Below are 69413 nucleotides of genomic sequence, written 5' to 3'. Positions count from 1 at the left end.
TAAATCTATTAGTGTAACAATTAATTCTTTTTTTTACACTAAGTTAATTCAAAATTAAGGGAAGAAATGATGAATAATTTGAATACTAATCAACGGTACGGTGGTGAAAGGAAGTAATTTGGGATATGTAAGATTTCAATAATTGTGATTAAGGAAGTAATTTGGGATACATAAGATTTCAATAATTACGATTCGAAAAAGATTTTACTATAGTTCTATATGTAATAATTTGATAGAAAACAAAATCATTAAGATAAGATTAGTTGTTTGTTAAAGCAATATCATTAAGATAAGATTAGTTATTTTTTAAAGTTACTTTAAAATTAGAGATAATTTGTAAACCTGTAATATAATCTAAATAGGATTCAATATGGGTAAAACCTAAGTAATCCATTACCTGTTAATTCTCTTCAATTAGACTTGTCACGTAGGAATGAGAAACAGCTCTAATTAAAATAGGTACTTTCATATATATATATATATATAGATGACAGCTTGTTACATCTTTTTTTATTAAGAATTTTTTTTGGCAAAACTTGAGGCTAAACCCTATCTACCATTTCAATATCCAACTAAATGATAAGAGTTTATTCCGTCATTTGTGGATAAGTTGTAATTTTGATGAGTTCTTAGCTATTAGATGTAAGTACTATCATTCCGGCCCATGCACATCTTTGTATTTTAAATAGAAATAGTAATATTATTTAGTAAAAAGAATCTAAACGTCAAAATCATGTCATTTTTTTGTCAATTTCTATCAATATGTGTTATTTTAAATAAAAGTAAAGGAAAATAATTCCAGATCATGGAAAGTAGGCAGTGGCTTAATTTATCAACTTGAAGAAACTATAAACTTGTCTAGAAAATTGTGTTTAGTTGTTGTATATTTTTGCAATTGCATATTATATGCCTCAACATAGAAAAAATTTTCTCTTTCATCATGCTATACCCTAATAATTCACTATACTATTAAACTATCTATGAACAAATAAAGAATTAAATTCTAGTTGTTTTGTCAAAAAAAAATTTTCAACAGCTATTTTGTCAGTAAAAAACCTCATTATTGTTGGTTAATTGTAAATATCCATAAAAAATATCTCAAACCTAATAAATATCAAGCTCAATAAAATTTATATACATATACTTATATGCACATAAGTATGCGTATATGTGTGAAAGCACTTGTTCCAATCAGCCATTTTCTCTTTCCTAAGTGGCATGGCTAATTATAGACAATTAATGGGTCAATGGATATTTGGGTTTTACCTCTTTAATCTCTAAACTCTCCTCTAATCAAATTTTCTTATAATTTCTCTCTTTTAACAACTTCTATCTATTTTAATAAATTTAAATTTTTTATCCACATATGGTAAATTTTTCTTATTGTAAATTTAATTGTTTCATTGGTAAATTTGTTATCTTTGTTATAAACTAAGAAATCGTTCATGAGAAAATAAATTGCTCCACTTTTTTATCTTTATCTAAAAATAAATAAGAGTAGGTATATTACTATTGTAAATTTTAATTAATCTCAAAGAATACACATTGTTCATTTTTTATGCATTATAACATTCAATAAGTATTATTGCTTTATATTAAAATTACATATAACAGCTTTTAAAGATCAATATGATAGTTAGGCACCGTTCGGATTGAAGAAAAGGGAAGGAAATGAAATGAAAGTAGAGGAAAACGAATTCCATTCATTTTATTTAGACTGAATACAAAAGGAAAAGAAAAGAAAAGAAACTATCATGTGTTAGTTATTTTATCCATAATCTAATGCTCTAATTTATAGGGATTAATCTTATATACACTGTTAGTGTGTATACTATCACCATTGGATATATGACACATGTGTAAATTTTGAATTTAAAATTTAAAATTTATTTATATATCATCCATCCAACCGTAACAATATATACATTGACAGTGTATATAAAATTTACTCAATATATAGACACATAAGTTTTTTTTACGAAATTTTAAAATTTTCATTAATCTTGATTTCCTATCTCTCCATTTTCGCTAACTTTTGGATGGAAAGTAGGTTGACAAAAAATAACTAAATCTTGTTCCTCTATTCCCATCCCTATCTTTCCCTTTCCCTCCTTAGCAACTAATCCAAACATCAAAAATCCTATCCTTCTATTTCCTTTTCTTTCCTTTCCTTCTTATACCCTCAAAACAAACAATGAAGTAAATGTTTAGAATAAAATATTTTTTTAATATATATATATAGATAACATATAAAAATATCGTTGATGGATTATTTATGCATTGCATCAATTCATACTAATCACAATAAAGACTATTCCATGCTAACACATAAGCTAAATACTAGTTGATATTGGCTTTTTAAGGTTTGAATTTGACTTAAACAGCAATGTATTATCCCATTACTCACCCAAACGCTTCAATTTTGTGCTATCTACTGTTGCAATTGTGTGGTGTCATGTATGGGAGATTAAAAAAATAATTGAAAAAGGTTCACTAATAATGGGAAAAATTCCTAAATATTCATATCCAAACGGACTATTTTTCCTGAAGATTGGGCTGTGTGTCCTTTTCTCCTTAAATCTTGATGTCTAAACGAATGGGCTGCTTGTCCTTAAAAGGAGATGAATGCAAAGAAAAGGAAATGGGCCCTAGTGAGGTTCCACCTAGTTGGGTTACCCAATGTTTACTTCGTTCAGGATCCTAAATTGATCCGAAGCAAAAAAAAAGAATATTTTTTATAGAAAAGTTCATTTCATTCAATAAATGTGAATATGGTAGAAAATAGTGCAAACAAGCATGACATGGATATATATAGATTTGAAATTAATAGATACGACAAATCTAAGAAATTAATACAAAAAAAAAAACATTGATGCTTCTACAAATCCTCCATCCGAATGAATTATTGTAATCCAATACACCTATGCATGTCTATGACAATTAAATCTGATTAAAACTAGTTCAACCTCAAAGAGAAATTTAGATTTGACAATAAGTGAGAGATTGTAGATGCGAAAAACTAAATTCTAGATTTACAGAACCTCAAATTTCACAAAAAAAAAGGACAAAAACAAAAAAAAATTCTCACAAGGAAAAGTCCAAAACAGAATAAAACTCTTACTAAAATAGTTTAGAAGAGAAGAAACTCTCTTTAGAAAATATTACAAGAGAAGAATATCTCACTAGAAAATTCTGGGAGAGAATTTATTCAAACAAGAGAAACTAAAGAACTAGAGAGAAAGCTCCCTCCCATGGGGAAAAAAAAACCAAATTTGATCTCTTTTCCATGGGAGACATAAATGAGATTTTGACTGAAAATTCTACAGAAAAAAGTAGGATAGATTGTGAAGCGAAAAAAGAATTATTAAGCCAAAAAATCCCAAAAATCATATTTCATATGAAAATTTTGATGTCTAGTAATAAGGCGAAATTGGGAGACCAAACTATTGCATTTTTGGAAGGCAATTTTTGTACTAATGTTTTAATTAAGATTAGTTTTAGTTTGTAACTTAGTGTTACTTTTTTTTCTGGATCTACATGGTGCTGTTAAGTCGTCCATATCAAACAATGTGGTAGACACTCCATGACAGAAGGGACGTCAACAGGTTAGATCCCAATCGAAATTGGTAATTGCAAACCCGAATTTGCTATGTAATGAAATAGTTTGGTTGAATCCATGAAACTACTGCTTATCTTGAATTCGGGGAAAAATGGATCGAGATTTGAGTCAAGTCTAAGTCTAGACCTGATTTGTTGACAACTCTAATATGGTGTGCATTTAAATTGTTGAGTCCAAGGCATCATTTGGAATGAAGGAAAAGGAAGGAAAAAAGAGGAGAGGACTATAGTGAAAAAGAAAAAAGGGGAGAGTAGAGAAAATTTGATTCATCCATCTTATTTGGATTATGAAAGAAAAGGAAAGGGAACTATCATCCATTAGATACGTTTTATTCATAATTTAAAAGTCTAATTTATAAACACATGATAGGTATTTTAGGAAATTTTGAAATTTTTATTAATTTTGATATCTTTTCTATTCATTTTCACCGACTTTTGGACGGAAAGCAGGTTGATAAAAAATAACTTAATATTATCCCTCCCTTCCCCTTCCAATCCTTTTCTCCTCCTTCTCAAAAACAGATCCAAATATCAAAAATAGCTTATTTCTCTATTTCCTTCCCTTTCCTTTCTCTTCCATTCCCTCAAAGCAAACAGTACCCGAAAGTTTTTAGTATAATTGACACACAGTTTATAATTAATTTTAACCATTCAACTGCAATAATAGATCAACTAAATAGAATTGAGCTATCAAACTATTAAGTCCAATTTAAAGTTACACACTTGAACTCAAATTCAAACTTGACTTTCTATTTAAGTTTAAACTTCAATTGCTTGATTTGATCCAAATTTTTTAATTGGTTCGAGCCTTTTTTTCATTTTTTTTATCCCAAAATGTTAATTCTCGTACCTATCTAGTCAAGTCTTGGATCTTTTGTTTAAGAAATCTTCATTCAAGTAGCAACTCCCCCAAGCAGCAGCCTTTATTGTTGGGTTGGTTTCGATTTGACCCATTGCTTGCGCAATCAATTTTAAAATTCCCAACCAGCAAAGGATGGAGTTTTTGGACTATTGGCAAATTGCAACCACCCCAAGCAACAGAATTGACCAACCATTCCAGATAAGAGGAAAGAAAACAAATCTGACACGTGTCAACCCCATATTTTCCTTACAGGAAAAACCGATTTTGCCACTTTGATTTTGAGTCACAGAAAATTTTTGAGCGCCAGAGAAGAGCAAGAAAAATACTAAAAAGGACTTCGACTTTAAAATCCAACCCAGAAAAAGGGAAAAGCAAGAAACCAAGTTTGAAAAAAAGAAAAATGGCAACAGCAGTATCTTCTTTGGGTTCATCAACTCTAGCTCAATCCCAAATTACTGGTCTTGCTGTTGGTCTTAGGCTTCAGAAGCCTTCTCTCTCCAATCCCAATTTACCCACTTTCACTAGGTAAATTTCTTTGCTTCTGTCATTATTGGTATGATTCTGCATCAGTTGATCTGTATACTTGTTTTTTTTTCTGTGCTTATTTGTCTCCAATTTTATTGGGTTTTGATTCTGTTGAAGTTTAAAGGTCAAGGGTCAAGGAAAATGTTGAATGGTTCAAGAATTCTGTTAACTAGTTAAGTGGGCTTTCGAATAGGTTTTTGCTTTTTTTTTTATGTTTGCTATGGTTATATTTGGTTTATATGCATAATAGCTGGTAAATTCTGTGCATTTATGGTGGCTTTTGGCTATGGTAGTGTGAGGTTTATGGATTGCTAAGTTCAAATTCTCTGCATACAAAGTCTAGGTTTGGCTATTGTCAAGTGTACTCTGGAATTAGTTGGTATAGGAGTTTAATCCTACATAATGAAGTAATTTTTTGATTCAAAGAAGGTGAGAGTAAAACTTAGTGTGTTACAGAGAGATGGATTTTGCTCGATTCATGTTTGTAAATATGCTTTGTTGGAAACATTCAGCTTAATGACTGGTCAGTCGGTTTGACAAGAGTTTTCTGGATGATGATTGTCAGTGCTTGGGAATCTTAGAGTGCATCAGGGTTCACATGTTATTAGTAAGATTGGTGAATAGATTTTCCTTAAGAGCTATATAACTAAGTGATTGATGCTGAGAGGTATGACTTTTGGTGGATTGCCTAATTATCCCACCCATACTGATATATCTATCTGGTATCAAGTATTCAAGCTATGACTTAGCTTGCTGATTTACGTTTTATACTTATAATAATCAAGCTGCTTCAATGCTGTGTCCCTATTCTTTTGTCTATTCTCTGGCCTTTTCAATTTTGAAAAGGTAATTCATTTTCGGCTTATGAACCAAGAAAGAGAAAGTTCAGTAGAAATTTTGGTTTCAGACTCCATACTGGGTCTTTATCTGTTGCACCTAAATGGAAATATTCCGGAATTGCAAATTACTTTTCCATATTACAGTTTCTCAATTTGGAGAATTTGTTTCTTGCATCCAGTTAACTGTGTGTTTTGCTTTCCTATACTACTTTAGTACACCAGTAACATTCCCTCTTATGCAAAATACATCTTTGCCTGTCTTTGTCTTTGGAAAATCTGCCTCTTGAGGCATTATTCCTATTCACTCCCTCTCAATCAGATGGTTTCTCCTAAATACACTCTATCTATCATAATAAGAGCCTTTCTAAACCTGTGAGCCTACAAAATCTTACTGATAGGTGGTGCTTGTATTAGACATTCTATGTAAGCGCTCCCCCTTGAATAAATACAAAGGATGCCTTTTGGTTGGAAGCTCTAACTTCTCTTCTCCTTCATCCAAACTTGCTTATATTTAACTATCGCTGTAGTGGTCAATTGTTCAAGGTCAAAGTATGTTATGAGTCTGTTCCTTTGCGCTATGTGTTATATCCTGTTTATAAAATCTTTAACGGAACCGTTTGCTTCTGCTGATTTTGGAATTGAACTATAAATGCAATCTTATGTGTTTTTTCCTTGGTGGCTGATAACATAATAGAACTATATCTTTCTGTTTTCTCACTATTTTTTCCTGTTAATTTTCTGATGAATTATGGGATTGCATAGCATATATATGGAACTGCAATATCTTCGAGAACTTCTTTTACATGTAATTCTTCATCAAATGAACATAAAGTTAGTTGAGGACCTATAGTTACCTTAACTATGATGCTTGTTGTTTCCTGCATGCATCCAGGAGAAGATCTCGAACTGTTGTGAAAGCAACTTCCAGGGTGGACAAGTTCTCAAAAACTGATATTATTGTTTCACCATCTATCCTTTCTGCCAATTTTTCAAAGCTAGGAGAACAGGTACAGTTTTCGTGTTATGATATTTTTCCAATAGTCTAGATCGTTGGATGAGATGAATAGCCAGCTGCATGAAATCCATTGCTGTAGAAATATCATGTCATTATTGTCCCCTTAAGTTTGTTTAGATTTTAACTCTTCCAGTTTTAATGCATTTAGGTAAAAGCAGTTGAGTTGGCAGGTTGTGATTGGATTCATGTCGATGTCATGGATGGTCGTTTTGTTCCAAATATAACTATTGGACCTCTAGTGGTTGATGCATTGCGCCCTATCACAGACCTTCCATTGGATGTGCATCTGGTATTTTTGTCATTCAAATGTCCATAGATGACCTTTAGAACTTACAAGCCATGATTTGCTAACCTGCAATTAAAGTGTGCAGATGATTGTTGAACCTGAGCAGCGGGTGCCTGATTTTATAAAGGCTGGAGCTGATATAGTTAGCGTCCACTGTGAGCAGTCTTCCACCATCCATTTGCATCGTACACTGACTCAAGTAAGTTCATTTCTCTTGAAACTGTAATTTCATACTTGATTGAATTTTAGCTTACTATTCTCAACGAATGTGTCATCCAGATTTCTCAGCATTCCACCTTGGAAACAGAAAGCAATTAAGGCAAAAGTTCATCAAACCGATGATCCTAAAACACTTAAGGTTGCAAGAGTAGTGATCTTGGTTGAGATAGACTGATATATGCTAGAGTCATGTCATTGTTTATGTAAATGAGTCCACTCCTCTTCAAATTGGGCATATCTGCCACCTCAGTTATATGTATGCAACAACTGGTTATTGTACTAGATATGGGAACTCGTATGGAACCTAACCTAAGAATTACGATACGGTTGTTAAAGCTGGTCCTACTTGGGCATTGCCTGCAATATTACCTTCATAATGATCTGACTCCATCAATTTATGTCATAATACGTACTATTCTCTGAGAAAAAAAATCAAGTCTTGAATTCATAGGTTCTTCATAATCATATAAAATCCATTACTTGTAAGCTGACTATTAAGTAGCAATGCAGTTTTCCTTCCTAATGAATTTATCATCTCTCTTTTTACACAACCTCATCTATTTGACTGCAATGATTTTTGAATTTTAGTAAAGGCGTGGTAAAAGACTTATTTGAAATTCAAATTCCTGAAATCATGATGACATATACAAATTAACTCTACTGTTGTTAAAAGCTTTTTTTATATGTTCACCTATTTATTTGCTTTAAAATATCATAAAAATCACACTTCAATTTATTACTTGAGTTTGATATTATGGCTTCTGTTGGATTATTTGTTTAGAGCAAGTCATTTCTTTGAACCTAAATAACTTTTTTATTCAGATCAAAGGTCTGGGAGCTAAAGCTGGAGTTGTCCTGAACCCTGCAACCCCATTGACCACAATAGAATATGTACTTGATGGTAAGATTGGTTCATATCGGTGCTTATCATAGATGGAAAAGAAGATGTGGTTGCTTAATTCTGGATAATCCCTTAAATGCTAGAAGAGGAATGATGTGATCCAACTTTATTCTTAAAGGAGTGTATAACTGATGGAGCGCACCTAGTAGCATCAAGATACTAATTTGAAAGTGTAGGAATTCTGGATTAAAAGAGGAGAAAAAAACCCATGGATACCGCTCTTTCAAAGTTTCTAATTGGATTGATTAGAGAACCTTGCAAGGTCACTTAGCCTTCTAATATCAAAGAGTTTAACTGGAATTCTGGAGTCTACGATGAAGCCCTTTTGTCATTTAAATTCAGCTCAAAATTCAACATTACAATTGAAGCAAAAGGCTGACATTCTTACAGGATGCTAGCTTTAGATTCGTCAGCCACAATGTATCATCAGAAGTAAAATTTGGGAATTAACATGTGAATTTGGCAGAGGAATCAATAGACATCCACAATGTGTTTTAGTAGTGGAATATGAAATTAAGGGTACATACTCTTTTCTTCTTTCAGTGGTTGATCTAGTATTGATCATGTCGGTGAATCCTGGGTTTGGTGGTCAGAGCTTTATTGAGAGCCAAGTGAAGAAAATTTCAGACTTGCGAAGAATGTGCGTTGAGAAGGTATTGCTTCCTCATCTATAAACTTGGCACAATCAATTGAAAGAAATGCATTTTAATGTTTGATTTGCAGGGTGTGAATCCATGGATTGAGGTAGATGGTGGAGTTGGTCCTAAAAATGCTTATAAGGTGAGGGATATAAATCTTACAACTCTCGCTGTCACTCTGTCTCCCTCTTTCTCCTTTTCTGTGTTTATGTGCGTGCGCGCATGCCTACTGTTTTTTTATTTTTATTTTTATTTTTGTTGTGTGCATGCCTAGTGTTGATAGCGTAGCCATTGTTAATGGCACCTAAGCTTTATTTTATCAGTCAACGGAATAGAGTGAGATAAGCACAACTTGATTATCTATTAGCATTATTGTTCAGAGGCTCTTAATTCTTAAATGGGGTGGACAACCAACTATGGGTCAAATACGTTTTTTTTTTCTTACACACAGACTACTTAATCACAATTGACGTGTTCATTATTTTCAATTTTGATATCATATATCAACTTTGTATCAAGTGCTTTACTGTGCAGTAAACTGATTTGCTAAATATTAAGGAGCTACTTACTATGCACAGATTAGCATTCTATGTGCTGTTTTGCTTAGATACCTAACTCTTTCAATTGTGATGTGGGTTTCCAGGTGATTGAGGCTGGTGCAAATGCTTTAGTTGCTGGTTCCGCTGTCTTTGGTGCTCCAGATTATGCTGAAGGTAGGAATATAAAGAAGGGTTACTAGGATCTAGTCATAACAATTGAATATCTTAATCAATTTATGCATCTCTTCTCATGAAATGTTTGTGTTACAGCTATTAAAGGAATTAAAACCAGCAAAAGGCCAGTTGCTGTTGCTGTTTGAAAATCCACCTTTGGGATGTGACTTTTAGTATAACTTGTGGATCTCAAGATTTTCATTCCCATGTAAGTCCCTGGTTTGCAGCTCGTGATGAGCTCGATACTGTTCTTTGTTCTTTGACTACTTTTCTTTTAAAGAAAAAAAACCTGGCCATCCAGTATTGCTATGCTTCGCATTAGTTTAGCTTTGAGGTCGCTAGACCATAAGGTTGTGAAGTGAAACATCACTTGGATCAATTATGAAGTTCAACTAGTAAATATGATTGTACAAGCCAAACACTGTCAGGAAGCAGAATTGAATTGCTCAGAAGGCATTGCAGAAACAATGTGAAATCAGTTGTCTCTCAAATATACTGATTTATCACAAGTCTATGGTCAGAAGTCTAGAATAGAGGTTAGAATGAATAATGAAAAAATTTAGAGAGTTGGAGCTTAAAGTTGCATTCCTTATCAGGTAGCCGTTAAACTTGTGTGTAAAGATACAAGATTTCTGCATTGAGGAGTTGATGAGCAGCAGGAGCTTTAGGGTAGTCTTCAATTTTCATCATCTACTTTTTGAAATGCTTTCGGCTTGAAATTTTTGTTCTTTCTTCTTTATTTTATTTTGTATACGCAAGCCTGATCTAAACTACGTATACTTTCATTTGCAGATGATACACAGGAATGTCACATAAAGCAGCAAAATGCAGTTTTTATGTTGCAGATATACTGTTCATAATTTGATTTCTCTGGCTCTAAAAGTGAACATCAATGACAGTTAAGGGACAAACAGTTAATAACAAAGGGAGCTGTAACAAGATGACAGAATGTGTGTAACTCATAATATTGCAGCATGCTATGTCTGACAGTATAGAGGAATTTTTTTTTTTTTTTGGTACTTGTAATTAATTGTGCATCCAATTAGTGTCCATCTCAATAAGCATTTGAACGTGTAAGTTTTTATTTATTTTTGGGTCCTTTTCTACTTTCTTTTAAATCTATCTGCTTCTAAACAAAGGTTCTGTTCCCTTGCTCTGTGTATCACAGTCTACTGGTTTTCCTCTCACCATTGATTCTCCAAGTGTACATACTACTGTTTACCTGCAACAAGAACTTGAAGTTTGATTCTATTTAAAGCAGATAATGCGTTGATCCAACTGAGCTCTAAATTATGTCAAAAACCTATACCAACTGTCGCGTCTTTCTTCTATAACTAGAAGAGTTAGATTCACTTCCCATTGGAAACCGTTAGCCACTCAACTTGGCGTCTAGATTATACGGATTAGACTGCAATTTGACATCTTTTTTCATAATTCTTGCGATACTTGGACCTGATATTGAATAACTTTTCAAGAATCCAAGTTCCCACATTCCTTGGATTGTTGAAAAACTTGAGATATCTCAATCTCTTTGTGCAGGATTTGGTAGTGAAATTCCTCGCCATTTAGGAAATTTCTCATATTTATGGCATTTAGATCTCAAGTGGAATTGGTTGACAACTAAGGATCTCGGATGGGTTGTTGGGCTCTTCTCTAAAAGGTCTACTCATGTCTTGAATGGACTTCAGAAACCCTCAAAATGGGTTACAGGTAATTAACATGTTTCCTTCACTAACAACGTTTTAACTCGTTTAATTGCGAACTTTTCATCACTCTTTTCATGAGTCAATTTCACAGTGCTTTCTTCGATTAACCTCAATTTCAATAATTTCAGCAACTATTTGGTCCCTTCTTGACTATATAATCTTATTGGCCTTTATGATTTTCGTCTTATCTATAATAATCTTTGTGATTTAATTCAAAACCTATACAAACAAATATCCTCTCTAGTTCATCTCAATCTACAGAAAAATCACTTTGATGTTATAACACTGAAATCACTTTGTAACGTGAATAGTGTTACTTATTTGGATCTAAGTGACAATAATTTTCAAGGGTCAATACCAAATAAAATAAACCAGTTTTCTAGATCACGAAAAAAGTATATACTCAAATAAGCTCAATGTTTCTTAGAGTGATTTACTTGAACGATAGACAGAATGACCTGCATCCTGTCTCTCTTAACCTCAAGCCAAAAACAACATTGGCACTATCTTAAAATCACAGAAATTCATCACATTCCTAGAGGGGTACACAATACGAAGACTACATTGGAAGGACAGCACCGTTAGAATCAAAACTCACCCTTCCATGAACTAACTTGTTATCAATAATTCCAACCTAAGGAAACTGTAATCAATATATAGAAGAAAAATGGTTGAATAAAGATGAGAATCTTATACACACAAATTTTACTGGGCAGAATATTACAACTGTTCATGCAAATGTTTAGAGTCTTATCCGAGTACTCTTTGTGATACTAAGTTTTCTTGTACAAGTTTGTGGGGAAAAATCCATTTTTCGTCCCCAAACTTTAAGTCAGAGACACATTTCGTCCCTCAACTTTCAGGTGGTACACATTTGATCTCTGAATTAATTTTTTTTGGACACATTTGGTCAGAAAACGTTAATTTGTCGAAATTGGACGGAGAGGGTCACATGCGTTGCGCGTGGCCGTTAAGTGATACACAATACTCAGTCAAACAGTCAAAATCAAACAAAATTTACAGCCTCTCCCCAATTTCATCTTCCCGTTCCTCGCTCCTCCATTCTACCCCCTTTCAACTACACATTCGAATCCAGAAATTAGTACATTGGAGTTTAACGAATCGCGATTAAAGCCAGCATAGGAGGAGTGATGTCGATTCGGAAGAAAGAATTGAACAATTAGCCGCCGCCAACCTACGGTAAATTTCTAGGGTTTTCACATTAATTGGTCACCAGAATAAATTATGTAAATTTAGCAACTTTTGTGGCTATAATATGTCAATGTGGTCCCTGATGTTTGTGTTATGGGTGTATGAGTGAGAATCTGAGTTTTTTTTTTGTGAAAAGATTAAATATTTTTATTTGGCTTTGTCGGAGCATATATGGTAGAATAATTGCATGTGGTCCCTATTTTCAATTATGATATTTAAGATGGGTCCAAGCTGTTCGCATTGTTGGTTACATTTTTGCTGCTATGAGTTGCTTTGCCTGATTAATTGATTTGTATGTGAATTTTTTTTTTATCAGAACAAAGTTCTACACTTATAACACTAAAGTGTCACCACGGCGGGCTGATCTCGTACACCCCTCATCCACATTATGAGGGTGGAGATGTTTGTGTCATTGACTATTTAGAAAGCATAGGTTTAAGTATTTTTGAAATAGATAGACTCACTGAAGCTAGTGGAGTGTACGGACATAAAGTGTACTATGTTTGGGATTGGGAAATCAGCAACTTTATAAGGATAGACAGTAGTAGACAATTAAATGGATATATTAAGACGAATGCTGGTTTAATTAGGGAAATTATCCTATATCTTAAGGTCTCATTCCATGAAATCTTAGTTCAACAACTAGACTATGATCCATATAAAATTAGTGATGATGAAAGAACTGATGGCTGTGGAGTGAATAATACAGCTAATGATGACCATAGAGGGGAAGGAAATAGCAATGGAGCTGATGGGGAAAAAAACAATGAATGTGATTCAAGGAGTGAATCTTTCTTCTCTGCAGTGGATTCGGATTATAGTATGACTGATATGACTGATGATGATGATAATGAGTTCCATGAAAATGTAGATGACACTGCAGAATGGTTAGGTGTAGATCACCATAAGACTGATGTGCAAAATAAGACAACCGAAATTGAAAAAGATGACAGTTTGGTGATGCCTGAAGATATAGATGTTGCCCCTGATTCTGAATCTGATTTTGAGACTGTCCATGAATCAGATGAAGAAATAAATAGGAGTGAACATGTTGTGTTCAACCCAAAAGACATGGATAATCCACAGTTGAAATTACAAATGTTATTCAGTAGTATAAAAGAATGCAAGTTGGCTGTGACTAATTATAGTATTAGACAAGGTAGGCCATGTAAATTTGTGAAACAGGATAGATTAAGAGTGAGGGCTAAGTGTAGAAGTGAAGGCTGCCATTGGGAGATTTATGCAAGAAAATTGGCAGATGAGGGTAGTGTGCAAATCAAGACAATTGAGGACACTCATACATGTGGTTTTACCTATGACAATCCACTAGTAAATTCTGGATGGGTTGGTAGAAAATATGCTAAGGAGTTTAGGACTAATCCAAAGGTGAATATGGAGCACTTTAGGAAGACAGTAATGAGGAAAAATAAGTGCTCTTTCTCCAAAAAAACAAACATATAGAGCTAGAAATAGGGCTTTCAAGATTATTCATGGCAGTGAAAGTGATCAATATGGCAAGTTGGGAGCATACATGAATGAAATTCAGAAATCCAACCCTGGTAGCTCCATTATTTTGAAGACTGTGGATGAATCTACAAGTATAGCAACACAACAACAGAGGTTCCAAAGGCTGTATGTGTGTTTCAATGGAGTGAAACAAGGATTTTTAGATGGTTGTAGGTCTTTGATTGGAGTTGATGGTACATTTTTGAAAGGGTCAGTTGGGGGAGTTCTATTGATAGCTGTTGGATTCGATGCTAACAACAGCATCTATCCAGTTGCATATGCCATAGCAGAGGGAGAAAACAAAGAATCTTGGGCATGGTTCTTTAAATTGCTGAAGGAAGATTTAAAGATAGAGAGGGATTATGAGCTGACAATCATGAGTGACAAGCAAAAAGGCCTAATTCAGGCCTGTGACCTTGTTTTCCCAAATGCAGCTCGTAGGTTTTGTGTAAAACACATGCATGCAAACTTTTCAAATGCTGGATTCAAAGGAGAAGCTCTCAGAAAAGCGTTATGGACTGCTGCAAAGGCAACTACACCAGCTGAATTTTCCAGCAAAATGGAGGAAATGGCAGCAATTGACATTGATGTAGCTAGGTGGTTTGATGATAAACCCCCAGCTCAATGGAGTAGAGCCTTTTTTAGCACTTATCCAAAATGTGATATTTTATTGAATAATCTGTGTAAGTGCTTTAACAGCAAAATAGTCGATGCTAGGGAGAAACCAATCATTGAAATGATGGAATAGTTGAGGCTATATCTGGTGCAAAGGATGCAGCAAAATAGAGACTTGGCTAGATCAAGATGGAAAGACAATGCGTACTGTCCTAGGATCGTTGATAGAATACAAAAAAGAATGCAGAAGGCCACCCAATGCTTTCCTTTCAAGTCAAGTGATGATCTGTATGAGGTTTCCTGCCCATATGGTGATCATTATGCTGTCAACATCAAGGAGCAATCTTGTTCATGCAGGAGATGGAAATTGACAGGAATTTCCTGCCCCCATGCTATACCTGCACTTTGGAGTGCAAAAAAGGATCCAATGCAATTTGTTTCCAGCTGGTATATAGTGGAGAAATACTTGAAGTGTTATGATGGCTGTGTGTCTCCAATGAGTGGGGAAAGAAATTGGGAGAACATTGGTGTAAGTGATCCAAAACCCCCCTGTACAAGAAACCAGTTGGAAGGCCAAAGAAACAAAGAAGAAGAAATGCAGATGAAGAGGAGCAAGCAAAGGAAAAGCAGTATACCAAGAAGAAAATGAGTAGAGTTGGGCAAATCATCAAGTGCAGATATTGCATGCAAAAAGGCCACAATATCAGGTCTTGCCAGCTTAGGAAGGATGAGCAGAATACTGCTTCTACTGAAGCAGGTCCAACAGCCTCCCAAATTCTAGAGAATACTTCTGCAAATGTTGAAGATGACTCCAAAGAATGTAATGAAGCTGAAGTACCACTCACATGTACTCCCCAAATTTGTGAAAACAACTTAGTTGACACGGTAGCTAAGGTAGATATTAGTTTTGCATTTTTCTGATATTGCTGTTACTACAATCATTCTTCAACTTATTACTGTTTGTTTCATTGATTTTGCAGAAAAGAAAGGAGGCTGCAACAGGAAAAAAAAAAGTAAACGATTTTGCTATTTTGATTATTTCCGCATTTGGTCACCTTCCCACATAATGTTTTTGTTGCTTTTGCAGAAAATGAAGGATCAGGGGAAGGAGGATGCAACTACACCAAATGAGGTTGTTGATGGTATTGGCACAGCAGCTGCTCCATCTTCACCAAATTTGTATGAGGTTTTTGGCCTAAGAAGGTCTCAAGTGAAGTATAGCCAACCTTTACACCCAAGAAAAAAAAAGGATGATGTCCCTCTCAAGATAAAGTCTGGACATTTGGATATTGCAGCTGGCAGTGTTGCCGGTTATTCTGGACTGAAGGGGAAAAAAATGAAATAGTCATACATTACATTGGCAGATGCCTTAGATTAGTCTTTTGTTGCTATTTTTTTGTGTCCATGACAATGACACAATGACATGTTAGTCTTTTGTTGCCGTAGATCAGCTTTTGGCAGATGCCTTAGATTAGTCTTTTGTTGGTGATAGACAATGACATGTTAGTCTTTTGTTGCCTTAGATCAGCTTTTGGTTTATGTCTATGATCCACAAACAAGTGGCAAACTTGATGTTAATTTTAGTTGTTGAAATGGAAATGATGATAATTTATCCACATTGAATGGTTTACAACTGGATCTCTCATTCATTATTGCTGACTTGGTATTCTTCTGGAAACGCAACACAAGTAAATTGCCAAAGTCAAAAGTAAGACATTTTCATTCATTACCAAATTCTGCACACTATTACAACAATTCGCCCAGTTAAACAAACAAAAGCAGGGCCAATATTGCATTACATATACTACTTCTACAATCTGCCATCTGCCCAACTATTATTTCACTCCAACCTGAGCATAAACTTTCCCTCCTTTGTATGTCGACTCTTTCCCCCAACAACTAATACAATAACAAGCATAGCTAATAAGAAGATAATGCAAATCAGAATTTTTTCCCTTCTACACTTTTTTTCAATTGTTTCCTCCATTCGATTCATCTTTCTCAGCAAACCAGGTATGATGCTCCTTCCTCTTACACAGATTGGTTCGTCCAACCATTCAAAATATTTACATCTATCCGGTTTCTGTAATACAATTACATTTGTACATCATCAGAAATCGAACGAATTTTCACAATTGTCCTCCACAAAATATCTAACAAAATAACAAAAGCTTACCGGCCATCGTGGACAACCATAAAATCTTCTTCCAGGGTTGTCATCCTGCCAACAAGTGGTCAATTTTGCTTTTAATCCACACCCACACACGACACGGCAGCTGCTGGGCGAATTCGAGGAGGCTTCCGAGCTTCTGGACCTTATTTTTTAGGGCAACTACACTTGATTCAACTAAGTTCTTACTTGTACAAGTCAATCTAATCAAACACTTTTCCCCACTTGGCTCGATTTCATCGTAGAATGCAATTTTTTAAGCTAGGGTTTTCAATTGCAACTTTTTGTCGCCCGGCAAAATATCAGAATGGAGGAGAGAACGGGAAGATGAAATTGGAAAAATTTTGTTTGATTTTGACTGTTTGACTGAGTTTTGTGTATCACTTAACGGCCACGCGCAACGCACGTGACCCTCTCCGTCCAATTTCGACAAATTAACGTTTTCTGACCAAATGTGTCCAAAAAAAAATTAATTCTGAGACCAAATGTGTACCACCTGAAAGTTGAGAGACGAAATGTGTCTCTGACTTAAAGTTTGGGGACGAAAAGTGGATTTTTCCCCAAGTTTGTGACACTCAAGTGTCTTTCACTTGATGACTGACTGATTAAACATTACTGTACTGGTGTTTATGAGATATAATGATGTCCTAAAAGTGACTTGTAGTGTACAGCAATAACATCGGTGGTGTTTGGATAGTGTGTTATTTGAAATATTATTTGGAATATTTAAAGTTGACTTTTGTGAATAATTAAACTTCCAAATAATCGTTTGGACAGCGAAATATGACATGAAATAATTGTTTGGACAACTACAACTTTTATTTAACCTTTTTTAAACAAAGGTAATACAAGAGTCCAACATTATGAGATAAATCCTAGACATTGAAGTTCCTCTGCCATGATTCTCAATACACTAACTCTGGTTACTGACCTTTATTCCATCTACGATGGCAGCAGTTGATAAAAAACTGTATGTGATCCTTTGACTACTACTGAAGCTCGTCATCTATCGCCTGCGGCGCCCTTGGGCTGCATACATTTGGTCCGCCATTGCATCGCGTGTTGCTTTCCACGCTTCTATCTCTGCCCGAGAAGCGTTTGAAGTCTGCATACGCACCCTTTCGCCAAGGTCGGGTTGCACCTCTAATTGAATATTTTCATCCTCGAACCTTTGGAAATGAGCATCTCCGGGTTGGAACATTCTCAAAAAATTATGTAGCCCACAGCATGCAATTACCACACTAATCTGTGTGGTCATATAAAAATTGGGTACTGGGCCCTTGAGGAATTTGAATCTCGTTTTCAATACTTCAAACGTACGCTCTATAACATTTCTAAGACTCGAATGTCGAGTGTTAAACAACCGCTTGGTTGGATCTCGTTGCCGAACATTCTTGTAGTGTGGTAAGAAATCCGGAGTGTTTCTGTACGCTGCATCTACCAAGTAGTACTTCCCTATAGTTCTCAAAACATGCAAGGGAGCATGGATGCAGAATTAGTAGCATGACTTTGTGTAGTTTACGTGTGTGAAATGCCAAGTAGTAAGTAATTTTGTACCTGCCGGTGGAATTGGAAAATCTGATGGCGGCATCAACGCAGATTCTAACACCCGTGCATCGTGGGCACTGTATTCCCATCCAGCGTAGACGTAGTTGAATCGCATGTCAAAATCGCAGACTGCTAGGACATTTTGCGAGTGTATCCCATGTCGATTGGTATATGCCATCTGCTCTCCACTTGGCGGGCAAGCCGGAATATATGTGCCATCTAGAGCTCCAACAGCACCCTGTCAAGAATGAATAATCGTCTGGAAATGGTTAAGTCCATACTTGGGAGAGAAAATTAGGAGTGATGCTGTATTCAGTAGACTAAATTATAGGATATTACCTGGAACCATGGATAGAAGTGTCTTGAGTTTGCAATTCTTGGGTGAACATTATCGTGGTCATACGGTCTTATTATTGTGGCGGCAAATCTGCATAGGCCAAGGAGAACTTTGTGTACGTTTCAATTAATTGTCTCCGTTGACCGGTTGAATCGTTCCCCTAGCACGCGCTGAGTGTGCTTATGACTTACCATGACTAGCGTCATTGCTAAGGCTTCCTCTATCTCAACTCTTTGTTGATAGGATCGAGATAAATAACCGTTATTCTGGAGTATTTCACATAAACGAAGAAAATTGTCAACTGTGATACGCATGTTTTCCATACTTCGTCGGTAATGCCCATTGATCACCTCTTCAACCCACTGCCGTCCGGTTAGAGAGCCGTCGTGGTGAGGTATTTTATCTCTAGCACTGTCACGATGCAGCATCATTAATTCTGCTGCCAAAACCAACATTGTCTCATCCCTTTCATCTTCCTCAGCCATTTGTTCTCTCCGTCCTCTGCCTGTCCTCCTATTGCTGGCCGCCATAGTACAATTGCCTCTACAGATAAAAAGAGTAACTATAAATTGCTAAATAAGAATCAAAGTTGCCAGACAATGAGCAAGGGAACCGGTTACCTTCAAATACTCGGAGGGTGAAAGGTATCTTTATCGTCAGAAAGAACGTTCGTCTGGGACGCCAGACGAGAGAAGCTAGAGTTTTGTGACAATTGCACGACTCTACCCATAAGGAGAATTGCATATAAGGTGCAATAAAAATACGAGCAAAGCTATGCACCGACAAAATTCACATGCAAAAATGAACTCGTTTTCAAAAAGGCTACCATTTTTTTCGAAAGCCTACTATCTGTTTCAAAAGCCTGATAATCTATTATCGGCTCCTATACAATGTCTAGACAAATAATTCGGTGGGCACAGCTATTGGGTCCGGAGATAACAAGAGAACCAAAGTAATAGCCCGTGAACCCTTTCTATTGCATAGAGTAGAGCAAGCTGTACGTCTGGAGACATACATCAATTAATTGAGGCTTTGCCTCTCACTTCGCACTGTGGTTCAGCAGGTCCCTCCCTCCACCGATGTAGACTGCTAGTACAACTTGTCTTGATGCTGTCCATTCTCACTTTTGATTCTAATGCTCATTCTGTTCAATTCACCTCAGCTCACCTGACTTGCATTATGGCCCGAAACCAACTTAGATTTCCACACCCCCTCTTCAGTTCTCTTTTTCAACAAATTTCTTCATTCCAGTGATGCCCGGCTGTACAACTTGAGACTTTTCCTGAAGGCTGCATGAGTGGTAGCAGATACAAAATACTAAAGCACATTGTTAAAAGAGAATACAAAAGCAGTGTACATCTGAACTCATAAAAAATATGATCTTGTTGAAAGAGAGAGAAAGCTGCAGTATGCATCTGAACTCATAAAAATACCATACGAATGCTAATTCAGCATCAAAATTCATTTGTATAATGTTAATATTTTATCTCCACAGGCCAAATTTTGAAGAAGGCAAATAAGAAAGGAGTACATGCATAAAAATATTTTTTGAAAACGAGTAGCCATAAAATATATCTAGCATACGTCTAACTTAGATGGTAGACACAGAGTGGCTGTGAAGAACCTGTAGCAACCAGAAAGAGAAGGCATACCCGTTGGAGGAGATTGCGAAGCCTGACTGGCATCCGACTGCGAATCTGCTGAGCTAGAGTCTCTACCAAAGCTAATCTACCAAGCTTGCTTTCAGGGGCTCCAGTCAATATAGATTTAAGAGTCTCACTCTGAGCGCGCCAGGCAGTTTCCAATGAGCCTGAACAGCACCAGCACTCCTGGACTGAGCAGAAGCAATAGACACAGATTGACTAATTAATGCAACCCAGGGGATATCAGCTGTAGTTCGTGGTCCTTCACCCAACAAAAGAGCCTGAACAACAACAAGGATTTTTGGAGTGAAACTGCTTGATCTATTTTACTAATGACACCAACAGTGCTTGTACCTATTCATGAAGCAAACGTTACTACTACTTCAGAAGCCTTGCTGTCCAGTGATTGTGCCAATCAAAATGTCTTGTGCAGATAACTAGCACGCGCTGTCCCTTCTCTTTTCCCTTTTTTTAACTCCTTTTTGGTGCTACAATGTTGAAAGTACCTCAACCTTGCTGTCCCTTCCTTTTTGGTGCACATTGTTGAAAGTACCTCAACAATTTTAACTCCCCATTTTTTTAACTCTTGCTATCCCTTCGTTTTTTGTTGCACATTGATGAAACTCCATAATTCTAATTATTTTTTGTTTCACTACCTTTTACCAGCAGTAGAAAATCACAAAGCTTGAATGACTTCCATCATTTGTGTATTTTACTCAAATCCTGTACTAGTACCCTTATAAATCTGGAGTAAATCACAGCAGACAAAAGTAAAAGGTCATATACGAATGATGAACTTCCTATCCGCAACAAATAAATAAAAGAGATATGAAAGTAACAACAGATTTAGCCAACAATGAGAGCTATGAAAGTAACAACAGATTTAGCCAACAATAAGAGAGCTAAAAAATGAGAGCTCTGAAAGTAACAACAAAAAAATATGAGAGCTAAAAAATTCTGCAAAACTGAGCAATGAAAGCTACAGCCAACAATGAAGCACTGATGAAGCAAATGCCTCCAATTATTCCTGTCCACAACTCCAACAATGCATATATGAGAGCTATGACAATTCAGGCCAACAATCAGGTTCATACGTTCACCAACCTCATACAGTAAATATCCATTATGCAATATAAGGGACAATTGAGGACTAGCAACAAAATCTCACACACCAAAAATGAAAAAAAAAATTCTATCAAACTCTACAATGTCATTTTACACATACAGTGCAACAACAGATTTGTAAACAGAAAAACAACTGAAGGTTATAGTTCTTAGCGGGTACAGGCAAGTCCCGAAGGCTGGGATAAAAAATACAACTCCACCAAACTGGAAAAATTGGAGCAACTCCACATGCATCACTCCAAACTTACACAAATCGCAGCCAACTAACACCTAGGATATTATTTATTCCCCTATAACAGCCGGAGTGAATATCAGAAACGGATTTGAGACGGCAACCCCTCTGTTGTGATGGAATAGGCTACTTCAAATTATGCTTCACCTTTCTTCCTCATATGCCTTGCGACATATGCATATCTTCCAGCAGCGTCATAGCGCATGAAGATAATCCGTTGGCCTAAATTTTCATCTTCGGCGAGATACGAGTCTATTTCTACCTTCCAATCAACGGGGATATCCATGCCTGACACAATGTCTTGACAATTTTCGACTTTGTACGTCTCATCTCTGTCTATACGGTTCTTTCGATCAGTGATCGCCACCTCTGTGAAGTTGCCGATCTTGCTTAAGGCGTCTTCAAGTCTATCATCTTTTGACCGGGTAGATTTTGTGCCTCTGGAACCCTCTCGCTCGCCGGAGTTACCCAAACTGCTTGCTGGTCGCTTCCCACTACTGGCTCCCGGAATAGGGGACACGTAGTACACGTCGTCCCCTTTCCGAGGGGAGGTGGCCGAAGGGGGTTGCGACGACACAGAGGCTTTGGCCTTGCCTTTCCGACTCCTTCTAGAGGTGGTTTGCTCGTTTCCGAGTTGCTCAAGGGCAACTGGTTGGCTAGCAGACTGTGCTCGTGTCCTTGTAGCCGTTTCCCCAATCATGATAGGAGTGAAACGCTCGTATAAGCCGCAACTAAAGGGCTTAGAAAAGTCCTCGTACTCGCTGTTGGACTGTTGGTTAAAAGACACAAGGATAAGTCATTTGTCACGTTTCTAGCTTCTATATATGCATAAGCAAAGTGGTCAGGTTCGACGCACAATAAATGAAAAAACTAACCGCAATGAGATCAGCCCAATGGTCCTTGTGAGCAGTGAAATATTGGGTGTCCTCTTCCCATCCGATGCCAGTTTCAGCCTTGTTGCTGAGCCCCCGAAGCTGGCAAAAAAGTTGACATTTCTTCTTGAACCGGTAGAATCTAGATTGGCACTGCGCAGCACTGACTTCATCTCCATGATTTTCACGCAAATGCTCGGCTATCTGACCATAATTCCATTCAAGTGATCTACGCTTGTCCCATTTTTTTGAGATCTTGAAGGCGATATACGCATCAATGAAGTGCTCATCCATTTCAGGAGTCCACTCGAACTTACCTCCCATCTCCTATTGTAAAATTGCAAGTGCAAGTTAGTAGGCATGCAAATATACATAGTAATTAAAAATATTTTGAGGTGAGGCAAATGTATACCATACGGCTTGCTTCAAAGTTACTGATGCACTCTTCAATATCGTTGGAGTTAGTGGATGATTGGACTCTGCAATTGGAGGTGCAGCTGATGGGAGGAGCTAAAGACAGAAAACATGCAGAAAACTGACGTGAGTCACATAATCACATAATGCAGTAGTGTATTCAGGAGGAAAAACATAAGTACGCCTTACACTGACTATTACACTGTTGCTGTGTCTTGACGGGCATCTCTATCAGTCTCCGTCATGGCCTTAGTTAAAACGTAGGGAAAAAATTTTGGAAGGCAGCTGTCGAATGAAACGTTTAAACTTGTTCTGGGTTAATGCACGCTGATTTGTTAACTCTACAAGTACAACAAATAACCGGAAATAAAGTGGTACAGAGTGTTTGAGTCCTACTACTACTACCATGTGGAGAATAAGAACTGCTTTTAGTGATAAATAATATGACTGTACAATAATGGCTGTCGTGGTACACGAATGGATGGTACTGTAAGGTTAGAATACAAAACCCTTTCTGCTTTCGCCTAAACTCTCACTAGCATCTGGTGACAAAGGTTGAGTGCCAGCATAACAACGCAGATTTTTTCCCCCAACTCATACAAGTCTAGCACAAGTACTAAAGTGGGAACATATTCGGCTACATAGGAATCTGTACATACAAAAAAATTTCAGGAGACAGGAATAGTTGAAGTATCTCCATAATTCGAAAATGTGTCGATAACCACAGATATTTAGCGCATATATAGCCCCAAATTTTTCAAATCATTCTAGCACAGTAGGCCAAAACAAGCTGCACAACAAGTCCACATTCAAACAAGAGAGCAAATCGCTAAAAATTGGTCCTACGGAAATTCATGGCAATTGGAGGGATGTTTCTGAAATTAATTTTGACAACGGTGGCCATTTTTGTATTTCCCCTCAATCCGAAGGCCGGCCACACAGAAACCTCTCTCCAATTTCGAATCAAAATTGGTGGTTTTAAGCACAAACAGGTATAAAAAAATGCAATAAGTACTCAACTTATATTTGCCACAACAAATTGCTGGTATTCTCTAGCACACATACAAATGCAGATTTATGAGAAACGGTAAGCTGGGTTTAATTTGTTCACAAAAATTTCAACCCTGTCGATTGGGTACCTGATACAAGCTCCTGGATCAGATCTTGTTCGCACTTCGAAGATGGGGGTGGAACTGCGCCGCTACTAATACGGACTCGCATTTAAATTGTGTTGCCGGAAGAGCCTTAGGAACTATGTGACGGGTTAAACGATAAAAAGAAATCAGGTGGTTAAGGAGCTGCTGCAGTTGTGCTTGAGGAAGTGGGAATAAAGAGATGAGATCGGCTTCAGATCGCACAGTGGTCTTTGAGTAAATGCTGAGCAGCGGAACAAGAGACCGAAAGTAAATTCCGTAGAAGGGTAAAGTAATGAGGACCCCAACGACTAAAAAATCTGAATTATGAAACATGGGTGCCACGCGTCGTAATGCATGGTGACCCTGCACAAGACAGGACCCAGCCCTTGCTGACAAGGCTAACTACAAAATAAAATGTAGGATTCTGAATTGTGGAAAATATTCCGTCAGTCCAAACACCAACTCCACAAAATATTCCAACACCACTCAGATAATTCAGTCCAAACACTCCCATCATATTAGCATACTAACATTTGTATATCCTGTATGTATATTGGACATGAGCCATTTATAACAAGTCAATCATGCATCCTAGCCAAATAGAATATGTGGCAAGCTCCTCTCAGTATCCCTAACACCAATATCCTACAATAATTGTAAATTTCATGATTAGCGATTAAGAAGATGATGATCAACTAATATCTCTTAAAAGTAGATGGAGACTAGTTTCCATTACATATAATTAGAGTTGACTAACAATCTTGAGTTAAAATTGAGAAAAAAAGATAATGTTAAGAGATAAAGTGCAAAACTCATTACTTCGAAGGTAGAGTTTTTGTAATTAACCCAAAAATATACAATATATGACAAGGTTAAATATAATCAATTGTCATAAAGTTTACTTTGATTTTCACTTTGCCTCTTAGTTAAAACTTAAAAGTACGGCTCTCTTATTATGATTTCTTTACTTTTACTTTTAACCTCCTATCTTCTACCTGGTTTGATCAGTAATAAATTGAATCAAAATATCATTTTGGAACTTCAAAAGTTTAAATGGAACTTCTGTAGTTCATTGCAACAATTGGAAACATGATTACAAAATATTGTGATTTTTTTGGCCTTTGATTTTTTAATAAAGAAATTACATATACCCTAGAGGTGGCAAAATGGACGGGATGGGCGGGATTTGTTTGGGTTTGAGATGGAACCGAGTCATATGGGTTTGGGCCCAACCTTACCCATATGTGTTTTGGGACTAACTTGGGCGGGATCATTTTGGGATGGGTTTAGATTGATCCCGCCCAATACCCAAATCCATTTTCTACATATTTTTTTTCCTTTAATTCATTTTTTATTTTTATATAATTTTAATATTTTTGATTTATTAAATTTCTTTTAGTTTTATTAAATAAACATGCAAGTGCTTTATACTCAAGATTCCCACCAAAAATTGGATTAACAAATAAAGGAAAAGATAGATATACAGCCATATTCCAACATATATCAAGATGGCCAAGGTCCTTAGGATGTTGAATATTTATCCTTATCATTGTCCAAGGATGACAGGTCTAAACTAACTGAAATGCTGGAAATTCTTGTGGATAATGACTAGGAAGACTACTAGATTATATTCGCTGGTATGACTATAAAAATTGTTAAAGATAATTTTTGAATCTAAGATTGCGTTTGGATTGACTTTTTTTTCAAAAAATAAGTTTTTCAAATACAATGTTACAGTAATATATAATAACTCAAGAAACATCCCATCCATATTAATATATCAAATATTTCAAAAAAATTTTATAGTAAAAATTTTTCATATACACTGCTATAATAAAATATTTCAAAAACACCTACCAAAAACAGCTAATCCAAACGGAGCCCTTGCCATTTGAGCCCAATGGGTACCCAAGTATTTCCCATCCTTTCCCATTCATTAATGGGTATAGTTGGGATGTGTCCCAACTTAAACCCAATACCAAATTATAATACCCATCCCGCCCAAAGTTCCTTTGGGCATGGGTAGCCCATTGGGACTTGGGACAAATTGCCAGCTCTAATATACCCGATCTTTTAAGATAAAATCGAAGAGGAAAGAGAAAAGAAAGAAGAAGAGAAAGAAAATAAAAAAGGGAAACTAAAAGGTAAAGTAAAAAGTATAATAGAAGAAATCGAAAATTAACAAAATCGGATTATTAGAGTAGTAATTTTGTCTCAAAAGGATTAATTGACATAAAGAAACCTTAAGGGGTAAATTGAGAAATAAAGTACACAATAGGCGAATTATTTGTAATTAACCCTCAACCTTTAGAACCTCTCCGCCAGTCCGTTCCGCCTGTTTCCTTAAACCTCTAGGAGATATCGGCGGCATCGGAAACTTGAGGCTCGTCTCTGTTCCTGATAACGGTATTTACTTCACCATTCTCATTTCTGCTTCAATTCTGCAGTTGGCATCTCTTTGAGCTAGTTTTAATTTGCTAATGGTGCTTACTGGCCGTTTTTGCAAGTAGACGATCGGCAAAGGCTGCTATCGGATGGGGAGATGCCCGTCATGTGTTTGAAAAAAGTACTTAGAAAGCTGGAGGGATGTAGTTGCTGTCCTGCCGCCATCACCGCCGGATTGTAGCTAAAGGTAATTATGTTTTTTTTTTAAATGAATTTTAACAAAAATAAATAGGATAACTAGAGATATATAATCAAAATTACTTAAACGGTTGTTATTTTAATTAAAAAAAGGTTTGATTTAGTTCCTTTAAGTAGACAATCATGCCCTTAAGTCCTGTTTTTTTCTGCTGAGATTCTTGACTTGCAATTTGGTCTTTATGTTCCAATTTGCGACCATCTTAATTTTAAACATAGCTGGATGCTCAATCGTATGATAAAACAACTACATTATTGCCACTTAATTATTTTATGAAGGTGCAAAATTAAAAGATTATCCACTCTTTGTCTGAATGTTTTTTTTTCCTTGCCACTATTTTACAAGTCTAATTGCTATCGTGCATGTATGATGTATTGCCCAAATTGCGAAAATGAACCGATCATATTGTGGGGTTGATGTTTTTCTAAATATACACGTATCTTTTGCCAGGAGAAGAATTTTTAGTTTTAAATTGTCAAATTATGAAATTATTTGCAATATTCATGTTAAAAGATCAAAATCTGAAAGTAGCCGGACCAAGCTTTTAACTATCAGATTTTGAACCTCCTTAATGCAAATTCTTTACTCAGTATCTACGGACTACCAGGTACTGCATCAGCATCCATCTCCCATCCAATGACTTCCTCTTCTTCCACACAACTCCTCCTCCCATGATTCCACTACTACTCTATTGCCTTACTATTTTTCATGTTACTTTCTTCTTTGTGAAGGTTTGGTAGTAAGGATATACTTTTATTTTTAATTTATTGGTAGTTATCTTACATTGGTAAGTCATATTTCCTTCTTGGTTCATGATTATTTATTCTTAGAATATCCCAGTGAAAGAATGAAATGTTATAACAAAGTTAATTGTAGAATTAGAGATAGGGAAAACAAAAAAAAAGAAAAGAAAAAGAAGACATTGACCAAGGAAAGATACAGTGATAGAAATAGTAAAACTGCTGATAAAGTAATTAGAGCTATTAATTATTTTGGAACACAATTTTTTTGTTTTGTTTATGAAGAAAAACATGTCCTTTTACCCTTCAATCCACCTGATTGAGTTATGATTTTGGGACCAAAGATATTAGAGCTACTGATTTTTATTTTTTTGTTGTAATCTCGCAAATTCATTTTGTTATGTTGTTTATGAAACAAAAGCTTCCTTTTTAATTTATTTTCTATGTTTGTGCAATGATTTTGGAATCATGTATACAGTTTGAGTAATGGAAACTGAAAGCTGGACAACATTTTCGGAAACAAGTGATTCTGAGGGTTGCGTGGATGACTTAAATGATGATGAGAATTCGTATGCATATGGTGACATACCGAAGTTGCAATTTAGGTGTCTATAGTCTGTTGATGATTTCTCGTTGTTTATATCTGTGTTGATTTTGTGAATGAAGTATGGCCGAAAAGTTTGAGTTATTAATGTTTGTTTGCGTTGCCCCTTGAAGGAAAGATGTGTCCAAAGCGCGGTGGATTTATGATCTAGAAATGGCTGAGGTGGTGGAGAGGAAGGGAAAAATGTGGACAACCACTGGAATAGTTCGTAATGGAAAAATTTACTGCTGTATTGAAGAAACTTTGTAAGTGATGTGACTTTTGTTACTGTCTTTCTGGTAACATATCCTGGCCGTGCTTCTTAGTTTACATCATTTCATCCTTATTAATGACAAAAGGAGACCAAAGGAATTAGAACATGATGATAATTGTATGTCTTGATGATTCTCAAGTGGTGCTCAGTATCTTTATGAATTACTACATTTTTTCAATTCATACAAATTTATGAGCTTTTCTAGTAATTGAAGTTGTAGATAACCCGGATGCATACAGGCATTGTATCTTGTTGGATAAGTAAGGTTTAATCCCTGAAGGCTGGATAGATGTTGTGCATGGTAGATATGAGATTTGATGAAATGAATTTTGTGTTTCATATGGCATGACCATAGATGTAGTTAAGTTATGGGGGCTTTCCAATGAGAGAGGCTTTGCTACCAGTTTTTATTGCCTGTCGCTGTATGTAATCTGGTGCTACATTCATTACAAGAAAAAAAAAATCCTCTTATGACCACTCTTTTGTCCAAAAAAAAAAGAAAAAAATGATAGATGCATGTAAGATGTGTTCTAGGTTTTGCAATCAGAGAAAAAATCTTGCTTTTTTAATAACTGAAATTTTTTTAAATAATAATAATGATAACTGAAAGTTGAACTTCGGTTTTCTTGTTTGATGTTACATATTGTTTACTGAAGCCATCTTGGTTGACCGAAGCTCTAGAATTTGGCGTCATTGATTTTATTCTATGATGTCTTTGAGTAATCTTTGGTGGGGGAGGGGGCGGGGGGCGGGGGCTTTTACTGTCAGTCTCTCATTTGGACCACTTTTATTGCGTTCCAACAGCATTCTGTTTGTTCAGATGGCAAAAAAAAAAGAAAAAAAAAATCCTATCCTTAATCCTGCATATAGCATCACAAACAAGGTGCATTCTCAATTTCATTAAGTCATCCAAAACCTTGAATTTTGTAGAAAATTGTACTACTTTGAAGGATTAAATTTTTGCAGACAGCTTTATTTTGTAACTTGAGAAGCATTCTTGATATTTACATGTTCGAACACTTAAAGCTAATCATAACTGAGTTTGATAAATTAAAGAGCAGTTGTAAATTTATTCTCAATTAATGTAGGTGACTTTTTTTTTTTTGGGGTATTCAGTAAAGGTTTGGGTGGTCGACTGTTTGATGCCTATGTGCTCCACTTGAGGATTGCATTTAGACATCATAGTTCTTTAATATGAGCCATATCTACAAAAGTAATGAAGACCAGCAGTAGCACATAACAGATTATTAGCATTACCTAACGGTTGTGTTTTTTGTTATTCCAAGAGAATCATGGCTCAATTGTTTCCTTTCTGTAGGTTTTTGGCAGAAATTGGTGCTTTGCATCTTCTGGATGAAAATGATACACCCCTTCCCCTGAAAGATATTTATGCTAAAATGCAAGAAAAGAAGCATGGATGCTCATGGGAGTCTTTTGAAGCTTATAAACACTTAAAAGCTCTTGGTTATGTTATTGGGCGGCATGGTATACCTTGGACTCTGAAGACAGCTAAAGTTGATTCTAGTGCCCAAGGTTCAACAAAAATGAACAACATAGTGGATGGAGAGTCAAGAGGGAGTTTTATCATCACTGAGATGTTTCGTTGCCTGGACATTAATGAAGTTCAACCAGTATTTGATGTTTACCCTCCTAATAGCAATTTTAAGAAGTCTTCTCCTGGCACCCCATGTTTCATCCTATGTTTTACAAGGTAATTCTTATTCAGAGCTCTTTTACTAATTTGTTAAAACCTTCAAGAAAGTTATGTTATGGTGTCCGTGGCTGATAATACATGCTTGCATGCCGAGAGTCGAAAAGGAACTAGAAGTTTCTCAAGGGATTTGGGCTTCGCTACCTTATTATGCTATTTTTATTTTACTAATAGTAAATTACATGAGGCTTCTCTGGACTGTCGGGGTAGTACAATTGTATTCCCATGAACATTGAATTGCCTCTTCAACGATCGGCTTAGGAGCTTCGCCTTCCTACTCGCTTTTTTAATGATCTTTTTTATGGTTATGCCGGCGACAATAGGAAGATTTACTTCATTTTTTTTCCTTTTTTTTAAATTTCTTTTCCATTTTAACCCTTCATTCTTTTCCTTTCCCAGAGAAAGGAAGAGAAGCCTATTCACCAAATATTGGGGTTAGTTGCCTATAAGCAAAGTTTGAAGGAGAAAGTAGTATAACCTAAAAGTTCAAGGGTTTCAGGGTAACTTGCCTTTACCAATTTTTGTCCAATCAAATAAAGACTTTCTCAATGAAGGATATCTGTGTGTGTACATTTTTGTTTATATATGGTGGTTTGGAATCTCTTGAACTCCAAAATAGGGATGCATATTAGTGTACAACTAGAGAAAGAACAGAGAAACATTTAAGACGGATCATATTAAAGATGAAAATTAGCAGCTGGAGGTAGCATAGAGACAAAATTGTAGGAATTAAAGTAAGAGGAAGTCTAGCTACTCAAAATTTTTCTAGAACTGTTAATGAAATTGCTGACAATTAGGGAGATTTTAGTTAACAAATTTTGCTAAAAGGTGATTTGTGCAACTACTGCCAATTCAGTAGCCATTCTTTTGTGGTCCACTATATTTGGTTACTTTGGATTTGTTTGGTCAGGAGTCGAGGTTATTTAGAGCTGTGTGTGGAAATGTCTGATTTCTTCCACTGTCTTTCCATATCCCACCATTTCCCCTATCATGCATGATAAGTTTGTTCTTGGATCCTCCAAACACCATCAATCTCCATTTACGAAACAGAACAAATACCAATCTCATTTTGCCCAACCCATTTAAGGAGGACCAATATTTTGGTCTCAACTCTCCATTTTCAGAAATTTTTGAGATGTCTGACAGAGATGCTGACAGTAACAGGATTCTCTCTCTTTTTGACAATTTGTAACTGCAGTACTTATGCATCTTCACTCTCCTTTACTGTGAGAAAGATTGTACTTGGGATATAATGATTAGTTCTTGGTCATGCACAGTCATTCACAGGACTTAACCTCTCTCCCTCTTTCTCCTTCTCTATTCCTCCCGCCAGTTTCTCTATCTCCCATCCCATTGTCTCTCAAGGTATGTACCCATTGCTATTTCTTCCTTTTCACATCTGAATTTATTTGCAAGGATTTATTATTTAAACTATGGAGTACAATACCATGCCTCTGATTGAGGTCCTCCCCGGGTAATGCATCCTTGCAAAACTCATATACTGGGTTTTGCTTGTGATATAAGATAGCAAATTCATCAAGGAACCATGAATTCTTCAACAATTTTTATTGCTACAAACTGATGAATATGACTGTTTTCATGTTGCTTCCCCACACTGCCTTAATTATATTTCTATGTTCTCAAAAAACATATAAAAAGAACTTGATTTTGTGCTTGTTCTATCCTAAGTAATGTTTTGGCACTAGATGGATTCTGAAACCACTGCTAAAGATGTACATAGCAGGAGTTGAAATGCTGAATACTATATTTTAGTCCTAATTTACTGTATTTTGGTGTTCCTATTACTTGGTAAATCTTTTGACAAGTCAAAAGCATTTGAAGCGATTCCTATTGAAAAAATCATTATTATGGACAGATTTCTTGATGTGGTGGTATACACACTCATTTTGTCTTAATCTCTCTTTTTATGGCCTAAACTCGAAAAGGTGATGCATATTTTGTTTCTTGTTTTGTGTCATTTGGTATTCAGTACTAATGAAATTTGTTTGTTGTGGTAGTGGCCATCCTCCATCAAAACAGGAGATTGAAGAGCTTGGGAGATGTTGCGGTGGCTGCCCTCTAAAATTCTGTAATGTTGATCATGGACGTGTTAGTTTCTTCTCATTCAACAGAGTAGAGCTTCCTGTACTTCCATGATCATCTCCGACATGTATACTAAATTTTAGCCTTGGAGGAGATGATTTATTTTGGGCCAAAACAAACCGAATTGATATTCATCTGGCTTAAATTTAGAGGACATGCATTTTAAGTTGTTTTTTAGTATATCGTTCGGAAGTTGCCCTTTCTTACCGTGCTATAAGTTGTACCAGGTAGAGAGTAATGTATGCGAGAATCAGTACTCAGATGACGATCCTATACAGCTTCATATAGTTGGTTCTGGAATTTGTACTATGATGTCTTCCAACCTTCTAACTGTAGATGGTTTGATTATCCTTTGTTTTGTTCTTTAACTATTTGTGTGTGTGTGTGTGTGTGTGTGTGTATAGATATTTTAATTTTCCTGATCATCCAACGTTGCCATGCATTGCATTAAGGTTGAGAAATTGAAACAGAATTGGACAAAGTGTCGAACTTGCCTCTGACCACTGATTCTCAAAGTGTATGTACTGTTTGGCTGCAACACATGAACTTGAAATCAGGTTCTAAACGAAGTAAATATTCCATTGATCCAACTGAGCCTTACATTCGTTAACAGCTTATACCAACTCAGCGTCTGTTTACTTGAATCGGTTGAATCCACCTTACCATCTGAACTCATTAGTGACCCTACTTGGCATCAAGACTTGCACTTTAGGCTCATTCTGACACCTTTGTTCATATTTCTGTTCTTGCTGTGTCATTCAACAATTTTCTAGATCACTAATAATGCATAAATCTTTCCTCAATTCTTGGAGTAATAAGTTCACCCATATGAGTTTTACCAATCTACTATGGCTTTTAACCTGAATCTAAGATATAAAACAACTTCAACAGCCAATACCTCAAAATAGCACACATTTGTTAAATTCCTAGAGGGTATGCAGTACAAAGACTACATTGGAAAGGCCAAGACCGTTAAATTGAATACAGCGTATGTATCAATAACTCCAACCTGAGGAAACCGCCAGCTGTAGATAGAAACAAAATTTGGACGCAAATGAGTCTTTAAAGATTACAAGCAGATCCTAATGGCCATGCATCTATGTGGAATCTTATTCTGAATTCTCTGAAGAATACTACAATTTTCCTATACAATGTTTGACACTGAAGGCACCGCTTTCGCTTGAATGGCTGACTAATTCAACAATTTTGCTGGTCCCCTCCAGCAAAGGCATGACTCTGATGTATAATACAGTCCTGAAGAGTAACTTATTATGTACAAAAATAGCAACTTTACGTAGGGGTAGTAATATTTATACATCCTGCCTGTATTTTTTTTTTTGACACGATAGACCTATTTCTACTCTATACTATGTGGAGGGGGGTTGACCTAATGGGATCATGGGGGGATCCTGGAGGGGACTGAGCCACCACCGGTCCAGATGGATGCCTACGCATCCGCTGACGAAACATTTCAGGAAGCCTTGAATTTTTAGAATGCAAAGCAAGGGATTCGATTCCTTGACCTACACCCAAGTAGAGTCTTAAGGCTCTCTTGGTGGCCAGCTACTTTAAGGGTAGTTGGTTACATCCTGCCTGCATACTGGACATGACCCATGTATAACAAGCCACTTGTCCACGCAAGCCAAGTGGAACATATGCCGGCATTGTGGCAAGGTCCTTGCAGTATCCCCAACACCAACATCCTACAAACATCATATACTTCATGATTAGTGAACAAGAAGATGATGATCAATTAGAAATCTTTCTGAAGTAAATGGGGACCTGCAAACATATAGAGCAGCATGCCTCTTGTTCTGCCTTCATTTCATCCAACAATACTAGGCACGGTAGCTTCTTGAGTGAATCTTCAGACAAGCCTGATGATGCAACTACACTAGGACCAGCTCTACTCTCACCATAGCTTGTATTAGGACGGTTTACCTGCTGATCGGTTAGATTCCAATAGTACAGTTCAAAAGTTACTCAAATCACAAACGTGAGTGCAAGTAATAACTATCTAATGGATTTCAAAGGGAAAGAGTTGATAATGAAAGTTCAGTTAAGTTGGAGATAATCACTATTGTTACAGATACACAAATAAAATACTACAAGGTTAGGTACTCTTTTAAGAGCCATTAGGCTGAATCTTGCACTGCAGCAAGGAGGGTATAGGAAGGAAATGACAAGATAATTGAAAAGCTGAAAAACAAATTTTAGGCTCTTAAAGCAAACTCCCAAACAAGCATTTGGGATTAAAGTTCCTTCTAGTCGTTTTGTGCATGGAAGTGTGGAGGAAGCTCTCATTATTGCATTGGAGATAGAAAATAGTGTCTCTGGACAGTGAAATATTGAAACTTTAAGACGCACTAGAAGAAACTGTTACTCTGCGAATGAGTTAAATTAGAAAAACCATGCTGAAATAGAGTAACACCTGCAATTGATGACTTCTAGGAGTCGCTGGTGGAAGCTGTTCGATCTGCTGGTTAACAAATATAGTGTCAAAAAGCTCTTGCAAGAAATTGGCCTGATAACAAACATATGAATTAGGCAGAATGCACCCATAAACTGATAAAAATGCTTACTTTCTCAAATTCAACTCAGTGCATAAAACAATAAACAAACTAGCAAGAGTGAGAAGATAAAAAACACATACAACTTAAAATAAACATGCTGACCATAGATGATGAGCTACTTGAACCAGGGCACTCTGAACACCAATAAGTACGAAGAGCATCCAAGAACTGCACAGAGATAGTAGCCCCAGCTATGGCAACCATAGCAACGCCACGAAGTATACCAGTATTTGAAACCCAACCAGCAATTCCCCCAGCGATACCTCCAGTAAACGCCCCAGCTACAATTTGACAATGAATACAGTTTTTGTTGAAGGCAGAAATTACACAACTAACAGCCCTTGACACAATGTTTGGCGCATTGCCTTGTCCCCAATGTCAAACATGGTGACTAAAACATACACAAAGAGTAGAAATCTGTATGCCATCATGGCAAGGGATGCAGTGATGTACCATTTACACAACAATGACAATTTTTAAGAGAATGTCTGCTCACATGAACAACGCTTTGCAATGCAACATTAGGGTGATTCTCATACATAAGTGTCAGTAAATTCATGTAAGATAAAATTTTCTTGTCACTGACATCTTAATTACAATCTAGGTGAGCACAACATCAACCTGGAAGGCAAGTAAAATATATTGAGTCAAGTTGAGAAATGAGGCAGTAACAGTATAAAGGAGGTATAGCAGGTTCACTCAGACCAATTCCAAATGTCTGCCCAGCCAGAGAACTTGCAAAGCTCTGTCTTAAGGGGGTGCAAAACGAGACTAATAAAGATGAACACCATGCTGCTCAAGCTTGCCTTTGATCTTTGTAGCTATAGCCTAAATTTGTGTTTGAGCATGGTTTTGAATATTACTCGGCTCAAACTCAAACAAACTTATCAAGCCAAGCTCAAACAGGCCGCTAGTTTAAATTTGTGCTTGAGCATTGGCCAACATACTACTCGAGCTGAAATCAGACAAGCTTATCAAGCCAAGCTCAAAAAGACCTCAAGTGGCTTAACTTACATACTGTATTACTTATGAAGCCAAGCTTGAGCCAAACTTGAAACTCAACAACATTTACTCTTAACTTGGCCTTTGAATTTGTTAGCTGGCGAACCAATCTCGTTTTAGCTCTTAACAAGCCTGATAGCTAGTATCGAGTAACATAGTTCATCTTTTAAAGTTCTTCTTTAAACCTTGTCTCTCCAAATTAAAATGGGCTTGTCTAATGGCGCTCGTTCATGTGGGTTTCAGGTATTAGTTCGAAGCTAAATCAGTTCAGTGCCTGCTAGCAAGGAGGCAATACATGCGAATATGTGCATTTACATATTAAGTTTGCTGTAAATTATGTATACTAATGAATCTCCAAGGAAAATCCAATTAAAATATGCCTATAAATTATTTTTTTCGTATACAAATCGGGCTATTTTTTCAGCAAAGTAATTGAAAAACAGCAACATTGGCTTATAGAAATTAAAAGAAAAGAGAAACCAAAGGAATTAATACTCAAATTAGTAGAAGTAATTACCAACTGCAAAGAGTATGGTGAGAGCAGTGAAGATTGCTGTAGCCATCAACCTCACTAAATAACAGAAAGCAATCATTAATCCTGTGTCTTTCTTCCTCCTACTCCTGCTCCTAGCATGGCCAGATGACAAGCAAGCTTGCCTATGAGAAGAAGAAGGCCAAGTTTCATCATGGCCCAACGCCATACTGCAGAATCTATACAGTCCACTTCCTCTGATGACTGCAGGAATTGTTTTGTTTATGTTTTGGTGGTAAGTTTTAAACTTGCTTCAAGAATCAAGAAAATGAATGGTGGTGAAATCACAATTCATACAGAGGCTGGGAATTAAGGAAAGAGTGAAAAGACGTGAAAAACAAAGCAAAGACTGGAGAGCGACTTCTTCGGAAAGCGACCGCCGGGCCCAGAGGAGGAGTGGAAGGAGATATTGATAATGAATATTGAGGTAATAGACTAATACCTCCTTTTGTCTTTATAGTTTTTAACTCTTGATTTAGTGACATGAAGTTCAAGCATTGTTTGGATTAGAACAAAGTTTAGTCCATCATTGGGTGGGGTGGCTTATCAAAAATCATTTCAATCAGTAGACTTTTTGATCAAAATACTTATAAGAGTGCTTAATCATATTGTTTGAGTGCATACTTGCATAAATATTCTTTTTATTTGAGAATGTGTAATTTTGAATTTTTAAAAGATATTTATTTCTTCATTTAGTTCAAAATTTGTAAATAAAATTGTTAAAACTAATTTAACAAACAAAAGTTACTTTAAAAGTACCAATTTTGTGCTTATATCAAAAGTGTTTTAATGGCTAAAAGCTCTACTTCTAAATTGAAGGAATGATACTCACCAAACACAGTAAACGAACTTTTATCCTTCAAAAATATTTTTTAAACAAAAGCACCCCTAAATGGGACCTTAGTCTACTTTGATTTTTTCAGTTACATGAATGTCTATTTTATATTTATTGTGCAATGTTCCATTGAATAGTATGAAAACACAAATAATTGGTTTTATTAGTTATTTATTTAGAGTTATAATGAAACGTCTTATCAACTATAGTTTATTTAGAATTCTAGCAAAACGTCTTGTCAACTGGAGTTTAATTCAACTCCATAGAGGTGATACTGTGCAATATATATATATATATATGTGTGTGTGTGCGCGCGCACGGGGGTTAATTTTCTCAAATCATTGGGGGTGGGGTGGAAAATGATCAGAATTAAACATGTATCCTAACTGGACAAGTATCTTAATTACTCCATGTGCCATTTGATTCCTCATTAGATATGTCTTGAATTGATGGATTCCAGAATTGACCTTTTCTTTTTTAAATCAGCGGGAGAGGGGTGGGATGGAATTTAGTATTGAATTATGATTTTCATGCTCAAGTAGTGAATGCCCAAGAGTTTACCATGTATTCAAATGTAAATAGCAAACCCTTTTATGGTATACTGGATATTTGAAGGCAAATCAGTTGTAAGATCAACCCAATGTGAGACCTCCTTATTTCCAAATTCAGTTCGAACGAGGCATCAGATAACAGGGTTTGATAATCCAAGAGATTCCACCAAAATATGAGTCATTTGTAAAGTAGATGGTTCGCAAAAAAGAGTTGGAAACAAAATTTGCATAAAAATGGATCAAAATAATTACAAGGGAGAAGGCCAAAATTAGAAGGAAATACTAAAAATGGGACAACAATGTTGCTTGTACTTGAAAGTACAGACAAACTAGTCGTGTTAAACTCTGCTCGCAGTTTGCTTGCTTTGTAGATCTGGGTGTCCAGTCCTTAGAAGTCAAGCAACTTGAGAACTTCACATTAGGCAACTCCTCGACTTTATTCTTGAAGTTATTAAGATTTTGTAGTCTTGCCAAATAGAATATTCAAGCAATCCTTTTCCCCAGTTACAAGTTTCTCCTTCAGATTGCTTATTTATGCAACAAGAACATGCCAAGGAAGACCTTTTCAACCGCATCCTATAATCAAGCGAGTTAATAGTTTTCCTTTACATCAAGTATCAGTCAAAGTAGAAAACTGGGAGGTGTAGCTGTAAGTTCTCATGTTTCCAATCAAATGATCAAGAACACCGTAAATATCACTTGCCAAAGGATGATGATCATCAGCACTAACGAACTCATAAATGCAACTTCCCACCTCAATTGTGCTGTAGCCAGGGGTCCTCCTCTGCTTTATTTCATCTCTGACCTTCAACTTTTCATTCCACATTTCTTTTGCAGCATATATATTGGACATAAGAACATCGTCGCCAACAACGCTTTCCTCCAGTTGAAGCAGCTTATTGTAAGCTTCTGCAGCAAGGTCTAGATTGCCATGAATGGTACATGCACCTAGCAATGTCCTCCATATGATCGCGTTTGGCTCAACTAGCATTGCCAAGATAAACTCGTTAGCATCTTTTAGCATCCCTTTTCGACAAAAGAGATCAACCATGCAGCCGTAATGAGGAAGTCTAGGCTTCAAACCAAACTCCTCAGTCATAATTCTGAAGTACTTTTTCCCCTCTTCTAACATGCCTGCATGGCTACAAGCCATTAAGACTCCTACGAAAGTTACATCGTTAGGGATAATCAAATGAGCTTTATGACTGCACTTTTTATTGGTCATACTTTTGCTTTCTTTTTCCATGGCCGCGTAAAGCCTTAACGCGTCCTCTGCTTGGCCGTGTACTGCATATCCCACAATCATGGATGTCCAAGATGTAACATCCTTTCTTTTGAGGTTATCAAACAATTCCTTGGCTCTTCCAATATCCCCACATTTTACATACATGTTAATGAGGGCATTTTTCAGGTATAAATCTGCATTTAACTCGCTTTTTTGAGTGATGTAACCATGAATCCACTCTCCCATCTCCAATGCCCCAAGATCAGCACAGGCCGATAAAGCAACCGTCAGTGTAACATGATCAGGCTTCACATTTTCCTTTTGCATCCGCCTGAACATCTCTAAAGCTGCATTTGCTTCCTGGTTATCAACATAAGCAGAAACCAATGAAGTCCAAGAAATTACGTTTCTAGTTGGCATTTCTTCAAACATCCGACGCGCATCAGCAAGATTTCCTGCTGCAGAATACATGTTTACGAGAGATGTTTGCAAGAAAATGATGGGTTCATAGCCTAGTTTCAGTACAAGAGTATGAACTTGTTTTCCTTCAATGGCTCCGGCTTTTTTGGTGCAAGCCTTGATTGCATACAGAAGAGAGTAGCTATCAAGCAGGGAGGTATTTCTCCTGAGCAAGTCAGAAAATAGCAAGAAAGTCTTGGAGGGATTGGACTTGAGGTAACTTTGAAGGGCGTTATTGGGTCTTTTTGAGCTGAGATTATTTTGAAGTTCGACATGGCTTATACTCGCAAATGATTTGGCTACCCTTTTCTCTATAAAAGGGTTCAAGAATCTTAACATCTGATCATGTATGTATAGTACGTGGCGATTACTGGCTGAGGTAGGGTTTCTAGCATAGAAATGGAAACCGTAAATTGGTAAACCACCGGTAATAGCACCACTATGAACTGAAATAGCTCTTCAGTAAATTATAATGTGCCAAACATGTTTTTGAATTTAAGCACTTTGATCCATCAGTAGGATAACAAGCAGGAATGTTGCCCTTATATTATATATTCTACTACTAAAAAGACGGACTGCTGGTTACAAATGACTAATTCCTCTATCTTTCTAGACACAGACAAAAGTTTATGGTCCGAATATACACGAGTGACGAACTCTGGTTTATTCTTGATAGATCTCTGAACAAGTTTCCTTTAGTCAAAAAGCTTGAACCGCTTCTCTACACAGTGAATTATGTTAGCAGCGCCAGTTTGTCCAGTCCAGACTGAAACTCACACGAACAGTAAGGATAAAGTAATCACTTTCCTGTATCCAGCTGATCTAGCCAATATCATCACTTATCTCGACTACCGGCAAAAGGAGCTCCTCCTTTTCCTATTCTCTCGTTGCAAAACAATAATCACGCCATGTTCGTCTTTGTTGTCGATCATGTATATGCTATTGAATTGCAAACTTTCAAAATACTGCATTAAGCCACAGAGGACAGGAAGCATCACACTGGTCTGCTCTTTCTTGTCATGGAAACCTTACCCGATGATTTGACATCCCCTAACAAGGGTAAACACGGATTTATGTTACTTCAAGTGACCATCACAATGGTTTAATCGAATCTCCAGTTAATCATGGATTGCTTTTGGACCATGACAATTGACAAGCCTCTTGCTAAGATCTGTTAATCACACATTGATGGACTGCCTCAGCATATTATCTTTCTTCAAAGAGTCTATACAAGGATTGACAAGACTTAAATTTTCTAAATCTTCGTGACATTTGAGAGCTGAACTTTGACATCCAATTTGTTGATAACCCTTATTTAAGAGCTTATAAATGGTAGCATTTGGTATAGTGCCCATCTTCGTCATATCAGCATGGAGCATCATTGCTTCAAGCACATGCCCATCTCCAAAATGCCGTTGGAGGATGGTAGAGTAAGTAACAATGTCTGGTTTTAGACCCTCTCGCCGCATATCTGAGAAAAACTTGCTAGCTTTGAACAAGTATCCCTCTTTGCATAAACCATGAACTAGAGCAGAATACATAACAGTGTTAGGGGAGCAACATTCAGTATCTATGTGATTTGCTTTAGCGCCAGAAGATCCAGCCCTTTTTCTGTCCAAGAAAAGTTTCATTGCATCCTTGAGCTTTCCGTCATCGCACAGTCCTCCAATTAGGCAGCTAAGAGTAAAAACATTAGGACATATACCAGCTTCAGTCATATCCTTGTATAGCCGAAGAGCTGCTTTTGAATTTGCATCTTTGAAATGCCCATCAATCAAGGATGTATACGTGACAACATCAGGAACAAAGCCTTTGATCACCATCTCATTATACAACCCCATGGCAGCCTCCATATTCCCTATTTTGCAGTAACCATCTATCAAGGTAGAGAAGGTAATAAGGCTAGGCTCTACTCCCGTTTCTGTCATTTGAGAGCAGACTTCCAAAGCCTTCCCCAAATTCCCTTCCTTACAGTACCCATCTATTAGAGTACCATAAACCACGGAATTAGCATGGACCCCTCTGTGCTTCATTATCTTTAATAACGCATCTGCTTCTTCCATTCTATGCATACTACAGTAGCACTTCATAAGTATACCATATGTATAAACATCAGGGGAAATACCAAATTTTTCCATCTCATAATAATAGTCTAGTGCAGCAGATAGGTTGCACACTCTATAATTGCCGTCAATCAGGCAATTATATATGAAAACATTGGGAACCACACCAAACTTCACCATGCAGACAAAATAATTCCTTGCTGTTTGTAACTGTCCTACCCTGTAAAGCACATCAATGAGGATGCAAAATGTGATCACATTTGGAAGCAGATTCTGATCCAACATTTCTTGATAAAACCAAAGGACCTTTTCTACACTTGCCTCCTTACCATACCCATCCATGAGAGTATTATAGGTGTACAAATTAGGAAGCACACCAATCTCCCTCATTCTCTTAAACATGCTTTCTGCTTCCACCATCTCACTCTCACTACACAAACCACGTATTAGCGTTGTGTAAATCACAACAGTGGGTACAATCCCCTTGCCAACCATCTCATCCATTAGCATTTTCGCCTTTGCAAGATCACCTTGACTACAAGCAGCATCAATTAGCACACCATAAGTGACCACACTCGGCACACCACCATGTGAGACCATATCCTTGTAAACATCCCACATCAATTCAAATTGTTCCTTCTTACAAAACCCATCCAAAAGTGCATTACAAGCCTGTATCGCAGGCAAACTCCTGATCTTCCGGTACACCCAATAGGCCTCATCGACATGCCCCAATTCACACAACGCAAGAATCAACACACCATACACCTTAGGACTAGATATTACACTCTCTAACTGACTAAATCCATTAAAAACTGCAGAACAAGCCCTGTGTGGCTTTCGGGATTTTCCTAAATCTTCAATCAGGCCTTTTATCAAACACCTGGCATCTATATACTTTTTCGAATTGGTCAAAAAACAAATGAGGGCTGAATGTACTTTGAGATTCTTCGAAGCGTCCAGTTTATTCGATGCTGAGTTGAATATTCGAAGAGCTTGGCTTGCGGTTCTGGAGTTGACAATTGAGGTGATCAGATTCGTAATAAATAAAGAAGAAGAGGAATGAGAGACAGATGAAAACGTTGAAAATCCTGGTAGGTTGATTCTTTTTTGTGGGATAAAAAGCTTCAACATTTCTTAGAGGATGTGAGGAATTGGAATATTTTGCCATGAATTGGTTAAAGAATTTGCATTTTGGGCTTAACGATTTTTTTTTCTTTTGAATGAAGAAAAGTCCCGGGAAATCGGACAGTTGAGTCTCGCGGCAATTTTAACGTCAATCCATAAGATTTTAGAATTTGAGAGAAAAAAAAAAAAAGAGGAATTTAATTCTCCTTTTGTCTAACATTTTAAATCATTCTCGAATAATTTTGTCATAAGAGTTGTAGTCAATCTATGTACATATGATTCTTGTATGAATTAGATAAAATATTTTATAAACATGTTGGAAGAGATTAAAATAAGGATTAATCTTTTCTAACACAGTTTAAACTATTTGGATGAATGATAATTATGCAAAATTTTAATTTAAAATCTAACTTTTGCATATATATTATGAATCCAACGGTAATAGTATATATGTATATAAGATTTACTCTTAAAATAATTAGAATACTGTGATTTAACGATTTGATTGACCAATTGAAGTACACATTTGGTACAACTAAATACCTAATTAACCTATGAATTGGCTAATGATGAAGCAAAATGGCGCCACACTTTCTAAATTAGGATCATATCAATTTACTTATAGTTTTTACAGTAAATTCATTTTATTAATAGGTTGCTTCATAATACATTAGAAAACCCTATATAGGAACGTGCAATTAATTACAACTCACATATTAATTTTATAAAGTAACATTGCATGCTCATTCTCTATCAATTTCATATGTAGAATCATCCGTTAGAGTTGCAAGTTTTTATTTTTAATTTGTTGATGGCAAAGGAAAAAGACAAAGTTTCCCATTGTAAAGAATTCTCAAATTCAACATTAGACAATAAATTGATCTAGATTCGCCTCCAAAAGCACATTTTGTTACATAATGGAATATCAATTTATTTAAATATATATTAAATACTTTATTTGTGTACACTACTTTTATTTCGAATACAATAATACAAGGTAATTGTACACTTTTTTTTTGTCGTAACATAAAATTTGTGTAACCTACTCTAATCTAGTCTAAGGAAAGAGAGAGGCGAGGGGAATCTCGTCGGAGGAAACCACTTGAAGTGACAGCCACAATTAAGTGGCAATTATATTCCCTTGACCTCCCACTCATATTAAAATATTGATGGTGACCAATAATCCAAGAGACTGTTGAAGGTAATTGTACATCAAATAATATAAAAAATACAACAATCATTTCAAATCCCTTGACCTCCCATCCACATTAAAGTTTTGATGGTGACCAACAGCCCAAGAGCCTATTAAAAGTAATTGTACACCAAATAAATCGAATCTCTTAATCTTCCATCCACATTGAGTCTTAGTAATGACCAACAATCCAAGAAACTATTGAAGGTAATTGTACACGAAATAATATAAAAAATACAACAATCAAATCCAATCATACCAGGTCCCATTTGCATTGGCCTCTCCCCTCTTAATTGGAGTAAAACTTTTCTTCCAAAAAAAACTATTTTATATCGCAAAAGTATATGGAAAATTTTAAAAATGGAGAGTTTTTTTTTTAAGCAAAAAAAAAAATGAAGAGCTTCAATACAAAGTTCATATGGATGGTGTAACACTTTTGCATTTTTGCCTTTTGTCATTAATAAACAGATAAATGTCTTATTTATCAATAATTTCCCTAAAATAAAAGGGGAACGAAACAAAAGTTGTCCGGTGTCCGTACTCTCTCCTCAAGTTCCAACTACCAACTTCCAACAAACCATTTGAATGTTAGTTGGAAAACTCCTTCCCGCGGTACAAATCAATACCAGAGCCCTCCAACACCACCTCTTTTCACTATTGCAAAATTGTAAAACCATCAAACACCTATCCCAAATCCACACTCAAGTTATCATCAATGGCTTTTCTCAGACAAACTTCATTCTTGTCAACCTATTATCCTTCTACATCACCTCTGGTAATCTCAAAAGTGCATCCCAAGTTTTTGAACAAGTCCAAAGTCCCAGCACCAATGTTTGGAACCAAATTATCAGAGGCCATGGCCGAAGCGAAAAACCGTGTAAATCGGTGGAGTTGTTCAATATAATGGGGAAATCAGAAGCTTTGCCTGATGGGTATTCGTATTCTTATGTTATTAATGGTTGTACAAAAGGGGGCTTGTTGAGTGAAGGTCAAATGGTTCATGGGAAGGTTTTGAAACATGGATTCTGCTCAAATGTGTTTGTTCAGACTAATTTGTTGAATTTGTACTCTTCTTGTGGAGGCGTGGATGGCGTTAGTAATGCGCGGTATGTGTTTGATGAAATGGGTGAGAGAAGCATTGTGACTTGGAATTCATTGCTTTTGGGGTTTTTTAGGTGCGGGGATGTTGATGGGGCACGTCAAATATTTGGTGAGATGCCGGAGAGAAATGTGGTTTCTTGGACGACCATGATTGATGGATGTTTGGGAAATGGGAGGTGTAGGCAAGCATTGGCTCTGTTTCATCAGATGCGCAGGGCCCAAGTGGAACCTGATCAGGTTACCTTGGTGGTGCTGCTCTCAGCATGTGCTGAATTGGGTGATTTAAATTTGGGGAGATGGATTCATCGGTATAGCTTTGAGATTCTGAGCGATGGAAAACAGCCAAAGCTGCTCTCATTGAACAATGCGTTGATTCATATGTATGCTAGCTGTGGTGTAACGAATGAAGCTTATAGAGTATTCAAAGAGATGCGACAGAAAACAACAGTTTCTTGGACTAGTATGATCACAGGCTTTGCAAAACAGGGGTATGCAAAAGAGGCTCTTAAATTATTCCACGAAATGGATAGGTTGAGAGAAAGCAATGTTAAACCTGATGAAATGACATTCTTGGGTGTGTTGTCTGCTTGCAGCCACACTGGTCATGTTGACCAGGGATGGCTCTATTTCTGCAGTATGAGTCAAACATGGGGTGTTGAACCAAGGGTTGAACATTACGGGTGCATGGTTGATATCTTGAGTCGAGCTGGATTATTAGATGAAGCAGTTGAGCTTGTTAGGACTATGCCTATGAAACCAAATGATGTAGTCTGGGGTGCTCTTCTTGGTGGCTGTAGGATTTATAAAAATGTGAAACTTGCTTCTCATGTGGATAAAATGTTGGACATGGAGCTTGAACCTGACAGAGCTGCAGGGTATTGCATGCTCTTGTCAGATGTATATTCTACCGCTAGAAGGTGGCAGGAAGCACATACTGTAAAACAGAAGATAGTAGAGATGGGAGTGAGAAAGCCTTCAGGTCGAAGTTGGGTTCAGATAAATGGAGTCCTTCATGATTTTGTGGTCAATGACAGAACGCACAAGCATTCACATTTGATCTATGATATGCTTGGTTTGATAAGGAAAGAAATGAACTTGCATGGTTACTAGACGAGCACTACAGAACTCTCTCCTGGACATTATCAGAATCAGGACAATCAATAACTGACGTTGGCTTGGACTGCATTTACACAATCAGCTCTGAATTTTGAGTTGCATCTTTGTCTCACCTTGCCAATCATCAACACAATTTTTCAGAAGTTTTTGCATTTTAGGGTGACCGTGAATTCCCTATTGGGTGCTAGGAAGTTGTGTCTCCATCACCTAATTTTGCATCAAAACCTTGGAAGAGAACTTAAGTGTCACCTTCAGCACCCTCATAGCAGCAAAGCTTTGACAAAACAACTATGGAATCAGTGGAGAATATAGGTGTCTAACTGCAAGGATTTTGAACTTTTAGGAACAACTGGCTGCAACTGTCCCTGTTCCGAAGGTGCATAGTCTCCTTAAACCTGCCAAGACGTTCATATACTGATTGCTAAGTAAGTTGCCAAGGCTCCATGCTCTGAATATGTAAGCAGCCTACTAGGTCACGTGTATAAGCTTGTATTCAAACTTGCAACTAAACTATATTAGGAATCCAATGTTGATATACTTTGATCATTAGTTGCTCTGGGAAATTAAGATCATTAGTTTATATATATATATATATATATATATATATATTATTCTGGAATACCATGTATAACCTGCATTTCATCTGGTAGCCAGATACAAATACTCTTTGATTTTCATTAGACAATACACTAGAATTTTAATGATTAATGCATGGATATTGACAATTATAAACCTGTTGTTTCTAGGAACCAGGTGCGTGAGGAATGGAGTATCTAAGAGATATATTTCTCCCTGAATTATTTCTACAAGAGTGATTTCTAAGTTTTTAAAAGATGCCAGCAAAACTGATATTCAGGTAAGACCCATCGAATAAAGGGTCTGGGTTTTAAAATTTGGACCAAAACCATGAAAATACATGACTGGTTTTATTGGATTTGAGTGAGACCCTAACAATTAATATTCCCAAGTGTACCCGTGCTTTGCGACAATCTCGTGGAAAATGAAATTGTCTATTGCTGTAGTTTTGCCTGAAAGATATTGACATTGTTGTACACTTAATTTCTTGCTTCTTGTAAGTGTTTACTTCTCATTTACACTAGAGTTTCTAATAAGCTGAACGTGCATAATACATAGAAAGAGATGTTTAAACTCTTTTCGTTTAGCAAAATAAAATGAGCAACACTTGTTGCTCAAATTCGATACGTTAAGTTTAAAGATATGTTTGAGTTCATTCAATAATAAAGTGAACAAAACTAGTTGCTCGACTTTGATATGTCAATTTTAAATTTGTGTTTGAACTCGAGTTCGAATTTAACTTGTTCAAATTTAAGAACCGCTCGAATTCAAGTTTGAGCTCAATTCGTCAAATTCGAGATGTTGCATAGGATTAATATAAGAAATTTACAATAATACAAATAATTATGCTAAGTGTTCAAGTCTTATGAGGTGAAGCTGCTTGTTTTTAAGTTTTTCCTTTTAATACAAATAGAATACCATCACTCTAACTTTGATAGATCCAGTCAAATTGATGCATGCTTTATCTTTTTACACGTATCAAATGATTGATGTTTTATTTGACTGTTTGTGAAACATGACCAACCTCTACTCGTTTATTAAACAAATTTTGTTATTATTATTTAAAGATTTCCCATAGTGATCTCTCAGTCAATCAATAGGAGAGTTGAATTTAGTACTAGTAACAATTGCCTGAACATTATTGTCATTCATTTCATTTGTTATACATCTGCAAAAGAGACTAAGCTGCAGATGCTGAAACAATACGTTTTTCCTTCAATCAATTTTCATACCAACACTAAGGTCAACAGCAAACAAAGTGGCCGCCAATAGGATTCAAAACGCAAAACAATGCGAAAGAAAATGAAAACACATTTGATAGCACCGATACTTACTTTCCCTCTCCCGAAGGATGTTTGAAAGCTATTGAGCGGGGGAAAATGATGACTTGGTTAAAGTTCGAGGGGATGTATGGATATGCAGTAATAGAAATAACCTTTCATTGGTTGTGAGTTGTGACATGCTTTCTTGATGGTTGCAAAAGTTCAATGGTGATTGCCTCGGATAAATTAAGGTCCCGTCTGGACTGTTATTTTCTAGAGTTTTTTTAGAAAATATATTGTAGTTATTTAATATATGTGAGTTAAAAAGGTGTTTAAAAAATATGTTCATAAAAAACCTAATAATCTTTTCTTAGAAAACTACAATCCTAGCGATTTAGTAACGTAAATTGACTAATCAAAATTTATTTGGCACTTTGATTTTAGCGTTCAATTTCATTAACTCGTCTATACTTATAATGCAAAATGAGACAATTCTTTGTTATTTTGGAATTTCTTTTTATCTTTTATCTTTTATGTTCATTACTATTATTACTGAAAATCAGATTTACAAAAGAAACAGAAAAAAATTGGTCAATTGCTAATATTGATAGCCATGTGGGTATCAATTGAAACAAAATACCTAAAATTGTCTACAAAAATCACTTTTCTTACCACAATGGTCAAATTAGCTTCTACTGAAAATAAATGAAAATAAAAAATAAAAACTTATATTTCATTGCTTTTGCCTAATACTACCTAGGGATGTAATCGAGTCAAATCGAGTTCGAATATTGCTATATTCGAGTTTGACTCGACTCATATGTATCTAGACTCGAGCTCGAGTCAAAAAATCGTAACTCGAGACTCGACTCGAAAAACTCCCTTTAAACTCGAGACTCGACTCGACTTTTAGTCAAACCTTATCAAGTTGAGTCTAATCAAGCTTTTTGACTTGACTCGAAAAAGCTTCTGAACCTTATTTTCTTCCCTTTTTCTAGACATTTTTTTCTTTTTAGGTCTTTTTACAATTATGTTATTACTTTTTTGCCATTATAAAATTTTATTATAAAGAAGAGTATATTGTAAATTCAGTATAAATTATACCCATAATTGTCATTTTATAATTATAATACATATATATTATTTAAATTATATATATTATTTAAATACACTTCGACTCGATGAGTAGTTCGACAAGCCTCAAGCCTCAAATTACTGACTCGAAACTCGACTCGAAAACCAACTGAGTAGCTTGAGCCGGTCAAACCGAGTTCAAGCCAAGCCATTGACCGAGCTAGCTCGCGAGTAGTTCGGTTCGCGTATATCCCTAATACTACCACGTAACTATAACGTAACTTTAATGGTTAACACCTGTAGCAATACTTTTTATTTAACATTTTTTCTCAAATTAAAAACCTAAATTTTTTTTATCATAACTTTAAGAAAAAATTTCTCCAACAAAATAAATAAATAAATGTTTCATTCTCAAATTAACAAAAGAAAATGTCCTAAACTTCGGATTGGCAGGACCAGAAACCAAAGCAATCCGATATGCCTTATAAACGAGGAAAGCATCGCTTTCACCTTGCGTGTTCCTCATATCCACGCTTTTCTTTTGCGTCTGCAACTCTGCAAAGCATAGAATCACAGCCCACCTCCTTCTCCCACAAGCTAACCCAAAATTTCCCCCCAACCCAGAATATAAATGCCTACACAATCCCTTCCTTCATTTCTCTCAAAACCCTTTTCAATTTCCATCCCAAAACCAACCCAGCTTAGTCCCAAATTAGCAAGTGATTAGCGAAATTTTTAGCATAATTGAAATGAATTTAGCAATGGTTCCGGCCGTGGATAAGTCGGAAATTGCGTTCTTCGATGTGGAAACCAGCGTTCCAACTCGGCAGGGTCAAGGGTTTGCGATTTTGGAATTTGGGGCGATTTTGGTTTGCCCCAAAAAGCTAATTGAGCTGGAGAATTACTCGACTCTTGTTAAACCCTCTGATTTGTCCCTCATTTCTAATCTTTCTGTTCGGTGTAATGGGATTAGTAGAGATGCCGTGATTTCGGCTCCAACTTTTGCTGAAATAGCTGATAAAGTCTACGGCATTCTCCATGGTTGGCCCCCTATCTTACTTTTCTCGCTTTGTCTATAGAAATTTAGACATGTATTTGGAAAGTTAAGTGCTCTTCTTGTAAATTAGGATTCTTGTTTGTTAGCATTTAGTTTTTGTGGTTTGCTATTTTTATTGTACCAATATAGTTTCTTTGGTGTTGTTGATGAAGGAGCAAAGTTTGAGACTTGAAATGCTGGATTTTTGTGGGGTCTTCTTTGATTTCTGTGAATTGAGCTGGTGAAGAATTTCATTTATACAGGGAAAAAATGTATTTTTGTACAAAATGCAGTGCTAAAAATACCGAGAAAAGTATACATTTGGTACAAAAGTGGGTCAAAATGCCCTCATAATAAGCAGCCCCCAAAATTGTGCGCTTTCTAGCAATCAAGCGTTTATGCGTGCCTCTTTCACTAATTGTGGTATTTTGGGGTCATTTGTGGCTATTTTAGCTCGATGTTTTGTGATCATAGGGAGTATTTCAGTGGACAAGATTTTGATTTGAAATCTTGAGAAATGTAAAGTTCATCATTGTGTGTGTTTCTGAGATCGTTGGGATTATGATGAACTGACTTTTAATTGTTTTGTTTTTTCTATACAGGGAGGATATGGGCAGGGCACAATATACTAAGATTTGATTGTGCTCGGATTAGAGAAGCTTTCGCCGAGATCAATAGGCCAGCTCCGGAGCCCAAGGGAACTATTGATTCACTGGCATTGTTAACACAAAGATTTGGAAGAAGAGCTGGTGACATGAAGGTGCAATTATCTTGTCCCCCTTAAATTGTTTTAGGAACTACACTTTTTATTTTTTCTATTTGTGAGAGTTCAAAGTCTTACAAGGAATTGGAAGGACAATAAAGATAATAAATACTGATTATCATGGCATTTAAAAGTTTTTTTTGGGGCCTAAAGTATGATTTAATTTCCTATAGGTAAATGAGATATTATGTCAATGAGTTTAGAAACCAGTAGAGGACAGATTGGATGTACTAGTGCAAAGTGATTAATTACTTAAGCAATTTTTGGTAAATCATCTTTCCTATATAATATGGATTAACTATAAGTTTTGGTAGACGAATATATTCATTGCCTCAGTAAAATAAATGTGTAATACCTCTTTTTTTTTTTTAGTTTTAGTGTTTGGTTGTGGGTAGAGGTGGCAAATCAACCCACTTAACTAAATTTATCCATACCCGCCCATGAATAGATGGGTATGGGTATCTTAAATTTTTGTATATGGGTATAAATGGGTTACCCAATAATACTCATTTATTAAATGGGTATTATTGGGTAATCCATCAAACCCAATTAACCCATTTAGAATTCTCTTCCCCTAAATCTTTTCTTTTCCCCCACCCATATTTTTTTCAAATTTTTCATTTTATCATGATGTTAACTACTTTTGTTTCATTATTATTATTATTTGTTGGTTTTATTTTATTATTTTATTTTCTCTTAATTTGTTAACTTGCTCATTTTTCGGCATTACCAATTTATGATAAATTTGAGCCTCTTTTCTTATCTTTCTAAAATGAAATTTTAAATTTATATATGGAAAAAATGTTTGGGGTTCAAAATTTTTGGATTAAATTTTTATATTAACTTTTATAGTACTTAGTTCAAATTTTCATACTCTTATTATTCAATTATTAAATAATATGTAATTTTGTGAAATAGAGTATAAATGAAAAAAAATTGGTAATTAGGCTTATTGAACATTATAAGTAAATATTTAAAACTAATGATGGGTACAAAGAGCGGTATAAATTGATAACTTAGTTTGCAAAAATGAATTTAAATGAATTTACAAAAAATTAAAATAAATGGGTTATAAATGGGTAATTGGGTTACCCAATTCATTTTTTGACTTACCCATTTATACCCATCTAATTAAATGGGTATAAATGGGTTGATTCACTTATACCCATTACCCATTTTACCCAACCCAAACCCGTCCAAAGTCACCCATTTTGACACCTCTAGTTGTGGGAAAGAAAATCAGAGGATAAGATTTGCTTAGGGCAGAAGAAAAGATAAATAACTTTGTTGCATTTTATTTTGCTCTAGATGAAAAAAGAAGAGAGAGAATATATTTGTATCAAAGGGCAGGGGGAAGTAATAGAAGAAAAAGGAGAAGTTTGAAGTATTTAAAAGATTTTCCTGGAAAATCTCATTACTATCATTCAATGCCATTCTTCTAATATTCAATACCATTCTTCTATCATTACAGTAAATAAAAACTCATGTTTTAAGAACATAATTTGTACCCTCAATTTTCATCCTTATAGTTAATCCAATACAAAGGACCCAATCCCCACTAATTCATTCTTGCTTTGGACTCATGCTTGACTTGGTCGACTCACTTATTCTTTTCCAACTAAAAAGATAATGTTTCCAAATACTATTTGGTTGGATTTGCTTGGGAAAAAATTGATGTAGCACTTTTTTAGGAAGTGTATGTGATGTAAAAAGGTGATTGGAAATTGTATAGAAGGAATATTCACAGAAAACGTAAAATTTTCCAACAAGGCTGATCCAATCCAAATACTGTATTTCTACTCATAAAATTTTAGTTTACTTGATGAAATTTTTGAAGTCAAACCACAGAAAGTAACCATTATCATTCATGTAAAATAAAATTTTGAGGTTTGATCTTATAGATTGTTTGTTTGTGCATATAGGTAGACCATTAAATGGCCTTAACTTTAATAAATCAGTACTCTTGTTGATGGGTTCCTTAGATAAGACCTTCCTAGGTTGAATTTTAGTTCATCCAAAAGAATCTGAATTTTTGCTAGTCAGATCTGATCGTCTACAACTAACATTTTGAATATCTCGAATCAGTTTATATTGTATGCATTCACAGTTTGAACAATTTTGTTTGTCTAGCATGATGATTAGATGCTAATACAAGTTGCTTGATGTTCAGATGGCCACTCTTGCGACCTATTTTGGAATTGGTCAGCAAACACATAGGTATGGTTGCTTTCTCATTTCTCAGTCTGTACAAGTACCTTCTTTTTCCTTAAATGTTATCCTATAGAAGTTTTCTATGATAGCGCTATTAGTTTAATAGTTAAAGCTGAATTGTTCTTGTTTCCGAGTGACTTGACATAGAAGGCTGATAGACTAGTGTTTGACTTCCTTTTGTCATCCGGTTGTTACATTTAGCAAGCTATGCGGATCAACAAACATCCAAACATGTAGATGATATTGTTGTGTTGTCACATGTATCATGCCTGAAGGATTCATTCTGCTTTAGCCTTATCTCTCTTCAAATGTCATGTTGCAGGAGTTTAGATGATGTTCGGATGAATCTTGAGGTTCTCAAGTATTGTGCTACTGTTTTATTCCTGGTAATGACAATTTTCATGCTCTGATATGCAATTTTCTTAATTTGATTTGATAGTGCAATTTTTAATAACTATGATCAGTGGTCAGTGCGTATGCTTAGTATTAAACATTCCACCTAACTAGTTTAAAATGACACCTCTTTCCGGCTTTCATTTTATTTGATGAATATCTCTTGTTACATCTACTCAATTTTTTGCTGGTTATTGACTTCTTCAGTTGGCGGTGTTGACCTATATAGCTATTGGGCAAATCTACTAAAAGTTTAGTCCATTAGATTGTTTCAAGAGCTAAATATCTATAAAAACTTTACCAGCCTGTGGCTCAAGCTGTTTTCATTTTCTGCCATTTGAGTTTTCCTTTTAGCTTGCCCCGCCCAGGGGGGGGGGGGGGAGTAGCAGATATGTTAAATCAGTTGTGGAAATGTTCCTATGGAACCATGCCATTTAACATGAAATTATCATATTTTCTCATAAAAGATTAAGATGTCAGTGCATTTACAGGGGTTTAAGCATTCAAATTTTGTCATTTCTTGTTTTAAGTATTTGACGTACCCTCTCTTTGTGATAAGATGCTAAATAATAAATAATAATAACTAGTAGCCATTCTTAATTAGTGGTTTCTAAAATTATTGGAATCAGTTATGACAGATTGTGCACATTATTCTTGAGGGTAAATTGTGTACCCAGCTGCATTTCTTCCAATTCTTGAATCAGTGACTCAGTATCGATGTCGTCTCCTCCTACCTTTACCAGCATTAGCAATTGGTATACAATGCTTCATGTTGAGATTAAACTCTGTAGAAGTTAGTTGAAAATAACCCACTCACCTGTGGGTGGTAAATATGCTAAGGGACTCTGAAATTCCTTAGTGGGGTTCCACAAAGCTCAACTGCTTTGTGGCCGTATTAGGTGGACTTGAGCAATTCTGATGCTTTAGTAGAGGCAAAAATGGGCTTTTGATTAGTGAATATTAGAACCGTTGAAGGATCAAAAGAAAGTTGAATCAAAGTGTCATTAATGCTGCAAAAGATTGATGGGTAGTTTTACCTGAGTGTTTGACTTGAATGCTAAGAGGATGTATCTATGATGCTTCTAGATGAGCTTATCTTAGCTATTGCTTCCCTAACAAAGGATGAGTTAAAGTTCATTTGTGGATGACCATTTAAAGTGATAATGAGCTTTACTGCTTTCTGTTGAATATTATAACCTGAATGTTAAACTATACCTTGCATTATTCTTTAGCTTCGCTGAGATTAAGCAACCTTCTCTCTGGTGTGAAGTAAATAGCTTGATTCTTTTCACACTCGCAGGAGTCCAGCCTTCCTGATATATTCACAGAGAATAGTTGGGTTTCTCCAAACGCTACTACAAGAAGTCGCAGCAATGGGAAGGCCTCTCCTGAAGCGATAGGCTTGGACTCAAGTGAACCATCATCCAGCAGTAAAGTTGAAAATCATCTGAGATCAACTCCTGCAAATCACCTGGAGGAAGCTCATCCAATCTTATCTCTTGTAACTCCCGTCACAAATATAGATGTCCAGGATATAGTTGATCCTAACTCCACTGGGACAGACCCCTTTGACATGGGCTTGTTGAGGAATGAAATGGAGAGGGAACCCCTTCAAGTAGAGGATAGCATGGAAGAAGAAGAATCTGGTTCAGCCTTACAAGAATCTTCAACAACTTCATCTGAGGGTTCTTGCGGTCTGATTGATTTCCTCGAGCCTGATGAAATTTCTATACCTTCTGTGTCTGTCTTTCTTGCCTCCTTCTACCGTGGGACTCGGAAGATACAAATATTGCATAAAAGTATAGCATTACATGTCTGTTGTAGGCAACTGAAAGTGCGCTTTGGAATCAGTAAGAAATTTTTTGATCCTGCTGGTCGTCCCCGGTTGAGTTTTGTGGTGAATGCATCACCAAGCCTATGCAGAATTTTAGATGAAATTGACAAGCTTGCTCAAAGGCTGTCTGTGGATTCTGGTAGCAGCTCCGAATGGAGGCCTTCTGTGACTAGAAAGGCTGGCTTCTGGAACTTTCCTACTGTGCGACTGCAGTAAGTTGCTTTTATTTCTTTTTCGCTTTCAAAGTCTCAACCACAATATAATAGCATAACAGTTAAAGTTCAATTTTCTAGTGATTTCATCAGTTGCATTTTTTTTTGGTTATCCTATCCCTTCTTCCGTACATAACATTGTGATTTTCTGTTTATGCTCAATGGTTTAGCAACAGATTGTGTCACTTAATGTGCTAGATAAAGGTTGAGAAATTGTCTTTATTATCTGTTTCATAGTTAAAAAACTTATCATGCACAAACCCGATTCATTTTAAGGATTTTCTTTTTTAGTTTTCAGCTATATTCCTTCTCCTCCTCTACTTTTGACTTTTTTGTCATAACTATTCATGTTCTGAAATATTGGTAAAAATAAAGCAATAAATAATCTTCTAGCCTAAGCGATGCTGCAAATCTAAAAACTTTTGCTCTTTTCAAAATGGGCCAATAAAAAATTTGCTTTCAGATGATTAGGACCCCAGATTACTCATCATTTAAGTTTTATCTTCTAATTCACGTATATATGTTTGAAATTACAGCTTACCCACCATAGCAGATGGTGATGTGGTTCGTTGGGCCACAGAGATATACCAAAAAGAATCTTCGACCATACAAAGGCTTGTGTTCAATAAATTTGACACTGAAGAACTAGATCCCTTATTTACACCTGGGAATTTTGTGGATGCATACTTCTCCTTCGATGCTTATGACTACCAGCAGAATGCTGGCATCCGTCTAGTGGCAAAGAAGTTGATTCTACACCCCAACTGACAGATGATGACTTGAGGCAATACTAACTTGTAATTATCTGACTACTGAAAAGACATGATTCTGTTCACCAAATTGTGGTAGAGGATTCTTTAACTTTTAATTGTTTTACTATTGTTTTCAAATTGTAAGATGTTATACTGCAATCTTTGGCAGCTTTTTAATTTCAAATGATGTCAGTTGGATCTTATTGTTTTCAAGTTGTAAGATGTTATAATGCAATCTTTGGCAGCTTCTGATTTTCGAATGATCTCAGTTGGATCTGACTTTACTTGGGCATGCTGTTTGCTTGTTTCTGTGGCCTCAATAACCTTCTGATTATTTGTTTACCAATGAGTTTCGGCATTATTGTGCAACCTGCGAGTTAAGCGAGCAATTCGATATTCATTTTTTTGTCAAATTAGTTTGAGCTTTCAAAAAGAGTTAACTCCGGACAGTTATGAAAGTGCTTCAGTAGTGGAGTTGTGTTGCCCTTGTGAACCTGGTTTGCGAAGCAAAAAAATGTTTTAGAGAGGAGAAAAAAACACACTTAAGTAGTGCTTAGATTCAAAATCTCTCCGCTGACAATTAATTATTAAACTTATCTCTCTAGAATTGAGAGCTTCCCTTCTCGGTGTAGGAGCAAACACTTTCGAACACCTTTTCACACCACTTTTCACCGTCCGTACCAGAACCCGCCTAGCTTTCAAAAAATTTCTAATCTCAAGAACACAGCTAGCGGAAATCAGCTGGTCCAAAATTTGGATATTCCTGAAGGAGTTATGCGGGGGAATAGTGAGGTGTCTAGTAACCCATGAAGAAGATTCAGCTCACTAATGGCCAGTAGCTTCAGTCACCTTCATTTCCTTGCACTTTCTTCTTTTACTTCTTTGTCGTTGTCATTTCGTTTTTCAGCTTAGTATCCACCTAACAAAGGGTAGCGGTAGATTTGTGTGGTATGCATTCAAACTATGAATATCCAGAATTCCAAAAGGGAAGAAGGTTTAGCTTTCTTTTTTAGCTTTTCTTTTATATAACCTACTGTGTTTTGAGTTTGGTGATAAGGCTGTTTGTTCATCCTAAGATAGTACTGGGAACACTATAGGGTTTTGGGGAAGATGGAGGAAGCTCTAGCAATTGCTCTACGAAGGTTTGATTTATTAGATAAGGAAGTGGGTGGAATAGATTTAAGTAATGATGATGTAGAACAGAGCATTCAAGATTGCAGAGGAAGTTTGGTAGGCCGAATTATGGGAGATAAGATAGCCAATTTCACCGGGGTAAAACAGTTCACCAACCACGTTTGGGGTTATCCTAGAAACTTACGAGTCACTGAGATAGGCCCAAATGTGTTTCAATTTCAGTTTGAAAGGGAGGCGGATAAGGAAAAGGTAATGGCAGGAGGTCCGTGGATTCTAGACAATCAGGTGCTCATTATAAGGGAGTGATGTGTAGGATTTGAAAAACAAGCTGAGTGCTTTAGATTTGCCAGCTTCTGGATCCAAATCTGGAATCTCCCGGTACACTGGATGAGTAAGGTAGCGGGGAAGAAAATAGGGGGGATGTTCAGGAAAGTGAGGGAGGTCATATTACCACTTGGGGGCGGAAAGGAGGGGAGGCATATGAAAATATATGCGGAAGTAGATTTGCACCAGCCACTGGTAAGAGGGACAACAGTGAAACTGAATGGAGAGATGGTCTGGATTGAATTTTGGTACGAACGCTGCCCAGATTTTTGTTATAAGTGTGGTATCATAGGACATGGAGATAAAAATTGCAGAATGGAAATGAGGACCAATCAATCCCATAGCGAAGCACAGTTTGGACCGTGGATGAGAGCAGGGAATATAATGACATCACCACTTAGGGGTGAACATGGAAAACAAATGCACCCTAAGGGACAATCCAACATACCGGATGGGGTTGACTCAGGAGGAAAGGAGGATGGGATAGGAGAGAGAGCAGTACAACATGAGAGGATGAGACAGAGAGTAGAGGGAGGGGGACAAACTGGGGAGGGATATGTAGGAAAAGGTATGGTGGGAAAAGGCTTTAGTAATTAGTGATATGGCAGAGAAAACGAGGGAGCCAAGGACAGACGAGGTGAGGATGGGAAATCAGGTTTTTGGCAAAGAAATTCAAGTACAGGAGGAGGAAAAAAGAACAAGGGAGGTGGAAGGTCACATGGATTTCGAAATGCAGGGAGGCGAGGTGGGAGATGTAATAAAGGATTGGCCAGGTAATAAAGAGAATGTACAGAAGGTAGGAATGGGGGAAGGCCAAGAAATAATGATTCCTCTAGCTTCTGTGAAGGTGGAAGACAAACGAAAGATGCAAAGAGGGTTCCATAGGCTTAAAAGAACACCACTGGGAGAGATAAAAAAGAATACTCATGTGGGGGATCAGGGGGAAAAAGAAAGAAACCTGTAGTTAATGAGGAGGGAGAGATAATGGAAGAGGATGGAGGGGAAGAAGGATTTCAGGAACAAGGAAGAAGGAAAAGTCAGAAAATAACTAAAATGAGGGAACTGGAGGCAATCCCATTAAAGCCTCCACAGTGTAAATGAAGGTTTTGGTGTGGAATTGTCGAGGTATGGGAGGACCCTTGACAATTCTCCAACTAAAGGAGGTGATAAATCTCCACATTCCAAGTGTTGTCTTTTTGGCTGAGACAGAGAATCAGAAAACAATCATAGAAAAGGTTCAAAACAATTAAAGTTTGACAATTGCTGTGTGGTTAACTCTAATGGTAAAATAGGAGGACTTGCAATGATATGGAAGGAAGATATAGAAGTGATAAGTATCGACCAGGGGACTTTCTTCATAGGGATGAAAATGAAAGAAAGTGATTCTGGTTGTGTGAATGGTGGCTGGTGAGAGTTTATGCGAGCACAGATGAGAACACAAGAAAGTTACAGTGAAAAATGATATAGCAAAAAAAGAGGGAGTGGGGGGAACATTGGATATTGGTAGGGAATTTTAATGATATCAGATCTGGGGAGGAAAAATGGGGAGGGAGGAGGAGACATGAGAGTAGTTTTAAGGAGTTTAATAGGTTTATAAAGGAAAATGAGCTGGTTGGTTTAGGCTTTGAAGGGAAACTGTGGACAAGGTGCAATCAGTGGGAAAATGAAAGACAGTGATTCTGGTTGTGAATGATGGCTGGTGGGAGTTTATGCGAGCACAGATGAGAACACAAGAAAGGTACAGTGGAAAATGATAGAGCAAAAAAAGAGGGAGTGGGGGGAACATTGGGTATTGGTAGGGGATTTTAATGATATCAGATCTGGGGAGCAAAAATGGGGAGGGAGGAGGAGACATGAGAGTAGCTTTAAGGAGTTTAATAGGTTTATAAAGGAAAATGAGCTGGTTGGTTTAGGCTTTGAAGGGAAACCGTGGACAAGGTGCAATCAGTGGGAAGGCGAGGGGGAAGTAAAAGAAAGATTGGATAGGTGCTTGGCTAGTGTCAAATGGTACCAAAGGTTTGATAGAGCCTGCTGCAGTCATATAGAAAATGAAGCATCAGACCATAGTATGCTGATTGGACCTTAACCCCAACCAGAAGAAGGTAAAAAAAAGATTCTATTTTGATCAGCGTTGGGCCAGGAATAAAGAAACCAAAGGGGTGATAGAAAGAGCTTGGGGTTCAGAACATAAAGGATCAAGGATGTACAAGGTAATAAAAAAAATAAAGGAGTGCAGAATGGCTTTACTAACATGGAAAAGGAATAATAACATGAAATCAGGGAGAAGGATCCAGGTGATAAAGGAGAGAATTCAGGAGCTAAAGGATAGCAACATCTTAGGAAAAAAGGGCTAGTTGGTGGAATTGAAGTTGCAACTGAGTAAGGCATATCGAGAGGAGGAATTATACTGGAGCCAAAAAGCAAGGAAAAGGTGGTTATAGGAAGGAGACAAAAACACAGCTTTTTTCCATGCGAGTGTAATGAATGCAAGGAAACAAAGGCAAATCACATGTCTGCAAAAGGATAATAGACAATGGTGCAAGAATGAGCAGGAAGTGAAGGAGGAAATTTGTGGATATTATAAACAGCTACTCACTGCTGGAGAAGCTGATCAAATAGAGGAAACACTACAGGGAGTTCCCAATACTATAACACGACAGATGAATGAACACCTGATTCGACCTGTGGGTGAACAAGAGATACATAAGGCATTGTTTTCCATGCATCCAAACAAATCACCTGGGATAAATGGTATGTCTCCTCTTTTTTTCCAAAAATACTAGAATATTGTTAGACTAGATGTGATGAATGCAGTGACTTGTTTCTTCCACTCTGGTAACATGCTTAAGGTTGTCAATGAAACTTTGATTACTTTGATCCTTACAAAATCATCTCAAAAGTGCTTGCTAATAGACTTAAAGTTGTCCTGAACAAATGCATTAGTGAGTCGTAGTCAGCTTTTGTTCCTGGTAGACAAATAGTGGATAATGTTATCATTGCTCATGAAGTGATGCATTTTTTGAAAAATAAAAGAAAAGGTAAGACAGGTTTCATGGCTATTAAACTTGACATGTCTAAAGCGTACGATAGAGTGGAATGGAAATTCATAGGAAGAATGATGATGCATATGGGTTTCTGTCCTATCTTTGTTAGGTGGATCATGGCTTGCATTTCTTCAGTGTCTTTTTTTTGTATCTTAATGGAGCTAAGGTGGGCTATATATTAAATCGAGTAGAGGCTTGAGACAAGGAGATCCCCTCTCCCCTTACCTCTTCTTAATTTGTGCTGAAAGTTTGTCCCATTTGATACACACAAAGGTTGAAAATAAGCTGATCACAGGAGTTAAAGTAAGCAAGAATAGTCTGCAAATATCACATTTATTTTTTGCAGATGATTCTCTGATATGCTGCAAGGCAACAATCCAGGAGGCTATGCAAGTGAAAGAGATGTTACAAAGATATTCGATGGCTTCAGGACAGCTAGTGAATTTTGAGAAATCTGCTGTGTACTATAGCAGGAACATCCCAAGGACAAGAAGAGCAGATATCTGTCAGGAGTTTGGGAAATTAAAGGAGGCAACAAATACAAAATATCTGGGGCTACCAATGGCAATAGGAAGGACAAAGAACCAAGTGTTTGGGTACATTAAAAGTGCAGTCATCAAAAAGCTAAAAGGTTGGATAAACAAAATGTTGAGTATGGCAGGAAAAGAAGTGCTCATCAAGTCGGTGATACTTGCGATGCCCAACTACGCAATGGCCTGCTTCAAACTACCAAAAGGACTATCTGATGACATTTGCAAGAGTATTGCAAATTTCTGGTGGGGAAATCCTGAGCAGGAAAAGAAACTCAACTAGATTAGCTGGATGAAGCTTGCTGAAGTGAAAGGAAAGGGGGGGATGGGATTCAGGGATTTGGAAGCTTTTAACAAAGCTTTACTTGCTAAGCAACTTTGGAGAATCATTTGCTTCCCAAATTTGCTTATGAGTAAAGTGCTAAGAAGCAAGTACCTAAAAGATCTTCAATCCCTGGATAAGCATCCTCCAACCTCAGCCTCTTGGTCATGGAAAAGCATACATAGTGCATGGAGTTTGTTGGAAGATGGACTGTGGAAGAGAATAGGGGATGGAACACAGGTGAGTATTTGGAAGGACAGATGGGTGCTGGGGTCCGAGACAGGAAGACCTGCAACAATATGCCCCCAAATTGCCAACTTCAAACAGTTAGCCAGTTAATACGAGAAGGAAGATGGAATAGAGAAATAATGCAGAATGTCTTCAACCAAGGAGATAGAGAGCAAATAGCAAGCATGCCTCGTAGCATGTTCAAACATTCTGATAGATTTTTTTGGAAGTTTGCAAAATCTGGAACTTATACAGTCAAGTCAAGCTATGTAAAGGCAGTGCAGGCTAGCAAAATAATCAAAAGAAGTCAGAAGCTGGAAGGGGAGACGAGCTGGGAGATGAGGAAGCATACTGTCTGGAAACAACTTTGGAATTTGAATCTTAAGCACAAAATCAAATACTTCATCTGGAAGTGTTTACAGAAGGGAGTTGCGGTGAAAGAAGCCATCTACAAAAGGACTGGAATAGGGGATATGATATGTCCAGTTTGTGGGGATGAAATAGAAACAGCTGAACATATGATTTTCACTTGTCCAAGAGCCCAATTTGTGTGGAAATTAGCAGCAGTCAGATGGGAGGGGCTGAGAGAATTGAAAGGTAATCTGTGGAGATGGTGGGAGGTGGTTGCTCAGACAGGATCAAAGGAATATGGGACAGAGCATATAAGCCTAACAACAAACATCATATGGAATATTTGGAAAGCAAGAAATAAGGTGGTTTTTGAACAAAAAATGAGTGATGCACATGAGATAATGCTGAGAGCACAACAAGAATGGCAGGAGTATGATGAGGTGGGACAGCAAGAAGAGACGAACAAACAGAATGCAAGAGCTATGTGCCAGGAGGAACAAGGGAAGGTACCATTGGTAGAAGGAGTTATTAGAATCAATACAGATGCAGCTATTAGTGCAAGTATGATAAGAACAGGGAAGGGAATTGTGGCAAGGCATTGGACAGGTGAGATTATTAGAGCAAGGGGAGTAGTAGAACAAAAAAAGGGTGAAGCTCTAATGGAAGAAACACTAACCATTAGATTAGCTCTCCAAATGGCACGTGATGCAGGCTGGAGGAAGATAGCCATCTTCTCAGACTGTAAAACGGCTACAGATTACATTAATGGCAACAATGTACAAGATGGTAATATAGCAACCATTTTGGAAGACATTGCGGATCTAACTCAAGTTTTTGACTACTGCACCATATCTTGGGTGCCTAGATCCTTTAATACAGCAAGTCATAGGCTAGCAAGTTTTGCTTCAAAGCTAGTTAATGACATATATTGGGTAAGTCACTTCCCAAGTTGGTTGAAAGAGGCAAATAGATTAGATGAAAGGGCTGATGCTCATTTTGTAAGTAATCCTTGTAGGATTAAGTGTTAATATCTATAAAGTTGTTATCGTTTGTGGAAAAAAAAAAGTAGTGCTTAGATTCTGTTTTTTCAGTGCCCCAACTTATATATTTGTTTGACTTGACAACTATTGAGTTGGCTATAAACAAGCTCTTTTTTTTCCCCTTTCTTTAAACAAGCCGTAACCACAGAGCCATTATTAGAAACTTGGTATAAACCGTGGAGGAGTTCTTGCCATAGCATGGTCATCCTCCTCCTCCATGTGCACTGCATGTGTATATTATTGTTTTTGTTCTTTGAAGAATTTGGTTGCTTTGAGATCAACTTGTTTTGAGATGAAATCGTATTTACGCCTTGAAATCCAGATGAGATTTGCATGAAGTGAAAAGCTCCTTTTTGTGTCTTGGGACCTAAAACAAATGAATGTATTTATATAAAAAGCATAAAAGGCAAGAATAATCTTCTAGATCAACTCAAGGATAAAACTACTGAAGAGATTTGCATGAAGCTAAAAGCCCCTTTCTTGTGTCTTGGGACAGAAAAGAAATTAAGTGTGTTTATATAAAAAGTATAAAACTCAAGGATAATGCTTCAGATTAACTACTAAAACCTCTCCTCACACCTGCTTCGCATTTGATTCCACCACCCTCATTTGTATTAGCAAGATTTGGACAAAATTCTTTCGTTCATTTCCAACGGAAGAACATTCTCTGCCCTCCGTTTTTATTGTTCAGTTCGGTGTTTAGCTCATCTATACATGGTTAGCAATATCAACCGATTTCGATACGAATTAGCCGAATCGTAATCGGAATGGATGGGACAAGTACGATGCCGATCCGCGAATCATGGATATTACCGTATCCGCGGCGACTCGCTTTGACTGGACCGATATTGACAGATTCAAATTCGTGATGCATGGTATCGATTGATATATCCGAGTCAATTCAAAGTCGACTCGAATATTTTTCAGATTGTATCTTTTTTGGTATTTTCTAATTTTAGTAATTTTTTCAGATTTTTTGAAAATTTTTATATGCTATAATGTACATATCGTCTGATATTCAATCGATATGCCGCGACATATGTAGAACAAGAACAACCGAGACTGCAATTCACGATAGCAAACCATGCCTCTATTGCATGTGTCCTGCTGCTTTGGTTTCTGGCTCTTCACACTATCCTCAGCATCCTTCCGCCAACTGCAATTGCTTCTTCAGAAGACAGGTATTCATTCTCTTCCTCTTATTTTCCCTCAGGTTACGCGTTGTTATAGATGTGAAAAGTGAAGTGGAATATTTTTCCTGGTTCTCTTTTATCCTGCATGCTACTTTACATTTATCTTACATGGTGGTTTACATGTCTTGCATTTTATATTTTTCTGCTTCCTGAGATCTAATGGAACTACATATATAGGCAAACAAAGAGAACGGAAAGAAAATCAATGTTAACTGGGATGCATTCTTCAGATGAAGATGCGTTAGAAAAAGTTCTAAATTGAGAAGGGATCAGCCACGGATTTAAGGGGGGGCTGGTGGGGGCTTAAGCCCCCCCCAAGCCGCCGGAAAACCCCCTATATATAGGGGATTCCGGCGGCCAGCCCAGCCCAGCCCAGCCCCCCCACGGTAATCCAGATCTACCATCCTCTATGGCTCCATGAATGCTGTAGAGGAAGTGAAGAAGAGCTGGAAAGCCGCTGCCGTGCTGACTGCTGAGGAAGAAGATGACCCATTTCATTTTGAATTTTTTTTTTGCCCTCTAAATACAAAATGACGTCGTTTCACTTTTAGTGGAACGACGTCGTTTTGTATAATGAGGGGAAAAAAAATACATCAGATGAAGCCCTAAGGGCAAAAGCACGCCGCCAGTGCCAAAGGGCAAACAAGACTCCAACTCCAAGAAGAAGACGCCAGGCTCCAAGAACTCCAAGAAGCTTCAGTTGAGATTCTACCATCCTGCTTCAAGCCTTCAATTCAAGGCTCCAAGACTCCAACTCTCCACCATTCCATTCACATAAATCTTTTAGGTTAGTTTTTTGGTTTAAATTACAATATTCATCTTTATATTTTTGTTAATTATATGTTTAAATTATTTTTGAATTTTGAGTATCTTGATATTAATTTGATTAAGATTAATTTTTATTTAGTTTATGTTAATGTAATTTAAGAATTTGAAAGATTACATTAAAAAATTTAATGATATTAAATTTAAATTAGAAATTAGTTTAGAAATTGTATAGATTTTAGGTTGTATTTAGTTTTTAAAATTTTGTTAGTTTTATATTTGAAATTTTAAGAATTAATTATGTGAATTAGAAATTTTGAATGTAAATATAAATTCAAAATTTTATGATATTGAATTAGAGATTATATGGGTATTTAGTTGTACCTTATTTTAACTTTTTGATAATTTTATATAATGAATTTTATAAATTGAGAAATATAAGTAATATGAATTTATTATTAAATTAAAGAATTATTTATATGAATTTTAAATTAATTGATTATTGAATTGCATAATTTTATTGAATTTAACCACAATTATTTAATTGTGACAGAAAATGGAGAGATTCTTTAAACCTAAACGAGTCCGTAGTGGTGAATCTTCAAATGAGCCTAATATTAGTGAACCAGTTCAAAATCAATCTTGTGTGGAATTGAATTTAAATGATATTGTTAGTGATCCGGGATTACGAAAATCAGTTGAGAAATTTGATATTTCTCTTCGAGACCATGTCCGAAGAGAGTATTTGACTAGGGGACCTTGCCAACCGATTGGCCATATGTATCCAAAAACATCATTTGGTAAACAACATAGAAGTTTCCAAGATAGTTGGTATCAAAAGTTTGTATGGTTAGAGTATAGCATATCGAAAGATGCGGCGTTTTGCTTTTGGTGCTTTCTTTTCAAAACACAAAATAAGGGAGGTCGATATGCAGAGGAAGAGGATGCCTTTACAAAAACGGGATTCAATAATTGGAAAAAGGCAATGGAAAGATTTAATGAACATATTGGAGCTGTGAATAATTGCCATAATGATGCTAGAATACAGTTTGAAAGTTTTCAAGATCAAAGGCATAGTGTGTCAAATGTGCTACGATCTTGTGGGCGCGAAATAGATATTGCATATCGCACCCGTTTAACTGCTGCTCTGGATGTGACCCGCTTTCTTTTGAAGCAAGGATTGGCTTTTCGTGGAAATGATGAGTCAACTAGTTCTTCAAATAGAGGCAATTTTCTTGAATTGTTTGAGTGGTATAGCCAGCGAAATACTGAGATTTTTGAGGTTGTAAATCAAAATGCTCCTGCAAATAATCAACTAACTTCTCCAATGATTCAAAAAGATCTGGCACATGCTTGTGCCTCAGAGATCACAAGTGTTATAATCAATGATATTGGAGACAATTATTTTTCCCTAATAGTTGATGAGTCTCGAGACAGTTCAGTGAAAGAGCAAATGGGAGTTGTTTTGAGATATGTGAACAAAGAAGGGCGTGTGATTGAACGTTTCCTTGCAATTGTACATGTGTCTGACACCACATCTCTTTGTTTGAAAGATGCAATTGATTCTTTATTCGCGCAACACGGATTATCATTATCCAAATTGAGAGGTCAAGGATATGATGGAGCTTCAAATATGCGAGGTGAGTTCAATGGTTTGAAGGCCCTTATATTACAAGAAAATCCCTATGCGATGTATATTCACTGTTTTGCTCACCAACTCCAGTTAGTTATTGTTGCTGTTGCTAAGGGAAATATCATTGTCAGTGAATTCTTTGTCTATGTCTCTATGATTGTCAATTTAACTGGAGCATCATGTAAAAGGAGAGATCAATTAAGACAAATAGAACATGATAAGATTGTTACACTTTTAGACAGTGGAGATATTATTAGTGGAAAAGGCAAAAATCAAGAAACTAGTTTAGCAAGACCAGGGGATACTCGTTGGGGATCACACTATCTAACATTACTTCGTCTATCCTCTATGTGGGCTTCGGTGATTGGAATATTGGGAAATATACAAGATGATGCCACCACTTCTGACAATAGAGGTATGGCCAGGGGTTTGATTGATAGAATGAATGATTATGAGTTTGTTTTTGCATTGCACCTGATGAAGTATTTATTGGGAATCACAAATGACTTGTCACTTGTTTTGCAACAAAGGGATCAAAATATTGTCCAAGCCATGAGTTTGATTGATACTATGAAATCTCAATTGCAAGACTTTAGGGAAGATGGATGGCAAATAATTTTAGATGAAGTCAACAATTTTTGTGAGTTGAATATGATTCCTGTGATTGATATGGAAGACAGTATAGCAATCCATGGCAATGCCAGGCGCAGTCGCAGAGGTCAAACCATCACTAATTTTCATCATTATCGCGTGGAAATTTTTTGTGAGGTATTATTTTTGAAATTATTATTTCATTACATTTGTTACTTGTTAGCAGATTTTCTTAGTTATTAATTTTATTATTGTTGTGATGTCAGGTTGTTGATTTAATTATACAAGAGATGAATAATCGTTTCTCGGAAGTTAGCACGGAATTGCTTAGTTGCATAGCATGTCTTGATCCAAAAAGTTCTTTCTCTCAATTCAATGTGCAGAAACTACTCCGTCTTGCTGATTTATATCCTGAAGACTTCTCAAGTAACGATTATTTATATCTTGAGTCTCAACTTCGAAATTATATTTATAATGTGCAACGCGATCCTCAATTTTCAGAAGTTGGAGATTTGGGAAGTCTTGCTCAACAAATGGTTAAAACTGGTAAAAATACAGTTTTTCCGTTGGTTTATCGTCTGATCCAGTTGGCATTAGTTCTACCAGTTGCGACTGCTTCTGTTGAAAGAGTATTTTCTGCAATGAATATTGTCAAGACTGATTTGCGCAACAAAATGGGAGACGAGTGGATGAATGACTGTCTGGTTGTATACATCGAGAAGGATATTTTTGCAACAATTGAAAATGAGCAAATATTGCAGCGTTTTCAACGGATGAAGACTCGCAGAATGCAATTGCCTCCTCTTCGTTATTCGAGTGCAACAACTACCAATACTTCAAGTGTTAATCAATAACAAATTTTTGGGTATGTATAATTATATGTTTTTATTATTTTTATAATTATTGATTCTAAATTTTACTTATTAAATATATTTATTTCGTCACAAAAAAATTTTTTAATACACTTCAGCCCCCCCAAAAATAAATTTCTGGCTCCGTCCCTGGAAGGGATGACTAACAGAGTTCCAGAAAGAAAACAATATTTGTTAACCACAGCTTTAAATAATGAAATTAGTGAAAGTGATTCAAATTGATAATTCGTGTTATGGTTTTAAATCTACTTTGACAATTCTTCCACCATGTATCGTAATTACATATTCTCTTTAGCTTTTGCTCTGCTGATTTTTTTTTTTTGGGTATTCTTTGATGATATTTGTCTTCGTTGACGATATTTTTGTCTAATCATTACCTTGCATGAGAAAATGTTTGCGCGCTATGAGTTTAGTCTCTGAGAGTTCCATGGATAGAAATGCCAAACGCGGTCAAAGGAATGCAGAAATTTCACAAGATAAAAAAGATGACCTCTTGCACCATCGTTGAGAGGCTAATGCTGCAAAGAAACGGAAGATGGCTTCTGCTGCTTCTGATTTCACAGCTCAGGCTCGCATGTGTAAGAGGAAGCATGTGAGTTGTGTTCGCAAAACGCCCATTAGGCCATATAGAAACAGGTGTTTCTGTCCCTGGTGTTTCTATCCAGGACTATTATGCTGAGCATCCTAAAGTTGTGAGTGGTCAGCATTTAGGGGGTCATCAGTCTTATTTCCCTGAGCCTAGAAATGCTATCAACAGTGATGAATTAGGACAGTTGCTAGACTTTGTATGCAATGAATTAGAAACTACTCAAAGGCATGCTCCATCTTCTGTGAGCCCGGTTTCTATGCCATCTGATGCCAACGTACATCTATTATTTGTTTTTGGGCCAAAAAAAAAAACTGTTATCTAAAAGTCCTAATTGATCAACTAAATAGAGGTATTTTGAGAACGTCACTCACGGGATTGTAATAAATCATATAAAAAAATCCAAAGTTTAATCTCATGATTTTTTACACGATTTAAAAGTTTAAAGTTTAATCTTGTGATTTTTTTTACAGGATTTAAAAGTTTTATCTGGTATTTTTTTATTATAGTTCCATGAGTGACGTTCCCATAATATACTTGTTTGCTTTTGTTTAGTTAATCAATTAGGAACCAGATCGATTTTAGGTAGTGATACCATCGCGGAGACACCATTTGTTGGAAAAATACACCCTTGTTTAGTTAATCAATTAGGAGTTAGATTGGTTTAATATGGTACTCAACACCACCGCGAAGATACCACCTGTTGGGGAAATACACCTTTTTTTA

General features: G+C 36.5%; 10 protein-coding genes and 1 long non-coding RNA gene across 14 annotated transcripts; 8 read left to right on the top strand and 3 right to left on the bottom strand.

The window, feature by feature from the left end:
• Nucleotides 1-4820: 4820 nt before the first annotated feature.
• On the top strand, nucleotides 4821-10803 carry LOC113767670 (ribulose-phosphate 3-epimerase, chloroplastic). 2 transcript variants are annotated; one of them, XM_027311840.1, is made up of 11 exons: nucleotides 4821-5005; nucleotides 6737-6851; nucleotides 7008-7148; nucleotides 7231-7344; nucleotides 8187-8265; nucleotides 8809-8918; nucleotides 8989-9045; nucleotides 9547-9616; nucleotides 9713-9824; nucleotides 10213-10285; nucleotides 10409-10803. In XM_027311840.1, the coding sequence occupies exons 1-9, from the start codon at nucleotides 4881-4883 to the stop codon at nucleotides 9760-9762; spliced, it is 861 nt and encodes a 286-aa protein (XP_027167641.1). In that variant the 5' UTR covers nucleotides 4821-4880; the 3' UTR covers nucleotides 9763-9824; nucleotides 10213-10285; nucleotides 10409-10803. The 2 variants fall into 2 exon arrangements, with proteins under 2 accessions (XP_027167641.1, XP_027167640.1); XM_027311839.1 differs by lacking the exon at nucleotides 10213-10285.
• A 4009-nt stretch (nucleotides 10804-14812) lies between these two features.
• Nucleotides 14813-15304, top strand: LOC113769337. Its single transcript, XM_027313795.1, has one exon. The coding sequence runs from the start codon at nucleotides 14813-14815 to the stop codon at nucleotides 15302-15304; it is 492 nt and encodes a 163-aa protein (XP_027169596.1).
• An 11121-nt stretch (nucleotides 15305-26425) lies between these two features.
• Nucleotides 26426-26692, top strand: LOC113767444. The gene is made up of 2 exons (XR_003468014.1): nucleotides 26426-26538; nucleotides 26643-26692. It is a non-coding gene; the product is annotated as an uncharacterized LOC113767444 (long non-coding RNA).
• Nucleotides 26693-26713: 21 nt separating this feature from the next.
• Nucleotides 26714-32532, top strand: LOC113767443. Of its 2 annotated transcripts, XM_027311546.1 has the most exons (5): nucleotides 26714-26764; nucleotides 27992-28118; nucleotides 28231-28362; nucleotides 29689-30081; nucleotides 32100-32532. In XM_027311546.1, the coding sequence occupies exons 2-5, from the start codon at nucleotides 28000-28002 to the stop codon at nucleotides 32236-32238; spliced, it is 783 nt and encodes a 260-aa protein (XP_027167347.1). In that variant the 5' UTR covers nucleotides 26714-26764; nucleotides 27992-27999; the 3' UTR covers nucleotides 32239-32532. The 2 variants fall into 2 exon arrangements, with proteins under 2 accessions (XP_027167347.1, XP_027167346.1); XM_027311545.1 differs by lacking the exon at nucleotides 27992-28118 and having other exon boundaries at nucleotides 26728-26764.
• A 683-nt stretch (nucleotides 32533-33215) lies between these two features.
• Nucleotides 33216-36561, bottom strand: LOC113768425 (NEP1-interacting protein-like 2). 2 transcript variants are annotated; one of them, XM_027312772.1, is made up of 5 exons: nucleotides 36277-36561; nucleotides 34860-35038; nucleotides 34616-34708; nucleotides 33967-34128; nucleotides 33216-33887 (listed from the first exon to the last, which is right to left on the bottom strand). In XM_027312772.1, exons 1-5 carry the CDS (start codon nucleotides 36458-36460, stop codon nucleotides 33753-33755), a joined length of 753 nt encoding a protein of 250 aa, XP_027168573.1. In that variant the 5' UTR covers nucleotides 36461-36561; the 3' UTR covers nucleotides 33216-33752. The 2 variants fall into 2 exon arrangements, with proteins under 2 accessions (XP_027168573.1, XP_027168574.1); XM_027312773.1 differs by having other exon boundaries at nucleotides 33967-34125.
• Nucleotides 36562-37973: 1412 nt separating this feature from the next.
• LOC113767551 (putative pentatricopeptide repeat-containing protein At1g74400) lies at nucleotides 37974-39726 on the bottom strand. Its single transcript, XM_027311682.1, has one exon. The coding sequence runs from the start codon at nucleotides 39698-39700 to the stop codon at nucleotides 38288-38290; it is 1413 nt and encodes a 470-aa protein (XP_027167483.1). The 5' UTR covers nucleotides 39701-39726; the 3' UTR covers nucleotides 37974-38287.
• Nucleotides 39727-40514: 788 nt separating this feature from the next.
• On the bottom strand, nucleotides 40515-42558 carry LOC113769336 (pentatricopeptide repeat-containing protein At5g61400). The gene has a single exon (XM_027313794.1). The coding sequence runs from the start codon at nucleotides 42556-42558 to the stop codon at nucleotides 40540-40542; it is 2019 nt and encodes a 672-aa protein (XP_027169595.1). The 3' UTR covers nucleotides 40515-40539.
• A 1811-nt stretch (nucleotides 42559-44369) lies between these two features.
• On the top strand, nucleotides 44370-46782 carry LOC113768686 (pentatricopeptide repeat-containing protein At5g48910-like). Its single transcript, XM_027313139.1, has 2 exons — nucleotides 44370-46386; nucleotides 46708-46782. The coding sequence occupies exon 1, from the start codon at nucleotides 44648-44650 to the stop codon at nucleotides 45953-45955; it is 1308 nt and encodes a 435-aa protein (XP_027168940.1). The 5' UTR covers nucleotides 44370-44647; the 3' UTR covers nucleotides 45956-46386; nucleotides 46708-46782.
• Nucleotides 46783-49400: 2618 nt separating this feature from the next.
• Nucleotides 49401-56342, top strand: LOC113767877 (protein NEN1). The gene is made up of 6 exons (XM_027312079.1): nucleotides 49401-49914; nucleotides 50512-50669; nucleotides 52843-52889; nucleotides 53206-53269; nucleotides 54577-55322; nucleotides 55859-56342. The coding sequence occupies exons 1-6, from the start codon at nucleotides 49623-49625 to the stop codon at nucleotides 56088-56090; spliced, it is 1539 nt and encodes a 512-aa protein (XP_027167880.1). The 5' UTR covers nucleotides 49401-49622; the 3' UTR covers nucleotides 56091-56342.
• A 5274-nt stretch (nucleotides 56343-61616) lies between these two features.
• On the top strand, nucleotides 61617-63035 carry LOC113769335. Its single transcript, XM_027313793.1, has one exon. It carries the CDS (start codon nucleotides 61617-61619, stop codon nucleotides 63033-63035), a length of 1419 nt encoding a protein of 472 aa, XP_027169594.1.
• Nucleotides 63036-65561: 2526 nt separating this feature from the next.
• LOC113769334 (zinc finger MYM-type protein 1-like) lies at nucleotides 65562-67144 on the top strand. Its single transcript, XM_027313792.1, has 2 exons — nucleotides 65562-67053; nucleotides 67122-67144. Exons 1-2 carry the CDS (start codon nucleotides 65562-65564, stop codon nucleotides 67142-67144), a joined length of 1515 nt encoding a protein of 504 aa, XP_027169593.1.
• The last annotated feature ends 2269 nt before the right edge of the window (nucleotides 67145-69413 follow it).

This window comes from Coffea eugenioides, chromosome 4, assembly GCF_003713205.1.
Source record: "Coffea eugenioides isolate CCC68of chromosome 4, Ceug_1.0, whole genome shotgun sequence".
Lineage (NCBI taxonomy): Eukaryota > Viridiplantae > Streptophyta > Magnoliopsida > Gentianales > Rubiaceae > Coffea > Coffea eugenioides.
This window is presented reverse-complemented; position numbering and strand designations above follow the sequence as displayed.

What these genes read in the sequence shown, in the direction of transcription:
- LOC113767670 (XM_027311839.1), top strand. Translation starts at nt 4,881, where the DNA reads ATGGCAACAGCAGTATCTTCTTTGGGTTCATCAACTCTAGCTCAATCC. An exon ending in TGCATCGTACACTGACTCAA is followed by an intron (nt 7,345 to 8,186) that starts GTAAGTTCATTT and finishes TTTTTTATTCAG; the next exon opens with ATCAAAGGTCTGGGAGCTAA. An exon ending in GTCCTAAAAATGCTTATAAG is followed by an intron (nt 9,046 to 9,546) that starts GTGAGGGATATA and finishes GTGGGTTTCCAG; the next exon opens with GTGATTGAGGCTGGTGCAAA.
- LOC113769337 (XM_027313795.1), top strand. Translation starts at nt 14,813, where the DNA reads ATGCAGCAAAATAGAGACTTGGCTAGATCAAGATGGAAAGACAATGCG.
- LOC113767443 (XM_027311546.1), top strand. Translation starts at nt 28,000, where the DNA reads ATGGAAACTGAAAGCTGGACAACATTTTCGGAAACAAGTGATTCTGAG. An exon ending in ATACCGAAGTTGCAATTTAG is followed by an intron (nt 28,119 to 28,230) that starts GTGTCTATAGTC and finishes TGCCCCTTGAAG; the next exon opens with GAAAGATGTGTCCAAAGCGC. An exon ending in TGCTGTATTGAAGAAACTTT is followed by an intron (nt 28,363 to 29,688) that starts GTAAGTGATGTG and finishes TCCTTTCTGTAG; the next exon opens with GTTTTTGGCAGAAATTGGTG.
- LOC113768425 (XM_027312772.1), bottom strand. Translation starts at nt 36,460, where the DNA reads ATGGCGTTGGGCCATGATGAAACTTGGCCTTCTTCTTCTCATAGGCAA. An exon ending in CTAGAAGTCATCAATTGCAG is followed by an intron (nt 34,129 to 34,615) that starts GTGTTACTCTAT and finishes CTAACCGATCAG; the next exon opens with CAGGTAAACCGTCCTAATAC. An exon ending in GCTGCTCTATATGTTTGCAG is followed by an intron (nt 33,888 to 33,966) that starts GTCCCCATTTAC and finishes TGATGTTTGTAG; the next exon opens with GATGTTGGTGTTGGGGATAC.
- LOC113767551 (XM_027311682.1), bottom strand. Translation starts at nt 39,700, where the DNA reads ATGTTAAGATTCTTGAACCCTTTTATAGAGAAAAGGGTAGCCAAATCA.
- LOC113769336 (XM_027313794.1), bottom strand. Translation starts at nt 42,558, where the DNA reads ATGTTGAAGCTTTTTATCCCACAAAAAAGAATCAACCTACCAGGATTT.
- LOC113768686 (XM_027313139.1), top strand. Translation starts at nt 44,648, where the DNA reads ATGGGGAAATCAGAAGCTTTGCCTGATGGGTATTCGTATTCTTATGTT.
- LOC113767877 (XM_027312079.1), top strand. Translation starts at nt 49,623, where the DNA reads ATGAATTTAGCAATGGTTCCGGCCGTGGATAAGTCGGAAATTGCGTTC. An exon ending in AGTCTACGGCATTCTCCATG is followed by an intron (nt 49,915 to 50,511) that starts GTTGGCCCCCTA and finishes TTTTCTATACAG; the next exon opens with GGAGGATATGGGCAGGGCAC. An exon ending in GTGCTACTGTTTTATTCCTG is followed by an intron (nt 53,270 to 54,576) that starts GTAATGACAATT and finishes TCACACTCGCAG; the next exon opens with GAGTCCAGCCTTCCTGATAT.
- LOC113769335 (XM_027313793.1), top strand. Translation starts at nt 61,617, where the DNA reads ATGGAGTTTGTTGGAAGATGGACTGTGGAAGAGAATAGGGGATGGAAC.
- LOC113769334 (XM_027313792.1), top strand. Translation starts at nt 65,562, where the DNA reads ATGGAGAGATTCTTTAAACCTAAACGAGTCCGTAGTGGTGAATCTTCA. An exon ending in CACCACTTCTGACAATAGAG is followed by an intron (nt 67,054 to 67,121) that starts GTATGGCCAGGG and finishes CACCTGATGAAG; the next exon opens with TATTTATTGGGAATCACAAA.